The 60948-nt window shown below is 36.9% G+C and overlaps 1 protein-coding gene across 3 annotated transcripts; it reads left to right on the top strand.

Moving 5' to 3' along the window:
• The first annotated feature begins 24810 nt into the window (after positions 1–24810).
• On the top strand, positions 24811–60714 carry RAP1B (RAP1B, member of RAS oncogene family). Of its 3 annotated transcripts, none has more exons than XM_054580071.1 (8): positions 24811–24964; positions 49758–49840; positions 50989–51057; positions 52279–52335; positions 53262–53402; positions 55161–55304; positions 56225–56341; positions 59091–60714. In XM_054580071.1, the coding sequence occupies exons 2-7, from the start codon at positions 49784–49786 to the stop codon at positions 56309–56311; spliced, it is 555 nt and encodes a 184-aa protein (XP_054436046.1). In that variant the 5' UTR covers positions 24811–24964; positions 49758–49783; the 3' UTR covers positions 56312–56341; positions 59091–60714. The 3 variants fall into 3 exon arrangements, with proteins under 3 accessions (XP_054436046.1, XP_054436047.1, XP_054436048.1); XM_054580072.1 differs by having other exon boundaries at positions 24814–24973; XM_054580073.1 differs by lacking the exon at positions 24811–24964 and adding an exon at positions 44958–45126.
• Positions 60715–60948: the final 234 nt, after the last annotated feature.

Consider the following 60948-nt stretch of genomic DNA (forward strand, 5'->3'; position numbering starts at 1 on the left):
CACCACTCAAAAATGTACCTCTCTATACACCTCCTTCCTCACTTCCCCAACCTCCTCAGAAGTCCCTTTCCCTCCATTTAAGTACAGTGTTAGAAAAGCTATCTGATTAAACTCATCTATTCCAGGTGTAAATGAATGGTATCTTACTTCAGGGAACACTCGAGACAGATGTCTGATAGAAACCAAGTGAGCACTGTGGAGAAAATATTTTCGAGCAAGAGTCTTTCCTTCGAGCACAACTTTGAGACTCCAGATAGGTCTCATCTTCTCCTGTTGGGAGTAAGAGAAGAAGGAATTGGAAAACCTTCTAGGGTTTTCTCCAAGGACTGCAGGGGCAAATATGCAGCCAAATCTTCTCAGTCGGCTAAGATGCGAGTGCTCCATGACCCAGGTGCTCTTTGAGGCCCTCAGTGCAAAGACTACAAAGCGTTAGGAATCAGAGCACAGTAATCATAGAAAGCAGGCGATAGTTTTGCTAAAAGCAGTGATTCCATCACTGTGCTTTGGGTGTTGACTTCAGCATTGTTTACTAAGGACTCAACTCTGGTAGCTAAGGCTTCCGGATCCAAACTAGAAACTGACACAGAAAGAGAAGGGAAATACTGGTTGGGTCTTCCATCAACAGGAAAGGAGGTGAGCTTTTGTCCCTCTTCACAAGGAATGAGGAGTTCAAGGGAAATTCTTGCCCCTCCTCCTTCCAAAACCACTTTTCAGCCTCCTACCCTTTTCCAGAAAAACACAGCTTCCAAAGCCCTTGAGTAACAAATTCAAGACCCTTTAAAAAGGCCCTCAGGGCAGTTTCCTGTTCTTCTTCATTTTATTTTTTCCCTTTTGTGGCTTGGTTGTACAAAATAATTACAATGACCCTTAATATGTGCTACTTACTATTTATGCCTTCTTATCATGATGCACAATAATAATTATGGCTATCATTAAATATATGTCTAACTTCATGATAGGTGTTACTTCATTGGAATTCTAAACTCTGTTCACACTCATATTTCATAATTTATTGCTTAAGTGGTATAATCATTCACTCACAACTTTAAAAATATTAGGGGAACCATTAATTAAGAGGCCAGGTTCTAGCCCCAACTCTAATTATAATTAGCTGTGTGATTTTGGTCAATTCCCTTTGTCTCTTTGGGCCTCAATTTCCTCAAACATAAAATGAAGTAATTGAACTAAAAAGCTCTCTAATTTACCATCCATCCGTCTCTAAAATTCTGCGGTGTTGTGATTATAGTAATATTGAACATTATTTAACATTATTAAGGAGACCTTTCACCTCAAAGGAGACTTACACAACCTCAAAAATTATTATAAAAGCTACCTATGTAATGATAGCCTTCCATTCACTGGGCATCATATCTGTCCTACGTGCTATTTCGGGCATTTCACAAACATGGTCTCATTTAATCTTCTCAACAAACATACTATTGCTCTGATTTTAGAGATAATAAAATAAACTCAGGCTCTCAAAATCAGCAGAACTGGGATTCAAATAACTAAACTCTGACTCCAAAGCCTGTGTTCTTCAAGCCGCGTTGTGATGCCTCCAAAATAATTTTGCATAATGTAAATGGGGTAAGAAATTGGTTTGAATTGGTCCCACATTGTAAATACACCTTGAGGCGTGTGTGTATGTGTTTGTGTGTGTGTGTTTTTCCTCCTCCCCCTTCTTCTTTCTCTTCCTCATTCTTATTCAGCTAAAATTTCCTATAAATTAACTTTTTAAGAAAAAGATTATTTATTTATTTGTTTGTTTGTTTGTTTTTAGAGAGAGGGGAAGGGAGGGAGAAAAACATCAATCAGTTGCTTCTCACACACCCCAACTGGGGATTCACATTCCTGCAACTGGGATCTTGGCCTGCAACCCAACCATGTGCCCTGACCAGGAATTGAACCTGCAACCTTCCAGTTTGTGGGCCAGCACTCAATCCACTGAGCCATACTAGCCAGGGCTAAATTAACTTTTTTTATTATCTTTTTCTCATAAAATAAAAACTTGAGTGGCTACAAATATCCTTATTACTGAAATTGATTGGTTGTTGAATGTATGATATATTTAAATTTACTGATTTACCCTAAAAGTCAACAATCATACAGAAAATGTCCTATAATAATTTATATGCAGAGAAAGAAGTCAGTGTAGTGCAATGCATAAACTTGGGGATTAGAGAGACGAAGCTTAAATACCAGCTCTGCTGGTGAAAAGTTCTACGAGTTAGGGTGGGTTACTAAACCTCACTGGTTATGAGTTTACTCATCTGTTAAAAAGATGCAATAATGCCCGCCTCATAAGGTAATAATAAGGACTGAAGGTCCGGCTGCCTACCGCTATGAAAGCCAGTACTTGAGGGACAGGTGCTGATTTAAAGGAAAATGATTTATTTGCAGGTGCCAGCCATCTAGAAGATGGGGGACTCACATCTCAAAAGCCCATCTCTACCATCTTAGCGGAGGCAGAGCTTTTTATAAGGAAGCAGAGGGGAACAGAACAAAGAGATCAAGGGAGGGGGTTGACTAGTTCTCTACATACAGACAAGCACAGTCCATTCTAAGACAAGTGATGGTCCACTGTTCATCATTGTGGAGAGCAGGACCAATAAAATGGCATTGGTCCAATCAAGATAACATAAAGTACATAAAACAAAATGGAGTCACTAGTGTCAACCAAGATCCTGCCAGTCAGCCATGACACTTTGGTTCAAGAGGGAAACTACTTAAGTCAAGCTAGACATATCTGGCAAGGAGACACACCCAAAATATCTGCATACATGACCAAAACAGCTGTGTCTGCAGAGTGGGACCACCCACAGACAGGTTCCTGGGACAATTCCCCACTGGCCATCAGGGGTGCCAAGACACTTATCAAGAGACCCAAAGGGGTGGAGTACACCACCCTAAAGGGTATAACTGAGGCAGGCTCCAGACCACTGCTGAGACAGCCGAGCTCCACACACCAGAGTGCTGCTCCATGCCATGCTGATCTCTCTTGGCATCGGCCACAGGAGGCTCTGCCCTGCTGGACTGAGGACTTCGCCTGCCCTGCTGCCCACCTGGCTCAGGAGATTCTCCCTTGCAAGACGCTGGCAGCTCCCTTGCTCACTGTGCTGTCTCCCAGACCCGCAGACTGAGATTCTGGGACGCAGCTTCGTTATCCCCCAGTTCTCCCTCATGTGATGTTATTACTGATTGTTTCTGAGTGATTAGTATTGTTATTAGGTTAGTATAGATTTGGATTAAATCTACATTAATAAAATCTGAATGAATACCATAGTCACCTGTGTTACCTCTCTGTTATTTCTCTGTGCTCATGTCACCTCTAGGACTGGTGGTTATGCAGGTGGCTTGGCGCTTCCAGTTCTTAAGGCCCAGGTCAGACAATCTGAGCGGGGACCGAAGTCTGGCTTATAGGAAAGACTATGTAGCGAGAACATGCTCTCGACAATCATCCTGATTTAGTCATCCTGGCTTCATGTCATCCTGGTTTTCATCATCCTGACTCCACAGTTGAATGTCAGCAAATCTCCTGGAACTGGGATGCCTGAAGGTCAGAGTCTGTATCTTTTGGAGTTAGTTTCTAGGATTAGTCAGAATGAGCACTTACACACAATGTCAAAAGAATGGTGGGGTAGGTTACAATTTCCCACCATTACAATTTTCCACTGTTACAAAGGCACTAATGTAAGTGAATATAACTACAACAGTAAGAATGGTGTTTAAGAGCCAGGTATTGTGTTAAATATTTTACCATATTATCTAATTAACCTTTACAACTGCATATGAACTGAGTCCTACAATTTTCCCCATTTTACAAATGACAAATCTAAGATTCAGAAAGATTAAGTAATTTGCCCAAGTCATATAGGTAGAGAGTGTCAGGGTCCAGATTTCAATATATCTTCAGGGCCTAGACTCAAAGTAAGATGCCTGAAATAGAACAGAAACTTAATAAAGATATATTTTTTCACCCCTATAAATGTTTAAAGAGATTTATAATAAGACACTGGTCAACACATTATTTGATAAGGTGAATTTAATTTCTAGCTTTAAAAGTCCTAGATTTTGTAGAGAATAGTGTATCAGAACGTTGGAAAATATAGAATGACCTACTTTAAGCAAAGAAGCTTTAAATAAGGTCTGTTTTAAATAGCACACCCTAGAGTACTCACCACAAAAATTGCCAACCATTTATCAAGTGAGCCAGCAGTGTGTGTGTGTGTAAGAGAGAGAGAGAGACTGAGAGAGAGCAAAAGGGTATCTCACCCTCTGATTTGTTCTTCTGACATTTGGTAAATAGACTTTTGTTATTGCCTTTGTCTTTGATACCAAATAATGTATCTGAACTTGACCCTTGAGCTTGAACACAGTATGAATCAAGGTTAGTCACATTTTAGGAAAAAATATTAAGCATCTAAGACCCTTATTAAATTTCTAATTTTGTAACTTGATTTTTACCAAGTGATACAACTCCACAATGGAAAGAAAAAAAGGGAGAAAGGGAGGAGGAGGGCAGAGAAGAAAGGAAGAAGAAAACAAGAAACCTTGAAACTAAGGCAAAAGAATATAGCCACAAACATCCAAGTCAATAGGAGAATATTTCAAAAATTAATTAAACAAATACATAAAGATGTTCATCAAATATTTTAAAGGTAAAAATAAATGAAACACTTTACTGAGACAAAAACACACAGTTCATGTATTTATCATATATATTAAAATTCAGGTATATATTCTGCAGGTGTGATGATAAGAGAACAAATCTAGTCCTGCAAATGAGAACAGGAAGTGGTTTCATTGACAATAAACTGCATCACTTAGTAGGAACTGGGAAGAGAGTCTGCAGGCTTGTGGATGTGAATAATTAGACAAGCAATGTGACATAACATTATATGTAGAAAGTCAGAGGTGTCCCTTCTAGTTAGAAATCATCAGTTCTGGGCTCTGTTATAGCCCTGCTATTTAAGTTCCAATGTGGTTTATAGTAAATTATTTAAAATCTTTTAATGCATCAGAAATGATGATACAACCACAATTAAGCTATATAGTCCATTTGAAACTCAGTTTAGAAAAACAGTTTGAATGAAAGAGTGCCATGAGTTTCCATTTCATTTGACTAAGTTTGTTTTCAAGGTACTTAAGGTAAGTTGAAGCTCAATATTCATCTTTCGAATGTGGTGGATTGCTCCATGTTTGAGGTGAGTGAGAAGAGATGTAGACAGAGAGTTCTTGCAAATGGGTTCTTCTCTTGGGATTATTCTTCATATTCTAGAAAAAAACTGTGAAAATATGAAGACCACGGGACAGAGTTGGGGTTGTTAATCAAGAACCAAATTAATGGTCCTGGCTGGGTGGCTCAGTTGGTTAGAACATCATCTGGATACACCCAGGTTGCAGTTTGATCCCCAGTCAGCGCACATGCAAGGAGCAGCCAATGAATGCATAAATAAGTGGAACAATGAATTGATGTTTTTTTCCTCTCTCTCTTTCTCTCTCTCTCTCTCTTCCTCTCTCTCTCTCTCACACACAAATCAATATTTTTTAAAATTTAAAAGAATAAAATTAAAGCTCTAGGAAATTGCCTACATTCTCGATTTTGTTTCCTTTTTTTAATTTTTTTTTATTTTTTAAATGACTTATTTTCAGGGAAGGGGAAGGGAGGAAGAAAGAGGAGGAGAGAAACATCGACGTGCAAGAGATACACTGATTGGTTGCCTCTGACCCACAACCCAGGCACGTGCCCTGATTGGGAATCGAACCAGAGACCTTTTGGTTTGCAGGCTGACACTCAGTCCACTGAGCTACACCAGCCAGGGCTCAATTTTTTTTATTGACTAAAGTTCGATATTAAAAATAAAAATACTGATTACTGTGGGATTCAACAGCAGGAAGGAGAAAGCAACCAAGCTGATCACAATTTCTTTTTCATTTAAATCGGTTTGTTCACTGGATTAGAATCCTACTGCTAAAAGGAAGACTGTAGAAGATTAGTTTATATTTAGGTAGGTGCTATAAAATTCTCCTGTGCTTCTTTCGGATTGAAGTCAAAAGAAGAGTAAATGCTTTTTAAAGTAACAAAAGGTTAAAGCTTCTTTCACATTGGTAGCTTTGTTACAGTGAAGGGAGAGTTTGATTTGAAGACATCAGAAGTGCTCTCTTGTTGTACACCATAACTGCTTCCCAAGTCTCTGGCATCTCTCAGAGGAAGTGTTACCTTTTCCCAGCATTAATGTATTGTGGTCGAGCTCTTTACAATTTTAAAACATATGCCACAACCTCAAATGTATTAATTTCAAACTACCAACTCACTAGTTTTTTTCTTCCATGAATAATGCATAAGAGAATAAAATAAATGGTATCAGCTTCTTCTTTCTCCACCACCAAAAATGAAAATAAAAATGAAAAAAACCCGATACCAGCCCTTGCAGAACATCTTTCCAACCATAATAAGTCAGATGACTTGGAAGTCACCAGTGAGCTATCCTCCAACATTTCAATTCTTCCATTTCCCTTAAAACCCATCTCTTTGTCTGCCTTGTGTTATTATTGTTCTACTTGTCTTTATTCTCCTTTGTTAAGTCTTAAATTCCTTGAGCGCACTGTCTATGCTTACTCCATCTTTGATTACTGTGCAGGGCCAACCTGTACAGTGTCTTGCAGACAGTATACACTCAATACATTTCACTATCATTTTTCTTTTTACAAAAGGGATTTTCCTACTTAATAGATAAGAAAATTGAAAAATAACAAGACTTGCCCCAGGTCACACAGTTAGTCAAGGAGAAAGTGGCAATTTGCAAAGTTGCTTCATAGTCTTGATCATTCTATTAAATGGGCCAATAAAATTATCCACATCATTAATTTACTTTATCAGAGAACTTTTAGTGAAGTGCCCAGATTTGGCTGCACTTGCATGACTTCAGGTCATTCATTGAAAAGCCACAAACCTCTGAGATCACTTAAAGCTTTATTTCCAGTTTCACAAGGATGCCAGACTTTATTTACTCAGATTTGCCTCAAAATGATGTTATCAATTGTCACAAGGTGGATATGACTGGGGTACTCTAACCAGTATTTAGTGAAAGGCTTCCCAAAAAGACCAGGGGATGCAGAGTGGCAGGTGACTCACTGTTAGGAGCCTTCAGTCAGAGTCATTCTCCACCAAACCCCTCAGGACAGTGCTAAGGAAAAGACTGAACCAGAACATCATGACCCCAGGGAATATTAAAACAAGCCACTTTGACTTTTCTCTCATTTCCCACCCTCTTCTCTCTACTTCCTCCATCGCCCTGCCTGTCCCTCACGTTGCCAGACCTGGTCACTACAATTCCTATCTTCCCCTTACTCAAACTGTTCCTGCTGATTCCTTAGGACCAAATATTAAGCTGCTAAGAGAGAAGCTCTTACTCATGGTCAAGGCAATCTCTTCCTAGCCAAGAAACATGTTTTCATTTAACTATAGCCTTTTAAAGTGAATGCCAGTTTTCATTCTCTAATCCAAGGGTAACAAGTAGTTTTCATCTCTTGTGTTAATTGCAACTGATTGGTAGTGGGGCCTAGGATGCTGAGCTGATAGGGATGCTGAAGCCATACCTGGACTCAGCGGTGAAGAGAATTTAACAGATAGTTGGTGGTCTGGGAATGGGCATGTCTGCCATATATTTGTCATCCTGGCCATCACAGGAAGCGCTTTCAATGGTTGGAATCTACAGAGAGGCAGGAGGAAAGGAACTATCACGGTGGCCCGGTATGACTGACATATGTAAGTAGATCAGACTCTGTGGCATTCTGCAAATTATCTAACTCAAGAAACTTCAGACTTCACTCATTCAGGGTCAGTTTAAGCCAGAAATGCTATCCAGCAGACATAATATTCTTACAAGGTTTTAACTCACTTACATTACCTAAAACACTGCGGGTTTCATGTGTGTTTAATTCATTTATTTTTGTTTCAAATATTTTTACTGTTTCATTCAAAAGTAAAGTTTGGAACTCTATCTTTTGTTCCTAGTAATAGGTTGGCTAATCCTTACTGTCATTTTTTTCTCTGTTGAGTCCCCACTGGACAAATTATTTTTAATTTTCCCTTTCTAAAAACAATGTTATCTAATGTCATTGCCTAGCTACCACATACTACTGAGCTGAAAATACTGCAAGAGTTGAAATCAGGAAAATTTGATTTAATATGTATTCACAGAAATATAAAAGATTTGAGAGAGTAATGAATTCTCTTCTCTGCCTTACAGATCTGATGTGCTTCCAAACAAGTACAGTGGGCATATTTTCATAAAAAGACTCATAACTTGCATTCTCTTCTGTGTAATTTGCAGAGGTGCTAGAGACACCTCCGACCATAGCAGAGCCATAGCTACTACCGCTGAAGTTCTTGTGGCAACCTATAAGATTTTTGTGTTTGCCATTAAAAAGGAGGCTGCTTCAAAGCCTGTCCCTCTGGAGCTTGCCAAGATGACCATTGCCAATGGATCCAAACCATCAGCAGCAGCTGAGAGTCCTTTGCCTCCATTATCAGAGCTACCACAGAGTCCCCAGGTTAGCTGCAATGCCATTAGTGCAGCCTCTAGAGGAGCCGAGGCCAGCCTTAGAAAACCCTGGAAAGTGGAAAAATGTGTCTTCAGTGCTGGCCTTTTTGTATCGTCCAACAAAGACTCTAAGCTCTGTAAGTGTGAAGACCACAACTTCCTTGCTCACTTTTGAATCCTCAATATCTAGCAGAGTGTATAGTAAATAGCCGATACTCAAGAGGTTGCCCTGGCTGGGTAGCTCAGTTGTTTAGAGCATCTTCCTGACACACCAAGTTTGTGGGTCTGATCCCTGGTTAGGGCACATATAAGAATCAACCAATAAATGCATAAACAAGTAGAAGAAATACCTCTCTCTCTCTACCCCCTCCCCTTCCTCTCTCTAAAAATCAATCAATAAAACAATTTTTAAAAAGGAATCATTATTGAATGTGTAAATGATGGATGGATGGGTGGGTGGTCAAATGAATGGATGAATATTGTTCCCTCCAAGTGCTTTATGTTAACATGTTGACATAAAACAAATAAGGAACCTACAGATGGCCGCTGTCAGGGAAAACGTTAGATATTTTGACAGAGAAAGTAGCTATCAAGCAAATGTTTTTGTAGTTTTTGTTTTGTTTGTTTGTTTTTTAAAGAAGAAGGTTTTTTGATGTAGAACTCAACCTAAAAGTTGTTTTCTTCCTGTGGAGGTTAGGGCACTAACACATTGAAGAGAGAGAAAAGAAATTCCTGGGTATTAGCAGACAGCTGTAGAAATCAGCATAGAAGAATTTTCTTCAGAGAATGATATCTTACACTCCAGTAATGCTTGAATCTATACACTAGCAAATAGGCATGGAAATAGTTAGAGCTATATAAATACAGTTCATAAAGACTCCTACCCAGAATCTCAATGCTAAGTACTCTTATACTCCATTATCCATACATAATTTATCAACCCTGAAAATAGGAAGTCTCTATTCTAGGGTGGATCAGTGGGGAAGATAGGGCAGGACTGAATGTAAAACATTATGAATCAAAAGAGATTCAGCAAATAGTGTTGGACTGACAGAGGTTTACTCTTCATTATTTTTAGCTATAGTTTTGTACTAGTAAGTCAGTCAAAATGAATATAGGACAGAAACAGCTTATTGAAGTAAAATTTACATACCATAAAATTTACCTGTTAATAAAAATACATTTTAATTTCATAGTAAATTCATGCAGTTGTACATCCATCACTACAGTCTGGTTTTAGAACATTCCTATCACTCCCAAAATTTTGGTATTCCCATTTGCAGTCAATCCCCATTCCTATGTCTAGCCCACGCAATTACTGTTCTGCTTCTCTGTTTCTGTAGATTTGTCATTCCCAGAAATTTTATATAAATAGGATCATGCCAGCTACAGTCTTTTGTGTCTTTATTCCTTTACATTGCATGATGTTTTTGAGGTTCACTTTTGTTGTGCATATATCAATAATTCATTTTTTATTTCTGAATAGTATTCCATTGTATAATACCCATTTTGTTTAACCAATCAGTGGCATTTGGTTTGTGTCCATTTTTTTTAGCTATTATAAATAACAAGTCTATTAGCCTTTTTATACAAGTCTTTTTGTGAACATTTATTATTTATTTCTCTTGGGTATATACCTAGGAAAGGAATTTCTGGGTCATATGCTAAATCTATGTTTTACTTTTTAAGACATTGCCAAACTATTTGGAAATGGATGCACCATTTTACACTCTTCTCCAATAATGTGTGTGCCCTCCAGTTTCCCCACATCTCCTATACTTGACAAATTCAGTCTTTTGGAGAACAGTTATTTTAGTGAGTTTATAGTGATATCTCAATGTGACTTTTAATTTGCATTTACCAAACCAAGGATGGTTGAGCATCTTTTCATGGATTTCTTAGCCATTCAAGTTGCTTTCTGGTAAGCTGTCTTTCAAATCTTTTGTTCATTTTTAAATTAGGCACGTTGACGCCTTATTGAATCCCAAGTGTTCTTTTTTTCTGGACACAAGTCTTTTATCATATATATGAATTAGAAATATTTTCTCCTAGTCTGTGGCTTGTCTGTTCATTCTCTTAATGGTGCATTTTGAAGAGCAAAAGTTTTTAGTTTTGATGAAGTCCAAGTTAGCAATTCTTTTTCTTTTATGAATTGTACTTCTGGTATTGCATCAATATTTTTTTTCCTTTTTTGGTTTGGCTTTTATTTTCTTTATATTTTAGTTTTATTTCTTTTCTTTATATTTTACATCCATATATTTTTAAAGTTGTTGCCTCTATATGTCTAAATTAAACTTAATAGGTATTTCATAACAAAGTATTTATCTGATTATGCTCCTCTTTCATAAAATTACATGTTGAACGAGCCACACTGGGGATTTTTAAAATGAGGTGAACCCATTTGACAATTTCAATAAATATTATGAAAGGCCGGATGATAATAATAGTGATTTATCAAGGGCTCACTGTGTGCCAGGTACTGTTCTAAGCTCTTTGCTGGTATTAACTCATTCAGTCCTAATGCTTTCATGTGGTAAGTACTATTATTATCACCACTCTGAGGTGAGCAAATAGACACACAGAATATTTAAGTAAGTTGCCCAGGAATTGGGAGAGCTGGGATCTGGGCTCAGGCGATCCAGTTCCTAACCCTGCACTCACTGCCTCTAAGCAACTTCCCCTCCAAAATGACTCCCCAAATAAGGTCTGCTTCTGTGGGGGTATGTGGTGGGTGTCTAACGTAGTGTTACTCAGCCTGATCTGTCCATGGGGAGAGTTCCTGTTTTGGTTGTGTGAACTTCCCGCTGCACCCATCTCTTCCCCTCCCCACACACAGCCATTGCTGATTAAGCCAACTGTGAACAGTAACCTAAGCTAAGCATATCATATTGTCCCTCTCACTTGAGGCTTAAGAAATACTGGAATTGGGAGCCAAGTTAAGTCACTGGATTGCTAGAGTCGGGGCCCTCTACCAACTGCCACTGCAGTTCCAGCACTTTCCTTGGCTTCTCCTTTGCTAAGGCCTGGGTGTTCTGTATTTCCATGGTTCCCTGAGACACCTCTGTATTCTTCTCATACAAGCTCAGGTTGGTATCTGTTATTTGCAACCAACAAACTCTTACTCATAGGGGCAGCCATGGCCGAGGCTCACTCTGCCTGCCCAGGGTCCACAGGCTGCCCCATCACAGCATGGGTTTCAGAAGCCCTCCCCAGACCTGCAGGCCTCACCTCACTGAGCACTGGTGACACTTGCTTGTCCACTAAGTCTTCACTGTGATGATCTATCTAGGTTTTCTGAGAGACCACTAGCTTATCCGATAAACTAAACTGTGTTAATAAGAGAGAAAGCTGGACGAGACCTCAGTCCCACCTTCTTACTCCCAGGTAGCTTGTGTATACTGTAACAGGGATTTCTGAAGACAATGACACTATTGTTTTCTAAACCAAGTGGCTTTAAGAGCAGCTATTTTAGCTCAGAAAAGAGAGAAGGAGTATTTCTGGGCAATAGGGGCTTTCTTGCACGGCTCCATTTCCTTCCTCTGAGCAGCAGCTTCTTTCCTTTGAGTTAAAGGTGAGCTGGTGAGCAAAGAGCCATCACTAAATTCCACCAGTGATGGCCATAGTTCCAGAGAGTGATTTCAGAACCTGCAGCAGCTCCAAAAGTGACATTAACAAGTGACAAGAAGTTCTGTTTGGAGCATGTGGTTTGAGAGAAAGAGTGTAGGCATTGAAGCCAAATCAACCTATAATCAAATTCCAGCTCACTGCACACACAGGCAACTTCTGGGCCTATTTCCTCATCTTTAAAATACAGTTGAAGGGTTGAGGATTCATTTATAAAAAGCCTAGCACACCATCTCCCGTATATTATTTGGGTTTACACTTTCCAAAAAGCAACAACCCCATGGCTCCTTCTATTGTTTCTCTCTCTCTCTCTCACACACACACATACACACAAGCACAATTTACAAAAGAATCATAATTCTTAGTAAAATTTAGACATTTCACAAGCAGTTTGTGTAATTATCAAGTCAGCTAATACATACTCAGTGCCAACTTTGTAAGAAAACCCTAATCTAGGCTAAAGGAAATTTTCCTGTAGTTGCAACTTGGCGAGTATCTGTTGGATTATGCAGCAAATGTTACCAAACAATTAAAAAAACTATCTAAAATTTCAGAATATTCAAAAATCAGTATTATTTTTCTTGCTGCTTATTTTCCAACCGTTGCAAGAAAGTGGCTAAAAATTTCGTTTTCCAAGTATAGGGGAATATTTTTCTAATTTTTTCAATACCTTTGTCTATATATTCTTATGTAAATATATTTATATATGTATAAATATATATATTTACCAAATTTCACAAACTCACCAGAATTTAATGTCATTCATCAGTATTTCTAGATCAGCTACCCTTGTAGCTAATGTGGATACTGAAATTATCTGCTAAAACCACATGATACAGAGGTCGAAATCTGGAGTGAATACCTAAAAACCCACAGAAAAATCAACCAATTTAACCTTTAAAAGTGTGTCCAGGTGTAAATAAATGATAATAAAATCATAGTAGCTAACATTTGAGTGCTGACTATGTACAAGCACTGTGCAAACGATTTTAAATGGATTTTTAAATGGTCAAAGGACCTGAACAGACTTCTCCAGGGAGGACATACACAGGGCCCAGAGTCATATGAAAAGACGCTAATCATCGCTAGCCATCACAGAAATGCAAATTAAAACCACAGTGAGATACCACTTCACACTGACCAGAATGGCCAGCACAAAGAAATCAACAAACAACAAGTGCTGGTGAGGTTGTGAAGAAAAGGGAACCCTAGTACACTGTTGGTGGGAATGCAGACTGGTGTGGCCACTGTGGAAAACAATACGGAATTTTCTCAAAAATCTAAAAATGGAACTGCCTTTGGACCCAGCAATTCCACTGCTGGGATTATACCCTAAGAATCCCAAAACACTAACTCAAAAGAACCTATGCACCCCAGTGTTCGGAACAGCACAATTTACAATAGCCAAGTGCTGGAAGCAACCTAAGTGCCCATCAGGAAATGAGTGGATCAAAAAACTATGGTACATTTACACAAAGGGATACTATGCAGCAGAAAGAAAGAAAGAGCTACTACCCTTCACAACAGCATGGATGGAACTGGAGAGCATTACGCTAAGTGAAATAAGCCAGGGGGTGAAAGACAAATACCATATGATCTCACCTATAAGTGGAATATAATAAACAAAATAAACAAGCAAGGAAAACATAACCAGCAACATTGAAAGAAAAAAGAAACCGACAGTAACAAGAGGGAAGGAGGGAGGGGGATAATGGGGAAAAGAAGGGAAAGGGTTAAATCCAGGAACATGGATAAAGGACCCATGGACAAAGCCAAAGTGGGGAAGGATTGAGGGTGGGAGGTGGGGGTGGGAGGGGCAGGGGAAAGTGGTGGAAGGAAAACAGAGACAAATGTATTTGAACAATAAAAAAAATTTTTTTAATAAATAAATAAGAAAGAAAAAAATAAATGGATTTTTAAATTTAATCATCTCAAGTCCATAAGGTACATACTATTTTTATTCTGATTTTTTTAGGTGAATAAACTCAAATTTAGGATGTGGAAATAATGTGGGTTCTCACAGCTAATAAGTTGTGGAGTCAGAATGTGAACATGGGCTTTCTGATCCAGAGCCCAAGTTCTTAACCAAGGCATTTTTATTTATTTTTTATTGTATTTTTTCCATTAACATTTAGTTTCCATATGCTTCCCTCCTGCCTCAATCACCACATTGTCCATTATACTAAAATGTGCAAAACCTAGTATATACGAATTTAACCATCTTTAAGTGTACAATTTTGTGGCATTAAGTAAATTTACATTGTTTTATAACCATTCCCATCATCCACCTCCAAAACATTTTCATCTTCCCAAAAATGAACCTCTGCCCCCATTAAACACTAAATCCACCTTTACCTCCAGTCCCTCACAACCACCATTCTTCTTTCTGTCTCCATGAATTTGACTACTCTAGGTACCTCATATAAATGAAATGATACAATATTTTTTCTTTTTGTGGTTGGCTTATTTCACTTAGCATAATGACTTCAAGATTCATCCATGTTGTACCATATATCAGAATTTCCTTCCTCATATACCATATTTTGTTTATCCATTTATTCGTAGATGAAGACTTCAGCTGCTTCCACCTTCTGGCTCTTGTGGTGCTATTAGCATGAATGTAACAAATATCTGTTCTGGTCCCTGCTTTCAGTTCTTTCAGAAACATACCCATTAACTAAGATATTTTCAATACATTTCTTCTCTTTGCTATTGGCCAGTTGTTCTCTGTGTTTTGTTTGCTTTTTATGAATGTCTCCATGTATGAAGCAACTACAAATGTATAATATCTAGGGAGGTTCTTGTGTCCTCTTAAGCCAGTAGCATGGAGAACAGCAGGAGGAGGCTGGGCCGGCTCATAGCTTGGATAAACATAGGCACATGAAGGCCGACTGGTGATGCAGATAGAATTTTTCAGGCCAAATATATTTTAAATATAATTTCTCCCCCTTGGCTAACATGGCATTTTAACATGCTTTTTTAGGCATTAAGGACATGACAAGTCACTGAAGAATTTAGATAGAGACAGCTTGAAGGGGAAAGGGATCCTAGTTAAAAAAAAAAAAAATTGTGGTTCTGAGGTCTACTGAAAGGCAGGAAGGAAATGGATAAGCACATTAGTGATGTTAAAGGCATATTTAAAAAAGGCAAAAAGATGTAATTTAAAAAGAAAAAAATAGAATCAGCTGGAGCAGGGCACTAAGAGATAAATGCCCTTAGAAGGCTGCCTCTGCCACTGTTAAAACATTTATCAAACTTTTACCAAGATTAATCAGAATCACACCAAGTAATTATTTTCTCAAATATATCCACTTTAAGCCAAAATAACCTACTCCCCCTGACATACACCTGGATGGGACTCTTTTCTTTCTTCTTTACCTGAGTCAAGCATATACCAGAAACGTCCTTTGGTAGTTTTTCCCCTATTTAAACCATCCTTCATTACTTCATCACTATTACTACAGCAGCAAGTCAGGGCAAACAGACCATAAGCCCTTGGGAAAGAGGGATCTGGGCTTCAATCTTGGCCTTGCCTCAGACTGACATGATAACCTCATATTTTTTAGACACCCTTAATCTGTTTCTTAATCTGAAAACTGGGATAAAAATACCCAACCCCAAGAATTTTTTGAAAGATCATGTGATAAGTCCCTAGTACATAGTATATGCTTAATAACTTGCCCTGGCCTAGTGGTTTAGTAGGTTGGAGCATTGTCCTCTACACCAAAACGTTGTGAGTTTGATCCCAGGTCAGGGCATAGACCTAGATTGTGGGTTCAAACCCTGGTTAGGCAATAAGGGAGAAAGCTGATCAATGTTTCTCTCTTACATCAAAGTTTTCTCTCTCTCTTTCTCTCTCTCTTTTCCTCTCTCCCTTCCTGTCTCCCTAAAATCAATAAACATATCCTCAGTTGAGGGTTGAAAAAATAACTGCCCATCTTATCTGGATTTTGGGATGAATTAATAGTTTTTAATCCACCTTCTATATTTTCTTTACATAATGTAAATATCTGAAAGAGAGGTCCTTACCTTGTATAAATACAAGAGGCCTTGTATTTATACAGACATGCAATGAAAAAGCTATATGATTTTTGCCACAGAATGCTTACGAAGGCATTAACCAAAAGTGATATCATTTATACAGAAACTGAAAGATAAGGAAAGGCACAATGCAAAAGAAAATATACAACAATCATGCACTCAACAAAAGGAGGGACTGTTAGAAATTGAAAGAGATTTAAGAAACATAATAGTTAAATGTGATTTTGGACTTATTTAAACAATGAACTGAACAAGCCAACTGTAAAAAACCATCATTGATATAATTTAAAATATGAACTGGGTATTATATTTTGTTAAGGAATCATTTTAAATTTTCTTAGGTATGATAACATTGTGGTTATATTTTTTTAAATGTTCTTATCTGTGGGAGAGGTATACTGAAATAGTTACAGGATTTTCCTTAAACTATTCCAACTGAGGGTAGGAGGGTGGAAAGAAGAAAAGACAGATGAAACAAGAGTAGCAATAGTTAGGAGACATGTTGAAACTGAGTTATGGGTACATAAAGGCTCATTAAACTCTTCCATGTCTATTTAAAATTTTCCACTATAAAAAGTTCTTTAAAAAAAATTAAGACTGATATTTAGAGAATGGATGGAACAAGGGACATAAATAGAAGTACATAAACCAACCAGACAATGGAAATGTAGAAGCGGTCATGTTTTAGTGAATTTGAAAGTGGAATCAATACGATTTGTTAAGAATTTGATATGTGGCCGGCCAAGATGGAGGTATAAGTACATACACTTTGCCTCCTTGCACAGACAAAAGAAGGACAACAACAAATTTAAAAACAAAAAATAACCAGAACTGCCAGAAAATCGAACTGTATGGAAATCTGACAACCAAGGAGCTAAAGAAGAAACATTCACCCAGACTGGCAGGAGGGGTGGAGATGGGCAGCCAGGGCAGAGAGGACACACAGCAAGGCAGCAGCTGGCAGATGGGGCGGTCCCACATTTGCATGAGGACAAACCAGAGGAACAGCTGGAGTGCAAGGTAGACTGCACAATCCAGGGTTCCAGTGTGAGAAAAGAAAGCCTTAAAACCTCTGGCTGTAAAAAACTGTGAGGTTTGCAGCAGTGGGAGAAACTACCAGCCTCACAGGAGAGCCCGTTGGAGAGACCCAGTGTCCTAGAATGTACACAAACCCACCCACCCAGGAATCAGCACCAGAAGGGACCAATTTGCTTATGGGTAGCAGGGGAAGTGACTAATAGCCTGTGGAGAGCCATGCAAGGCAGCATTGTTTACTCTCGGACCTCTCCCCGACAATGCAGCAACCTGGGCTGCCTCTTCCCCCGCGCCCCCCGCCCCCGCACCAATACCTAAGGCTCCACCCCTCCCAATGATTTCCAAGGCACATGAAGACAAAGAAATATGGCCCAAATGAAAGAACAGATCAAAGGTCCAAAAATAGAACTAAGTGATGAACAGATAGCCAACCCATCAGATGCACAGTTCAAAACACTGGTAATCTGGACGCACACTGAATTGGTTGAGTATGGTCACAAAATGGAGGAAAAAGCAAAGGTGATACAAAGTGAAATAAAGAAAAATATACAGGGAACCAACAGTGAAGGGAAGGAAACCGGGACTCAAATCAATGATTGGGAGCAGAAGGAAGAGATAAACATTCAACCAGACCAGAATGAAGAAACAAGAATTCAAAAAAATGAGGAGAGGCTTAGCAACCTCTGGGACAACTTTAAATGATCCAACATCCAAATCATAGGGGTGCCAGAAGGAGAAGAGGAAGAGCAAGAAATTGAAAACTTATTTGAAAAAATAATGAAAGAGAGCTTCCCCAAACTGGCCAAGGAAAATAGACTCCCAGGAGACCCAGGAAGCTCAGAGAGTCCCAAACAAGTTGGACCCAAGGAAGCACACACCAAGGCACATCATAATTAAATTACCCAAGATTAAAGATAAGGAGAGAATCTTAAAAGCAGCAAGAGAAAAGGAGATAGTTACCTACAAAGGAGTTCCCATAAGACTATCAGCTGATTTCTCAAAAGAAACCTTACAGGCAAGAAGGGGCTAGAAAGAAGTTTTCAAAGTCATGAGAGGCAAAGACCAACATCCAAGAACACTCTATCCAGCAAAGCTCTCATTTAGAATGGAAGGGCAGATCAAGTGCTTCCCAAGTAAGGTGAAGTTAAAGGAGTTCATCATCACCAAGCCCTTATTATAGGAAGTGCTGAAGGGACTTACAAAAGAAAAAGAAAATCAAAAACTATAAATAGTAAAACAGAGAGGAGGGGAAGAGGGAGGGAGAAGAATGGAAGAAAGGGTACGGGGAATAAACAGCATAAATAGTAGGTACAAAATAGGCAGGGAGAGGTTAAGAATAGTACAGGAAATGGAGAAGCCAAAGAACTTTCATGCACAACCCATGGACATGAACTAAGGGGGAGGAAGGGCAGTTTGCAGGAATATTGGGGGGTGGGGCAGTGTAGGGTGGAGGAGAATAAAGCGGAGAAAAAAATGGGACAACTGTAATAGCATAATCAATAAAATATTTTTTAAAAAAAACATTATGCTGAAAGAAGTCAGACCGAAAAAAGAATTTGATATGTGGAATAAGGAAAAGGGAAGTGTTAGATTTCTGTTTTAAAGAGCTGGTATGATTTATTGAGGTGAGAGTTCCTGGAGGAAGAGAGGGTTTGGGGAAGATCAAGCAAGGAAACCTTTCCAGGAGGTAGTTGGCTCTAAACATCTGGAACTCAGCAGAGAAGTGTAAACTGCAGATATAGATCTGTGACCCAGTGGCATTTAGATGGCACATAAAGCCATGGGGAAGACTAGAATTGCCCAGAAGAAGGTATACTACAAGGAAAGGGCCCCAGACCAAGCTCTGAGGCACTCCAACCCGTAAGGGTCAACCGTAAGGGTCAGGAGGAAGAAGAGATAGCCCAAGGACAGTAGGCATAAAAAGCCAGATAGGAAAGAAGAAAACCACAAGAATAAGGTGCTGTGAAAACTGAGGAACAGTGTTATAAATACTGATTAGTAGTACTTGAAATAATACTTTTTAGTATCAATGTATTAAAATAGGCTTTTTTTTAGTTTCCCTAATAAGCCATGTTTTAAGCTACCCATGCTATAAATTTTATAGCATTGTTTCCATTGCATAAATATTTTCAAGTTACAAGCTTTAGAACACAACCAAACTTGAACTGAAGACTGTCACAAGCAAAGCAAAAGAAAAGTTTAACAAGCATTTGTTGAATGTTTACTATGTTTGCACAAAGTTTTTTTGAGCCAGAGGATATAATAAGAACAAATATTTATTGAATATAAATAAATGATGATGATAGCTAATATTTATAGATCCTTACTTTGTGGTGGGGACTGTTGTATCCCAATATTTGCAGCATTAACTCTTATAATCCTCACAATAATCCCATAATGTAGGTTCTATTATTGTATTCATTTTACAAATGAGGAAACAGAGGGGCCAGAAGTAAATTCCGTAAGATAATGGAACCTGTATTTGAACACCAGAAATCTGATTCCAGAGCCAATCTACTTAATAGCTACTCTGATTATTTCCATTTTATACCTGGTCTCTTTTTTTTTTTTAATGTAAAGCCCTACACTACAGATATTGTTATGTCCATTTATTTTAAATATTACTAAAAAGAAACTTGGAAAAGTTTAAAGAAAAACTGTCAGAGGTCACAAATCACTATAATCAGCTTGGAGAATCTAACCAAGATTAGCAAGACCCCCTAAACTACATTTTATTTCTAATATTCCAGGCAGATAGGTACAGAGGTGTAAGATATGATTTTTGCTCTCAAGGATCTCAGGATAGAGGAAAGACAAAAACAATTTAAGGAACACAAGTCTGGTAAGTTCCAAATGAGTAGTACAAACAATTACTATCAGGGAAATTTTGAGAAGCAAGATGCCACTGTGTCTTGAACAATTACTAAGATTTAAATAAATACAAGAGACAGGAGAGATTTTTCTGGCTTCCCAATAGCATTTATAAAGGAATAATAGGGCAGCATGGTATCAAAAGAGGGCAGACAGATTAAGATACACATTTCAACTCTGCTCACATATTTATATATGGACTTTGCCACTTAGCCTTTCTAAGCTTTAGTGTTCTCATTTAAACCTACCTCTGAAATCTGGTCACTATTACTGAGGTATATGATTCACACACAGGACTAGGAACAGGTTACTGGAACTAGAAACCAGATACTCTCATAATGATAAAGTCTGAGGGGATGCCAAACCTGGGGCAACGTTGGCCAAGTTATACTGCTGTTGATTTAGGGGAAGGCCAAACTCCAAGAATACTTTTATGGGATTTTTGAAGATTTTCTTAATTTAAATTTCCTTTGAAAATTTCATGACAAGGGGTATTTTCATCAAGTTGGTTCTTCCAGTGGTTTTCTGCTTTAACACTCATTTATATGATGGCTCTGGGAATGTCATTTTCACTTGTATGGTTCCTTACATCAGAGACATTAGCAATGACAAAATTATAGAACTGCAAGATTTATTTAATGTGGTGTAGGCAGGTTTGGTGGTCAAGCTTACAACTGCTGAAACAGAATACAGACAGAATTTGAGATATATCTTGAGACATGTAAGCAGTTATTACACAGAATAGAGACAGACCACATTGCCTCATTTCTCTTATATGTAAGTACTTGGGTTCCCCAAGACAGAAATCTTAACAGAATGCAAACTACCCTAGGAGAGTATGAGTTCTGAGTTGTTTTCCTATAATAGCAATGGTCTAATATGCTCTTGCCTGGTCTCTCAAATGATGTAGTCCTAGAATTTATAAAATAACTGCATAGAGTTTGAACACAATCTCTGACCAAGAAAACAGAATGAATCTAACTGGGAATTTAAGTCATGGTTTTTCCTTTTTTGGGTCAACAAGCAGCTTTCTTGCCCTTCTCAACTGCCAATTCCAGCTATGTAGGGTGCTGCAAAGGAATAGAACTATATTTATATACTATATACTATATACTATTTACATATACATATATATCACAATGATAAATACTGATAATGTATATACACACACATACATGCATATGCACATATGCACACACACAACAGAGAAAATAAGAAAGTGACTTGAAAGGATCAATTTTCAACATTGTTTTGTGATGAAATAATATAATATTTAAGGTTAATGACTATCAAAGCTACTAATAACCATGCTTAATTGGAAGCTAAATGCTAATAGCATTAACTGTTAATTAGAAAAATTATAAATTTGGGGTTTTTAAATCTAATTTTGGATTTGTAATAAGACTTTCACTTACATGGACTTTTGAAATGAAACTGAGTTACAGATGTTATTTGAAGTAAAACTGTTAAGGAGGAAAATAATAGTAAAAATCAGAAATATCGTATCAGGTTAAATACATTAAGAGTTATAGGTGAACACACGATTAATTCACTTCCCCTAAAAGAGGAAAAATAATGTTGAGCTTCTTCCAGTCCCAGGGGCTAATACCTGGTTATTTTCTGTATTTTATGTTAAAACAATTCTGTACAGCAAAGGTTATTATCCCCATGTTATAGATGAGAGAACTAAGTCTCAACATGGTTAACGAATTTGACCCAGAGCACACAGCTAATAAGTGGTGAAGCTGAACCCTGACTCTAGTGCTCTCCACTATTTTACAGTATCTCTGGAACAGAAAATTCAAGAAACACATTTTGGATGCCTATTATGTGAACAGCACCATGCCAAACATGAGAAATATACATCCTAATCTTAGAGGTTTCTTCTTCTAGTACAGGCAAGCCCAGCTACAGAATTTGAGGAACCCAGTGTAAAATGAAAAAGCAGGCCGCTTTTCAGAAATCAATAAAAATTTCAAGATCGTGACATCAAAGCATTAAACTGATCATAGGGCCTTTTTAAGCGCAGAGCCTTGTCACATGCCGATGGAGTTAGCCCTAAGTACAGGAGGGCAAACAAAGGCATTGGCCAAATCCACCCCACTGCCTGTTTTTGTTCAGCCAAGAGCTAAGAATATTTTTTACATTTTTAAGTAGTTAAAAAAAAAAAGAAAAAGAATATTTATGACATGTAAAAGTTACATAAAATTCAAATTTTAGTGTCCATAAATAAAGTTTTATTAGAATACAGCTACGCTTTTTTTTTTTTAATGTATCCTATGGCTGTTTTTTGCACAAGAAAGGAAGAGTTGAGTATTTGCAACAAAGACAATCTGGCTGGCCCACAAAGCCTTAAATATTTACTATCTGGTTCTTCACAGAAAAAGTTTGCAAACTTCTCTTCTTGCATGAAGGTCGAAAACAAATAACAAAAGGAAGTATCACTAGTGTGGGGAGTAAGAAGAGAAAAAACTACATTAGATTAGAAATATCAGAGACGATGCTCTTTCTTAGAGAAAGTAAGGTGATTTGAATAATGGGCCAGAGTGGAAAGAGTCATTAGCGGCGGCGGAATCAGGTCTGCACACCAGGAAAGGGGAAAAGCACTACATTTGGGCAAGATGAAAAGTTGGCTCTGATTGAAAAATAGTTTCATGTGAAAGGGAAAAGACACAAGAATTTTAACTTTATTTTGGTAGGCTCTTTGAGGAAGAGCATGACTTGCTCAGTAAGTTTTAAGATAATTCATCTGGCAACAGTGTGTAGAATTGATCATAGCAGGAACAGACCAGAAACCGCAAAGGAAGGAAGGTGTGGCTTAAGCCTAGGGGTTGGGAAGTAGTGCCAGCCTAAACAAGTGTAGTCTTAGCAGAAATGAATTACTATCGAACAGAAGGGCCAATTGACTTATGCCTTGAAAAAAGGCAGAGAATAGTGTCTAGCTTGAAGACTAGGTAATTTTAAAAATGGTGATACAATTAACAAAAGAAAGGAGAGGAAACTGGTTTGGTGACAAAGATGATGAGTTCAGTTTGCACACATGACCAGCTCAAGTTGCCAGTGGAACATTCTGGTGAAGATTTCAAGAAGATAGGAACAAGGGGCTCAACCCCAAAAGTGATTAAATGCTAAGTGGTGCAGATTCTGTCATTCTCTATAAAAAGATGATAGTTTGATACAAGTGTAATGATTTCCAGTATAACAGAAGGAAACAAATGTATTTTAAACTAAACTATTTTACACATTTTCTCAAATTCTAAATAATCCTCGTTCCAATATTCTAAAACTGACTTTCTGAAAGGAAAAACAAAAAATTATGACCAACGATCAAAGAGTTCAAAAAGAAAAAAAAACAATGTACCCAGGTAACATCTGCTTCCATGAACTAAGAGTTTCAAGTTTTCAGATCTCTCAAAGTTTCATGCAAAAATGAAAAGTCAGTAAGGTCAAATTTATTTGCAATTCACTCATTCAGAATTTATAGTAATTCCTACTGACCGCTCTGGAATTTGCCTTTGAAATTTCCATTAAAAAATAGTTTTCTAAGGGAACAGAAATTATTGAATATGTAACATGTTCAATTAACCTAAATTGTAGGACACTTAGGAAGAGTTTATATACAAAAAACCTAGGATGATTACAATTAATTCTTTTCTAAGTTAAGGTTAGTTTTCAATTACTAGTATTCTCAAAAGGAGTGAAATTAACCATACTTTTCATTAATCCTCCAAATTTATCAAAGTTCATAAAAATTATTTCAAGAATAACACAGGGACCAGTTAAACTATGAACTAATCAAAGTTTGTCTTCAATGACACCCCAACCCCTACTTCTCCCTGCACTTTGCTCTCTTCGCCCATCAAAACCTTGTTTCATAAAAAAGCCAGCGTCTTGCACTGAGTAGTTGTATTTTTAGACTTTTCTCTAATAAAGCTTACGTTCCCTTGCTAAGTTCCCACCCTTTTTGGAACAAGGCATTTTTGGAACAGAAAGTGCTTTCTGTTGCCCAGTAGTCACATCATAAATCTACCTATGGTTAATCCTTTAAAGTGACCGAGTAATGTATTTAAATATGCATGTAAACAGTGATTAGTACAGAGTACAAAGTTGTTTGGGATAATCGATTTGTTAACTGAGCTTAGCAAAATAACTTGGATACAGTTCACCGAGGTTAAGACACCACTGGATAAAATGCTTTAATTCAAGAGAAAAAAACCTTTCAAGAATGAAAAAGGCTACCCAGGCTTAGGCTCCTTCACTGAGTTCTAGGTGTGGAAACCGCACGCTCTCAGTTACTTCTCCAGCCACTTTCCCCAGAATAAAAGAACACTCGAACACTAACTGGTTGCGTTAGTGAATGAACTACAGTTTGCATGAAAAACACCTTTTGAGTTTTGGAGGGCTGCTGAGCCCTTAGCACTACTGTAAACACCTGGAGTCCGGAAGCCGAAACGCAAATACTTCCCGACCCAGACTACAGAAGTGAGGCAAGAAGGGTGGTAGTGGCAGTAAAGAAACATTGCGGAGGAAACGCCGCGAGGGCCACGGCGCGTGTCGCGGCCGCGTTGCCGCCGCACGGAAGGCCCCGCCCCTCGGCCCTCGCCCCGCCCCTCGGCCCCGCCCCTTCCCGACTCGCGTAACCGAGCGCCCCGCCTGCGGACGGAAGCGAGAGCGAGGCTGAACGCCTGACGTCAAGGCGACACCGCCAAACCTCGCCCAGAGTCAGGCGTGTAAACCAGCCGGAGCGGCGGCAGCGCAGGACCGCCGTGGCGCCGGGAGCAGCGACCCGGAGGGAGGGCGAGACGCACGGCGACGCTGGCTGCGGGGACCCTGTGACAGCGTGAGAGGTTTGCAGAGTGCGTTCGTGGCCGATGAGCGGAGCGGCGGCGGTAGCCGCACGGGGCGGGGGCCCAGGCGCCGGCTGAGGGGAGCGGGTGGGGTGCGGGCCGGGCGGGGCGCGCGCAGCGGTCAGGGGCCCCGGCAGCGGCGACGACGGCAATCTATCGGGGCCCGGCAGGTGGTGCGAGGGCCAGTCGCCCAGCCGGCGAGCGCGCTGCCTCACGACCGACGGGGGTGAGCTGCTGCTGGTGCTGCCGCCGCGGGGGAACAGCGCGCTTTGCGGAAGGGGTCAAATGTCTGAAATATGGCGGAGGAAGTGAGAGCCCGAGGACCCCCCCCTCCCACCCTGCGCTCCCGCTCGCTCTTGCCTGCGGCCGCCGCTGCCTCTCCTCTTGCTCGTCATCCCCCCGGCTCCCTGGAGGACTCGTCCCCGCCCCGGAGCCCCCTCGCTGTCCGCCTCGGTTCCCTCCCGGGTGTGGGTGGAAGTTAGAACGGAAACCAGAAAGTTGTCTTCTACGAAGACCCAGCTTCCCCCAGCCTTGATCCAGGGCGAGGAACGTTTGGGGCAAACCACTCCCCGGCGCCCTGAAGGCTAGAGCCTGACAGGGAAAAAGTTTTCCTGAACCGGGGCTGGTTTGCTCCATTTGTTGCGGGAAGTGGCAGGAGGACGGCAGCGGAGGGAGCCCCACCTAGTCTGGCAGCAACCACCGCGTAGAGAAAAACTGTTAAAGGGGCCTTTCCTTTCGTCAGCAAGAGGAAATCTCTCTTTCAGTGAGAGAGAAAAATCCAGGAAGTTTGTCTTCTTTTTCGCCATCTCGATGTGTCTAATCCTAAAATTGACTGTCAGCGCCTTGAATTGTATTTAAAACTATCCCCACTGAATTGGGCCATCCGGATTTTTCTTCTGAAAAAACTGATGGCTTTCGGAGAAAAGATCACCCTTGCTAGTTTAAGCAAATAATTTGCTTTCCCTTTGCATGTCTCCCTCCCATCCTTTTTATTAGTTTGGAAAAACGTTTTTGGCCCTGCTTCTCCTGTTTCTTCTGAATATAAACAGTTCTGTTTTACAGTAACGGGAAATCAGATTTTTAACGGGGTAGAAAGTTTACTCTAAATGAAGGCTGATTTTAATATCTTAAAATTAATTCAGTCTAATTGGATTTTTGTTTCGCTACTTGCATGTAATATATGTCGAGTGTTATAACCGAAAGCTTTTCGTAAATTTATTTTTAACCCTCTTTTTTTGTAATGAAAATGTTTGGACTTGCTCAACAGAACTTTAACTTAGCAAGAAGTAACTTTAAAAAGGGAAGCCTTTCGTTTAACTTAAAGCTCATATCACTCCCAAAAGCTGACTCTTGATTAGTATTTGAGTCATAATGGAGTCATGGGACTTTTTAAGGCCCGGAAAGGACTATTGAGATCATCCAGTCCCACCCTCTTCATTTTGTGGAGGAAGAAACTGAGGCCTAGGAAAGATAAATACCGTTGTTTAGAGGTCCTGCCGACTTTTAGGACAGTAGTCTAACCGTAATGTGGGATCTAGAAGAAGAAATAATATTTTTATATAGAGAATAGTATTCCCATTATACCCAAGAAAAGGTGTGGAAGAACCACTTGGGTAGGTTCATTCCCAGGTTTTAAGAGAGGACATTGCTACTGAGGAGATTAAATAACTTTAAGGACACCGAGTTCTGAATGATAGCTTTATTTGAACCCATCTGCACTTTTAATTTCTGTACTACACAGTGTTTTCACCTGCATTTTCTTGTTTGGCATCCATGAATTTTGAGGCTGCCTTATCTGAGGAATCCCCAAAGTAAATCCTTGAAATACATGTAGCCAGTTTGGTTTTAACGTGCCAGGTATCAGGATACAACTGGAGACCCCAATAAGTTGGCATAATTTTAAAATATGGTAGGGGGGCATAAAAAGGAAAGCTCTTCTTGTCTCTTGCTCCCCTCCCCCCCCATGGAAGTCCTCTCCTTTCCTGTCTATGACACATATCACTTCCTGTCTTGTGTTATCTTTATACATATTTTTGTTACGTATTCCACTAACTTGTAAGCTCCAAGGACAGGATGTGTTCTCTGTGTGCCCCAAAGCAGTGTCATGGTACCTTGCACATAAAGAGTACTAGCTTGTTAACTGTAAGCACCATGAGGGTAGGGACCTGATTCCTTTCATTCTCCACTGTATTCTTATTTCTAGAACCTTGCCTGTGCACATAGTGTTTATTAACATTTAGATTTAGACGTTAACTGTAATGAGTATTTAAAGAGAGGATTTGAAAGAGAAACTTGTATTCCTTCAAAAAGAAACATTTCCACATCATCTTTGGAATCTTTAACATTACAAATTGATTTCCATTTTATCTTGAAAACAATGCTTTACTATAGAATTTCAGAATTTTCTCTTAGCTATATAAAGGGAAAGTGAGCCCCTCATGGTAAGGAGCTACCTTGTAAGGAGGTCCCAGCCAGGTGTAATAGAAAATTGATCATAAAAAACCTTGATCCATGTACATAAGCATCTAATTGAGTGTGTCTTCCAATATAATTCAAGATTTGTGGGCCTATGCAGAGACTGATAACATGGCAACTAATTATACATGTTTGAAATACAAAGTCTTAAGATTTGGATGAGAAACTTCTCATGTTCAGTTTTCTTTGTCTTCAGTTATAAGTCCTTGATGAGTATCTATAAAGGGAGTCAAATTAATCAGTGGAACTAAATCTGATACAGAGAGAATTTGGCTGATTTTACAAAGGTGCCATTTCTTTTTTTCCCCAAAAGTGTAGTTTAAATAGGCAGTTTTATTGTGGAATATCAAGATCTCACTGATGTGCACATATCATTTTCCTAAAGACTTGTTTTCCTGTGTGTATTGATAAGAGGGTGGGTATTGATCTCTAGTGTCTAGATTGGACTGGCACCAGGAATAATTTAGTATTTATGAACTAAATATTCAACAGCTGTTTTTTCCATTATGATGGTGAATGTTCACATGTTCAGTTTTGAAAAACTTAGTATTGCTTAAATTTTATAAGACTGTATAAGGTCGTGACTAAAAACATGCCTTAATTATCCCCCCTCCTATCAGTTTTGAGGTCTCTGCATGGTAGAGATTAGGCTGAAGTTTTACTGTTTACCTTTTCAAATTGAATTTCTTTTAGAAATAAAGAAACAGACATTTCGGTGATTCATTGTATTGGAACACTGGACAAGTTTTCCAGTAAACAGGAGTACTGTCCCATGGCTTACCCTTGTGCTGAAAACCAAATGTTTTTCAGTGTCTTAGATATTTTGCAATAGTATGGAAAGGTACTAATTAAGTTTTTGAGGATTTAATTAAGTCTTCTAGTTTTAGTTATTTGGAAATCTCTTGAACCCAATGGCAGTAGCTACATAAAATGAATTTATGCACTTGCAGTAAAGACTGACTTGATACATAATATATACAGGGTGGGGCAAAAATAGTTTACAGTTGTAGACACAGGAAACAGAATACTTGTATTATTTTATTATTTTTCCATACAAACTTTCGTACTTCATTTGAACCTAGTTTGAGCACTGGATTACAAAACTAAACACTATTACTTACAGGTTCCTATTTTAAAGAAGAAAGGTTATAAGGAATTTTTGTGTGTGCTACCTTTAAAAAAATTAAAATAACCTTTTAAAATAACTAACAAAAAGAATACATCTTCACATTGGCGTGTTTATTACTGATGTTAGTCAAATAAAGGGTACACAGCAGCTTTTTACAGTAGCAATTTAGAAAGAATTTTTGCTTTGCATCACTAGAAAATAAAAAAATGTAAACTGTTTCCAAGGAAACTTAAAAAGAAAAGAGTGAAAATTCAAGGAAATGAATGTACCAGGTTTTAAAATAATTTTTAAATTACTTATCAAAAGAAAAATAAATGCAACATGAGTTGTTGAAATTCCATATGGTTATAGTTGTACAGAACAATATTCTACAGTATTACTATTCTTAAAATTGATTGTATATGAGGTGCTTGAGTACTAGAAATATATTATTTTATTTTTTAAGGTAATGGAAAAATATAATAAAAAAGGTAATTACTCTTAAATTAAGAATCTTAGTCTCTCTAACCATAGAGAATAATTATCTAATGTTCTGATTTTGAATTTTACAATGAGCTGATTCCTTAAGGTTACTCTTAGTTATGCTATTTCATAGTTTTGTACTTATGTTACTACATACACATTATATCACTGAGACCTTTTCAATTTAAACTCGATTCTGATCTCATGAAATAACTTGCTAGGTAATCTTTTCAAGTGGTTGGAGATTGAAAGCTTTTTAATGTTGTACTACTAGACTGAATAAAGATGTTGAAGTAAGAGAGCATCACTTAAAAGCATTTATAAATAATTTTGATCACTTTAAATTGACTTAGAATCATTACTTCTACTACATCACAGAGCTGTTGCTGAGACTTCAGTAGTTGGTTTGAAAATTATTAGTAAATAGGTTCTTTTAGCATTTTGTTAAGTAATTTATTTTGAAAATATACAGTGAACTGATTGCTTCATTGGTAATCCATTGGTAGCTTACCTCTGTTCTTGTGGAAGGGGAAAAAAGATGAAAGAAAATCTGTTTTGTCCATTTAATAGCAATTTTTGGCAAACACATCTGGAAAGGAAATGGAAAATGTTACACAAAATAAAATTCTAATTATCCGTATCTTCTAAAATGTATCCTTCTCATTAGACTCTATTTTTCGAATCACTTTATTTCTTTAAAAAAAAAAAAGTTGGGTGACTTTGTGAAAGTTCTTAGTTAATGGGAGAGTATCAATAGAGACTACTAATATAACTTGCCTTCATTGATAGTTTTTAGGTGTCAAAGTAGTATGCATATTGCATCCAATTGTTACCTTTTAAGACTGCAGTGAGAGTATTACTATTACTACGTAGTTATAGTTAGGACTTCTAACATTGTAAGTTATCATTAAGCTCCTTGATGACAACAGCAATACTCAGGAATCCCTTAATAATCTTGAATTCTGTACTGTACGTATAATAAAGAAGGATAGGGATGAAGTATATAAACGTGTTTATATTTTCTTCTGCTCTTGAAATTGTTAAACTAGGATATTAAAATACACAGAATTTGTGTTGGTAAGACTGATAGTTTTCAAATATGTTTGTCTTTCTAATATTCTTATTAAAGTGTTTAGAATATGAAAAAGTATACAGAAGAAAATTAATATCACTTGTAATCCTATCAGTACAGTTAATTTTTAGGCACAATCTGTACTTACCTTTCTGAATCTTTCCTACTTACTTTCTCAGTGGGAAAATGACATATATTGTACTACTTAGAGTTGTTGAGGATTAAATGGAGTGTTATTCATAAAATGTTTATGAAATAATACACTAAAGCCGTAATATCGTATTTTGCTGTGTATAACGGGCTCCCGTGTGTAATGCACACACAGACCCATGTTTTTGGCCCAAACTTTCAAGAAAGAAATCTTTTCTTTCCCCTTTTTTAAAAATTTATTCGTTTCTTTTTTCTTCTAGTTTTTCAAATACATTTGTCTCCACCTATCCACCACCACTTTCCCCTGCCCCACGCACCCCCACCTCTCCCGCTCCAGTCCTTCCCCACCTTGGCTTGGTCCCTGTGTCCTTCATACCTCTTCCTTGATCTGTCCCTGTCCCTTCCCCTCCCCCTCCCTGCTACCTACTCCCTCCCTCCCTCCTGTCCTGTCTGTTTCTTCTTTCTTTCAATGTTGTTGGTCATATTTTCAGGAGAGAAATCTTTCAGTTTAATTTTTTAATTCAGTTATTTATTTGGAAACAGCCAATTATCGTACTCCAGGGTATTATTTTGCTTATGGATATCGTTATTGCTTTGTAGAGTTACACTTTTAATGCATAAGCATAAATAAAAGAATTAAAAACATGTAGATGTGGAATTAGTATTACCCATGTGTAATGCACATCCTTATTTTTCCCTCAAAAATTTGAGCAGAGAAAGTGCACATTATACACGGCATAATACAGTAGTTCTTGTTTATTATAAAGCTTTTATTCTCCTGTAGTATTGCTACTCCCAACTGAAGTTGATTTCATTATTTGATTTTTAAGATTCCCATTAAGGTGTGAAAGAAAAATAATTGTGATTGCCAACAGCTTAAATAAATTGTGTAGCTCAGTGGTTTTCCAAGTATGATCCAAGGAATCCTGGAAATTACCTAGACATTTTCAGGGATATCCAAGTCCAAAACTATTTTCACAATAATACTGAGATGTTCTTTGTGTTTTCCATGTGTTGACATTTGTACCAGTGGCACAAAAGCAAAGGTGAGTAAAACTTCTGACTCCTTAGAATGAATCAGGTTAGAGCACCACACTGTATAGTAAATATTATATTCTTCACTACCCTGCATTCACAATTTAAGAAAAAAAAAGCACAAAACTTTCACCTAAATGCACTTAAAAGTAAACATCTTTTAAGAAATCAAATCTCCACTCTTGTACACATAATTTTAATATACTGTAGCAAAATGGGAAGTATGCTAAAAACACTCTTTGCTGCCATGGTTGTCTCCAGGAAAAGCATTAATGTGATTATTTGAATTGCAGGTTGGACCAACCAGTTTTTCATAAACACCATTTTTACTTGAAAGAATCCCTGACAAACTATGGTTATTCAGAACTGGGTATTAGGCTGACATTTTCCTCAAAAATAAAGAGAGCCTGTTACTTTAAGATGGACACTATAGTCAGTGATAAAGTTCTAGTTTTCAAGTGAAAATTAGAATTTTGGAAAACTTGTATAAGCCATTGTGCTCTCAACAGCTTCCCAGCACTTAAAATATTTTTCTAATGATATTGGTGGTGTTAAAGAACATTTTTCTTTTTGAATAAGGTGTAATGAAATGGGTCACTATTTGAAGATCTGTAAAACTGTGAACCAATATTTTCTAAGTTACTAATGCATGATATTACAAAATCATGCATGGGTAAGAAATTTTTCCAAAGTTCTAGCTAGACCAGTAAATTTTAATGTTAAATAACACAAAGTTATGGATAAAGGTTTTTTTATTATTATTTTAATATATTGCAACCAGTTGTCAAGTTTTGGTGTAGTATGAAAGGGACCACATTTATCTGAAAAGGCTATTAAAATACTCCCACTGTCTGTCGGAATAGTCACTTTTTTATTATTATTATTCCTCATTTTTCCATGATGTGCTATGAGTATTTAACATAACTTTTTACTTTTTGGGGGCTGGGGGAAGGGTGAATAAAAAAATAGATAAATGTGGGGCAGTGTTTTCATGTGTGTTAGCTTGAAATCTATTATTAATATCAAGTCATTTTAGGTTTAATTTTTTTGCAGTCTTTTTTCAAGTAGTCTGTTCAACTTTTAATCACAGTAATGGTAATTGTTATTTTTTAAGCCTATTTTTTGTTTTATTTCTTGTTTTATACACCTGAGTACTCATATATAGACTGCATGTGTGTCCCAAGTTTTGGCCTAATTTCAAAGAACATTTTTAAGATAATAGTTGACTTTCACAGTTTTAGGATATGTGGTAATTTTATTATAATGAAGCCATTAATTTTTTCCCATTTCAAGTTTAATACTGTCTCTTTGACCTGAGAATTTGGTGTGTTGTCTGCCTTCAGTAGATACTTTTCTAAAGCAAATGATAATAATGGATAACATTCTTACTTTCTGGGAGAAAGCTGTTTCTTTTTCATGTTTGTTTAAAAACAGTTGTAGCAATTCTTGTTAACTATTTTTATAAACCTTATGTCATAGGACAGTTCCAAGTTTTAAAGTATTATTAGGCTAACTGGCATTTGGTTAAGTAGTAAGTTTCAGATTATGAAAGAAGAAAGGTATAAATTAAACTGTACTCAATTTCTTGGAAATTCAGTGCCATTTATTTCCCTAGAGGTAATACAACTGGTGTGTTCTGTGAAGAAAGAGGGTATTGAGTCTGAGCATCACTATTTGAAAGAACAGAGTTGACTTCAGAGGAGGAGAAAGGGGTGTGGACTGGTGTAAAGAGGGATGAGTGTAAAGCTGCTAATTTTAGGGTCTCATCAGGGATTAAACATCATAGAACTCCTGCCTGCTGGGGATTAATCCCACAGTAAGGGAGGGAATTTAATGAGCAGCTTTAGTTCTCCATATTTTAAATAATTAACCTATCAGCTATTCTGTCCGGTCTGAATTAGGGAACATACTGAGATCATAACTTTTGTCCAGGACAGAACATCCAAATTAGTCACCAAGTTACCCTGTTTATTGCTTATGCAGTTTTAGTTGCTAGTTTTAAAAAAAAGTATGAAATTTTATCTAAGTTTTTTATACTTCATCATCCTTCAACAAAGAGAAGATAGAATTTGTAAGCTTTTAAAGACAGAAGCATTTGTAACATTTTTCTGTTGTTTACATGTAAGTGATGATGGTAGTAATAGCCAAGGTGGAAGGGCAGTAAGTAGACCAGAAAAGAAAGTGAGGATAGATGTATAAGAGGACCGAATTCTAATGAGTAGGCCTGCTGTTTGCTACCTGGTATGAACAGGAATGATGAACTCCACTTGGAAAAGCACTTGTGATGGGTTAGTAATAGATCTTGTCCACTAGAGGGTCCTATGGAAGATAAATTGGTATTATCTATCATAAATTACTTTTAAAGTTTGTCACTAAGTGTGAGTAGAGAGTACTTTTGCTTTTTACACTCCGACAGGTCCTTATGCACTTTTCACTGTGCAAATTGGACACATTTCATTTTATTCATAAGTTCAGGCTTATTTCTCTGAGCATTAGAGGTAAATCTGAAAAGTGATGTGCTTAATTTCAATGAGTTGCTAGACCTTTTGTACCCTGTTGCCTTAAATGCAGCGTGGTTAGTTGCCATAACTTTGACCTGGGTGCCCTAAGCTTCAGTTCTGTTTCTGGCATTGGCCTTGAAACCTTGAGCAAGTTGACTCCTTTCTTTATGTAGAAAAAGTTTGAGTGAATGGCTGTTAAGGCCTTTTTGAGTTCTGAAATCCTGTTTCTGTGATACTGCCCTTATTGAAAATACAATAATCTGGACCTCCTGTAGGAGCTTCTTCACTTGTTTCCATTTTTGTCCTCCTTTTACCTCAATCTCCACCCAGAAGACAAAGTCATCTTTTAAAAATGTAAATCAGATCATGGAACACCCTCCAGTCCCAGTTTTTCCCCTGGTGACTTAAAATAAAAACCAGATTTAATTCTTGCTTATTACTTCACCAGTTTACTCACCTCCTTTCACTAAGCTGTAGCTACACTGGACATTTTTTATTTTTAATTAAGTATAGTCAACATACAACACTGTACTTGTCACTTCTTTGTGATCTTGACCCAACAAGTTCTTTATCCCTTTCTGATTTTTGGTGCTTACAACTATTGATACTTCCTATCATGATACTTCCCCACCTGTCTGCAATTCTCAGTCTCAACATCAGATCTAAGCTCAGATGTCATATCTACAGAGTTTTTTCCTGATCACCTTATATAAAGGAGCATTCCCTCTTCGTTGGCTTCATAGTTCTTACCACAATCAATAATTATATTTATCAATTTATCTTCTCTTCCTCTCTTGTTTCAAGGGGACGAGAATACCATGTCATTTTCCCACCACAATCTCAAATGGTTAGCCCAGTAACTGGCACATAGTAAATGCTCAAAAATTATTTTAATTGAAAGAATATATAAAGTTTTCAATGATTTGCCCTTATCAGTTCCCATCATAGGCTACCTTTACATAATTTTAAAGTGTTGTACTTATTTCCAACTATAATTCCTCATTTAGGGCATCTGTCTCTTGAGAACTTGTATATCTGACTGCATGTTACAGAGAGCTAATTGTTCTCAGTTACTGTGTTAGGATTAAATCAAATGATTATGCACAAAAGGTTCTTAGCAAGGACATGAAAAGTTAGTGTGAAATGTATGTAGCAGTTCAAAATAATAATAAATACCTAAATGAGTAATATTGGTAAGTGCTTAATAGAGTCCGAAGAAGACACTAAAAATAAGGTGGGATCTTGCATGATATTTAAGGGGTATGTAAGTTTTCAGTTAACAGTGAATGTCAGAGGTAGGTAGCAATGTAGAAATTGCAAAGTGCAAAGTATGAGTGTTCAAGAAAATATTTTTCTGTATTACATGTCTGTTAAATGGATTCTACTTGTAGATCTATAATCTCTCACCTATAATATAACCATTGGTGCCAGGTATTTATTTCTAAGGTGAAACATGAATTGTCACACTAAATAAGTAAATCAAAACTATAAATAGGCTCATATCAGTTCTTAGGTGAAGTTTTGTTGTGTAAAAAATTTATCAGGTCAGGTTTTGCCACCAAATTAGCTGAGGAACTTTCAGGTTTCAAAGGTTTTAGGATTTCAGAATTTCTTTGAGGTCTGAAATCATTACTTTGTGTCTTTTCAGGGAAAACATCAGGGCCTGAAAAATGTTACTTTAAAGTAACATTACATTTAGCTTAGAAACAGTGTGTACCAAGGAATTCTTTTTGACACCCGACTGAGAGTAGAATTAGAATGCGCTGCTGAGGGTGATGAGTATTTAAGAGTATGGGAGAATCACCTAATTCCTTATGGCCCAGATAAATGTTTGGAAATAGTGAAGATTCATCTATATATATTGGTGCCTGGAAAATACAAAGTTTTTTAAAAAGTTAAAAAATTGATAGCTCGTATTTTAGCCACAATTTCTTCTTGGTAGATTTTTTAAGTCTTACAAGATACTATGCCATTTTTCTCCCAGTTGATAAGGTTTCTAAGAATTATATAATACATGTAACTGTGATGTATGAGTACAGTAGATTAGAATAGGAATATTTTAGGACTAACATAATATCTGTTTAAAAAATCCATGATGGAATCACTTGGTATTGATAGGAAAGAAATATCCAGAAATGCTACTCAGAAACTGAGAATTGATTACAGGAAGTGCTTGCTCCCTGTTTTGTGTTTTCCCCATATATCCTGCTTATTCTAGCATCCTAATTAACACTCAGAACATCAGTTCTCATTGACCTTTTCTATTTATTTGGTGTATACTAATATCCAAGAATGCAAATGTATATGTGCTGCGGGGGTTTTTTGATAGCTCATTAAATTGCAAAGACAGGCTACCTTTAAAAAAAAAGTGCTTACTGACCTAATAATTATCAGATAAGTGGAATAATGTATGAGAAAGCTAACTGAATGTAAGCATTATTTATGACTTCTAACGTATGGCATGATTTTTTAACTTTCTAAGTGGTTTTTATTTAACTGATACTAACCACATCTTTAAGTAAACTGAAGAGGGTACAGTATAAAAGGAAAAGCTGTTAAGTCAATTAAAACAACTTCATAAAACAATTAGCTGCATAAGCCAGTATGGGCATTAAGCAGCTATCCTAAACTGCTAAAATTGAGATACTAAAATTATTCAAGAAAATTATGGGAAGTACCTAAGCTTCCACTGTTTTTTTTTGTTTTTGTTTGTTTGTTTGTTTGTTTAGTTGGTTAATTTTTCTTCTCTGAACTTTTGGCAGGTTTACTAGGGAATTTTCCATTAGGAATGTCCTGGTCTTGAAATTTTATTTAGAATGTAATGTAATCATGCAAATGATGAACCCACAGTCTAAAATCATGGCATTTTTATTACGGCTTCGAATGCATTTGGGGGCAGTCATGTTAAGTTTTGTCATTTAATCCTGGTTGAGTTAACAGTATAATGAAATAAAATATTTTTTGTAGTCATCTGTTTCTTCTCTCATGGAAGACACTAATTTCATTTATATCTGAATTCAGCCTTATGTTGCAACAGACTGTATGTTTTTTAAAAATGTTCTCCCATCCTCACGGAGGAAGGTGTATTGTAAAATTTGACAATTTATATTAAAAGAAATATTTGTGGTGTTCTTTCATTCATGAAAACTGGTGTGGTTTGTTCTGGAATTCTTGCCCTTAACTTGAATTCTAATTAATCTGTTAGTACTAAAGTGCTTCACCTCTGATTTCTTACACTTCTGCCCCAACAGCTCATAAACCATACTTAGTTCAGTATTTGCTTTAAATACAGGAAAACAAATATTTCCCGTAACTAATGGGGGTATCTCTGTAGTTGATGTAGTATCTTACTCTGCTACCTGTGAAGCAAACATTATTGAGCATGTTTGGTGTTTGTGTTTAATTCTGGAATCATAAATTCAGGAGATGTGGAAAAGATTTGGCTTCAGCTAGGAACATAGAAAAACATCTAGTCTTTTTACCCCCACCCCCGATAATGGTCATCCCTTTGGAGTGGTGGGATCTCTTCTTTTTTTTTTTTTTCCCCTTCTGTGATTATGGAAGCTAACACTTATTTAAGAGCAGGTTACTTAAATTACTTAAGAATCTGCTTTCTGGTAACTTGAGGAACAACAGAGAACCTCCTTTTCTTATTAAATTCAAGGACACATAATTTGGAGACAAGAAGATCGTCTCTGGTGGAACCTGATCTTTTTTTGCTAGAGATAGAGGTCTTAGGGTTTGGAGGAAGGGAGCTGTCATCAGAGTCTCCAGAGGTACTTGCAAAAACTTACACACACACCACCACCACCAGCCCCCCCCCCCCCAGTATAATGAGACATTGTACTAATGAGCACCGCCCTCATCATTTAACTAGGCTTCTAGGTCTTCAGATTTAAATTTGATCTGATCTTGAGACATCTCCTGCCACCATTCTCAGCAGTGACTTTGTTTTGCCACCTCTTCAAGTACCCCATGCATGGTTCCTTCCTGTCATGGTAGGGTGTGACCCCTACAGGCCAGACTACATCTACTGCAAACATATCGTCTGGCTAAAAATGTCTCATTATATAGTGTTCACGTTTATCTTTAGAGACTGGTATACATCGTGGTATAACCAATGTCACGGTATAATGTTGATTGTTCTCAATTAATGTCTCTGATCACTGTTAACTTCAGTGGGTCTACCCAACCATGGAGCATCATCCAGCGAGAAATTTCCAGCACAAAACTTCACAAACCACTTTTGACACATTCGATCAGTCACAGCACCTTCTGCATACACTGCCCAAATCCTTTTTGTTGTTGTTGCATTTCAGTTGTGTTTTTACCTTTCTTGAAATAATAAAGCATAATATGCTGAAAATGTTGAGTACTTCCATCTTCAGTATTAAAATGGCTACACAAAAATTCACCAATTTTAATAAGTTTTTTTAATGCAGGTTGATATGACAGCTGTCATAATACAAAAGAACAAAATTGTTTTGAATGAAGTTAGAGACAACTAAGTGCTACTAGAGCCAATTTACGGGGGGGGGGGGAAACAAAGAACTTTTTGGCCAAGCCAATATTATGAGTAACTGTAGACAATATGAAATTGAGTGGCTGTGTTTCAACTTAACTCTATGTACAAAAGTATAGGCAGCAGATGGGATTTGGCCTGAGGGCTAGAATTTGCCAGCCCCTACGCTAGGGCCAGAAACTAGTTTTGTTTGATTCAACAAACATTTGTCTTTCGTATTCCAGGCACTGTTAAGTGTTGGTTATGCATCAATTGCATACATAGATCTCTGACCATGAGGTATTTAAACCTTAACTGAGTATTTTTTTAATGACCATGGCGTATCCAAAGGAGATTGAGGAAAAATATGGCCATAAACCTGCCTCATTTGTGAGATTTTAGGCAAATACCCTAAGTGCCATGTTCTATGGTAGTGATATTAACTAAAAGTAATCTCAGTGTGTTTTAGATACCAAATGCTATGGTATCAGTTAACATCCTGTTGTAAAAAATATGGAACCTAAGATTCATTTTTAAAAGTACCTTTAATTTTCTTGGTATTGGTATGTTTCTCTTCAAAATGTCCAGTACTGTTACCAAGTGAGTCAAGGCTCTTGACCAATACTCAGAGATCTCTGTTAACCTTAGACTCTTGCTGTCTTTATTTTCCTGTTCCTTTGTACATTGAGATGCAGTCAGACCCTGCTTTCTACTGTAGTCTAATCTTATTTCTACATTTTGCTGCCTTCTGTGGTTTTGCTATCACTGTTCTTTTCTCTGTTAAGTTCTTTCCAATTCAGATGCTGTAACTTACTCATTTGTTACTTTCTTCATGAACCTGTTCCTGACCTCTTGCCTGAACTTCCATAGTATTTTTGTTTCTGATGATATTTTCCATATTTTTATGTCTCATCTTTTCTACAAAACTCTAAGCTTCTTGAAAGCAATATGTTTTGTTCAATTTTTTAACCTTCTGGTGACTTCACTTACTGCATATTCAGATACTAAGTAGATGAAAAGTACATTTCTAAATAAGCAAGTGCTCCTTGAAAAACATTTTTGGACTTTTATCCAAATGAGACAGCGCATGTCAGTATACACCTTTACATTGTAAAGGTTATACAAATAGTGTCTGTTTCCATAAACATCCAAACTTGTTTCACAGTGCTAAGTGCTGCACACAACTTGGTTTTTAATTTCCATGTTTTATTTTAGAAGAGAGTATCATTCTGTTGTGAAAAAAGATAAGCTATGTGGTACCCAGAAAGGCAGCAAGATGTATTTTACGCCTTCATGGTTCCACATCTTTAAGATTATGAAACACAAGACGAAGCAAATTTCTATCAAGAAATTGGATATTAAATGTATCCACCCAAGATGACAGACTATTTTGGTTTGCTCAGGACAAGGATTTCCTGGGACACAAGATTTTTTAGCACTAAAACCAGGACAGTTAGTCACTCTGATTCCACTTAATAATGTAGCCATTTCCTATGCATATTGCTGTGCTAGCGCAGTTTCAAGGAAGTGTAATAAATACCTGATAACTAGGTGATTGATTTGAAAGGGGAGGATTATGGGGGGCACTTGGGCTTTTATTAGGTTCAAATGAAAACATAAAAGTATTTGATTAATTCATCTATTTAAGAATATATTCGTGTATTCTTAAATACCATACCATATACCATAGTATAAGGGCCTTATTAGAAGGTGGTGCTACACAAATTTTAGAACTTCAAAATCTATCAGATGATGAATACCTTATTTAAATGTACTTTATTAGCTATTGCAAAGTCTGAGGTGGCCTGAAACTTTCCTTAATTCCCTTTCAAGTGGTTTAAGTTTTGGTCAAGAAATATTAAGACTAGTCTGTACCTTGTCAGTCCTTTGCTGGAATTAGCATTTGTATGTGTTACTGTTATATAAATCAGCAAACCCCATGGCTGAGATCTGTGTAGTAACAGGTATATGAGGTCTGTCCGGAAAAAGTCCAGCCATTGTTAATATAACAAGAGCAGTTTGCACGACATCAGTGTGACCTGGCAGCCAAGGAGAGCGACTGGAATGTTCATGCAAGAACAATGACAACTTCACTCGACTAGTAGGGGCAGTAGATGCTGTTGAGTGAGCATGTGTACATACATTGAGTGGCCTTCACATTCAGAATGACTGAGTAGAGCAACGGATCTCCATCAAATTTTGTATTAAGCTTAAGCATTCCTCCATGAAAACTATTTGGATGATTCAGAAGGCTTTCAGGGATAATGCAGTGAGTGCAGTGCAGATAAAAGTGTGGCACAAACACTTCAAAAATGGTCAAGAATTTGTTGAAAGTGATCCGTGTTCTGGAAGGCCTGCAATAAGCAGAACACCTGAGAATGTTGAATTTAGGCCCCCTATAACCTAGATTCAGAGCCCTGCAACTTCAGGCTTTCCCAAAACTAAAAGCACCTTTGAAAGGGAAGAGATTTCACATCATCAGTGAGATTCAGGAAAATACTATGGGACAGCTGATGGCGAGTCCAAGAAAGGATTTTGCAGAGTGTTTTGAATAGTGGAAGAGATGCCGGGAGAACTCTGTGAGATCCCAGGTTGCCTACCTTGAAGGGGACTGGGCGTCATTGTCCTATGTACAATGTTTATTGTATTTTGTATCTTCAATAAATGTCTCTTTTTCCTGTTATATGGCTAGTGACTTTCTGAACAGACTTCATATAATTTAAAGTGGCTACTAAAAAATCCTTGCAAATTTTATCAGCAGTTAGGCCAGAGTGGGACATAAACTATTCTGGGATATGCACTGTGCCTGTTGGTATTGTTGGAAAGAGCCATTAAAAATATTGATACTTTGTACCAAAAAGTACATTAAAGACCTGGTTCCTTCCCTTCCCTACTCCCCTTTATAGTTTCTCCCATTGTGTAATGATTAAATTTTAACATGCCTCATGTGGCTATGTGGAATAATAATAGTGTCCTTAATTTGATTAATTTGTTGGCTAAAATAGGCTTTTCTGGGGTGGGTTGTTTGGTGGTGGTTCTTTCATTATTTTTCTGGTTTTAAGACTGAATCATCCTTTTGCTGGTATTTTAGCTCTGTGGGTTTTTTTGCTAGATTGTGAGACTTAACAAACCTAATCCCAGACCACATTGTTGTAGAAAAATTACATGTGCCTTTAAACATATGTGTTCAACATTATATTACTGTGTGGAAATGTAAAGATAAGATTTGGGTGATGAAAAGACTTGAAGACAAATGGAAAATTTAAAGTTGAAAAAGAAAGAATAGTGTCTTTTTCATAAGAGGAGGAAATCTACTTTACTTATAATAGTTTTGGTTGACTTCTAGTAGATACTTTTTAAAGACTAGACCTTAGAAGAATGTGAAGTAAACACTGGCAGTGGTGTCACCATACCAGTAGTGTCTGTTTATTCCTAGAAGAACAAAAGATAGAATGTAAGATGCTACTCCCTTGTTTACAAAGGGCATCAGATAAAGAGGGAGAGGATCAAGTCCAAAGGCACTGTGTGGGCAAATGATTTTTTATATCTTTTGGTTTATTGTACAACAGAAGCTAGTCACAGAGTGTTTTACACTGAGAAACTCCTTTTGGTTTTGTGCAATATTAATTATTTCTGTTCATGTTTTTATTTCTCATTAACTGGCAAGAGTTCATCAGAGTTCATTTGATGAAGACTTACAACTAAAACGATAAAACCTTAGAACTGAGATTTGTAATTATCTAAATAAATTATATATTTCAAATTAATAAGCCAGAAATACTGAGTGAAACAAATTACACATGGGGTACATTTATAATCTCACTAAACAAATCATTGGTCTTTCTATTCCTAAAACCTTTTGACACAGGCAGTGAGCACCTTCCTTCTAAACTCTTTAGAAATAAAAGGTACTACTGCCATGCCTGTATCATTTATCCAAAAGATAAAAATAAAAGACACCTACTAAACTAAGTCCGTTCCTCTTAGACAGCCTATCTGATTTAATGGCCTCACTATCCATCTGTTTGATCATGGTGCATCTTACTGTTCTCTTCACCCCCAGCTAGTCAGTCACCATGTTCTCTTGAGTATGACTTACACATTTGTCGAATATACCACTGCCTGACTCAGGTCATCATCTCTCATCTCTGGTAAACTTCTACTGAATTTCCAAAATTCAGAAAACTAATACTTAAGTTTCTGTGATCTTACTAAAACAGGTATGTGTATGTTATTTCCAAACTTGAAAACTCTTTGTCTCTCAGTCTCTTGTAAAATACAGGTCAAACTTTTATTTTTTTTAATTATATTTTATTGATTATGCTATTACAGTTGTCCCAATTTTTCCCCCTCTGCCCCCCTCCAACCAGCATCCCCACTCACTCAGGCAGTCCCCACACCATTGTTCATGTCCCTGGGTCAGGTGTGTAAGTTCTTTGGCTACTCCATTTCCTGTACTTTACATCCCCATGGCTATTCTGTAACTATCAATTTGTACTTGTTAATCCCCTCACGTCTTTACCCATTTCCCCACAGCTCCCTCCCATTTGGCATCCATCAAAACGCTCTCCATATCCATGATTCTGTCTCTGTTCTTCTTTGCTTAGTTTGTTTTTTAGATTCAGTTTTTCATAGATATGTATTTATTGCCATTTTATTGTTCATAGTTTTGATCATCATCTTTTTCTTAAGTCTCTTTAACATTTCATATAATAATGGTTTGGTGATGAGGAACTTCTTTAGTTTTTTTTCTTATCTGGGAAACTCTGTCTGCCCTTTTATTCTAAATGATAGCTTTGCTGAGTAGAGCGTTCTCAGCTGTAGGTCCCTACTTTCCATGACTTTGAATATTTCTTGCCAATCCCTTTTAGCCTACAAAGTTTCTTTTGAGAAATCAGCTGACAGTCTTAGGGGAACTCCCCTGTAGGTAACTCACACTTTTTTCTCTTGCTGCTTTTAAGATTCTTTATCTTTAACCTTTGACATTTTAATTATGATGTGTCTTGGAGTGGGCCTCTTTGCATCCATCTTGTTTGGGACTCTGCTTTCTGGACTTGCATGTCTATTTCCTTCACCAAATTAGGATAGTTTTTCTTTCATTATTTTTTCAAATAGATTTCCAATTTCTTGCTCTTTGCTCTACTCTTTCTGGCATCTCTATGGTGTGAAGGTTGGACCTCTTAAAGTCCCAGAAGCTGCTTACACTATCCCCTTCTTTTTGGAGTCTTTTTTCATCTTGTTCTGGTTGGTTGTTTTTGGTCCTTGTGTTCCAAATCATTGATTTGATTTTGGGCTTCATCCACTCTACTGCTGTTTCCCTGTAAATTGTTCTTTATTTCGATTTGTGTAATCTTCGTTTCTGACTGGATATTTCTTATTCTGTTGCAGTCCTCACTAAGTTTTTTGAGCATCCTTATAACAAGTGTTTTGAACTCTGCATCTGATAAATTGCTTTTAACTCCATTTCATTTAGCTCTGTTCCTGGAGTTTTGACATGTTCTTTCATTTGGTCCATGTTTCTTTATCTTCTCATTTTGGCAGCCTCCCTGCATTTTTTTTTTTTTCTCTGTATTAGAACTGTTATCATGCCCTGTCTTGGTAGCATGGTCTAATGTAGTAGGTGTCCCGTAGAGTACAGTGGCATAGCCTCCCCTATGACCCAAGCTGGGTACTCAAGGTGCATCCCTCGTGTGGGCTTACGTACACCCTCCTCTTGTAGTTGAGCCTTGATTGCTGTTGGCAGGTCAGTGGAAGGGATTTTCCCAGGCCAGTCAGCTGCAAGGACTGGCTGTGGCCGGTGACCCCAACCTCTGCCCTCTGGAAGATCAGTTATACAGGAGCAGGGTGGTGGTGCTCTGACATAGTCTGTAGCCCTCCACTGGGTGACCCTGGTGGTTCAGGCCAAAGTCAGCCCCCACCTATGTTTTGCCTGAGGCCACCCTTCCTGAGCTATTAAAGCAATCTGAAATGGCTGCTACTTGTGCTGCGCCTGGACATTCCCAAAGTCAAGCTGTGAATCTAGGCTGGCTGCTGCTAGGGCCAGGCCTGGGGTGACTTAGCAAGAAGTATGGGGGCTGGTGGCTCACTGAGGCCAACTGTTGCTTGTTTGATAGGATTTAGGAAGTTGTGAAGCATGAGCCTAGACCAGCTATTAATATTGAAAAGTTTTGGTTAACATTTTGGGTGAATCCATAAGTTTGGTGGTAGTGTTAGCCAGTTTGATGGAGTCTCAGATATGGCACTGGCCTGCAGGCTTTGTGGCCTTATGAGAGGAGGGCTCAGAAAAGGGACAGTGGCCTCTGCCTGCCCTTCTGTCTGAGAGAAAACTGTCCTCCAGCTCCCACCTTGAGGCCAGACATTTCATGTGGATGTGGGACCAGCCTGTTCTACATCTCCGCCCCTCCTATCAATCTGGATGGATGTGGTTTCTTTAATTCTATAGTTGTTAGACTTCAATTCAACTCGATTTCTGATGGTTCTGAATGATGGTGGCTCTATATTTTAGTTGTCATTTTGATGCGGTTGCGCAAGGAGGCAAGCCATGTCTATCTATGCCACCATCTTGACTGGGAGTCCTCCTTTTTTTTTTTTTTTTTACCCTCACGTGAGGACATTTTTTTCATTGCTGTTAGAGGGAGAAACTTCAGTGCAAGAGAGAAGCATCAGTTGGTTGCCTCCGGATGCACCCAGACTGGGGATCCATGCCGGCACAGGGAATCATCCCTGTGGGTTGATTAGTACTGTGGGTTGCCCATGCCTGCTTCCAGACCAGGGATCGAATCCACAACTTTCAGTTACAGAACAACACTTCAACCAACGGAGCCACACCAGAGCCAGGTGAAACTCTTCAGCGAAGGAGGTTTCTCCTTCCTTTTCCATCTGTCCATGCCCCTGTGCATTCCTGATGTGATGAAGTCTTTCATGCTAATGCTTTCACCCAGAAAATCATCTCCTAGTGAGTGTCTCTTTTCCCTTAAAATATCCACTGGTCTGGTTTAAATATCAACTTAAGCAAGAAGCCTTGCCTGGAATATCCTTACAGAGAGAGAACTCTCTTCTCTGCACCCATAGCAGTTTTTTCTGTAGACCCTGCTTGATTGTGAGCTACAATAATGCAAATGCTATGAACATTTAATGTTTTCCCTTCATACTTGCCTCCTGTATCCCCCTTTTCCTGTGTGAGAAATAACAAGGGCCCTTATATAAGGTAATGGAGTAGAGAGAATAAAATTAATTCCAGAGACACCAAGGTAGAATGAATTAGACTTGGTAACGGGGTGGAGAGAGACACAAATTGATGACAACTCCCCCGGGTACATAGTTCAGTATAATACAGTGTAGTGTAATGTAGTGTAGTATGCTTTTGAAGTCGTTTGGGTGCTTCAGATATTAGGTAACATAAATAGCTAGATAGATGAAGAGGGGTTTTTTTGTGTTTTGTTTTTTCAGTACCAATTGTAATTCTCCTGGGCAAGTATAAGAACTTTTCTTTTTAATACCAAGATTTATGTAGTTTGTTTTCAATAGGGATCTGTCATATCTGTCAGTAATTGGTGTGAACTAAAATGCCAATTTACCTATGAAAGATGACTTGTTAGTGGTCTTTTAAAAATCAAAATAATTATTTCCTTTGCTGGAAGTGAATTCTTAGTCTTTAGTTGGTCATTCTTTTATTCAGCAAACATTTCTAGACCAAATAGAGGACGCCAAAATAAATAAAAAAGTACCATTCGGCATGTAGTAGATGATGATAATGCACATCACTTAGGCTTTTATAGACAATATACTGGGTTGGCCAAAAAGTCCGTTTAGTTTTTTCTGTAAAACAAAGGCACATTTTAAATTTTCACCAATAACTTCACTGATTTGGATATTTTGAGTATGTCAGCTCTCTTCCACGTGGCATAACATTGATTCATCTCAATGTCTTGATATGATTGCTATCAACTACCCAATCAGGGAGCATTGTCCACCGAGAAACCTCCAGCACGAAATTTCGCAAACCACTTTTCACATGTTAGTCGGTCACAGCACCTTCACCATACACTCCACAAATCTTTTTGTGCATTTCAATTGTGTTTTTACCATTCTTGAAATAATAAAACAGAATATGCCAAAAATGTTGCTTGTTTTCTTCCATCTTCAATATTAAAATGGCTACACAAAAATTCATCAGTTTTGATAAGTTTTTTTTTTTAATGCATGCTGATATGATAGCTGTCACAATACACTCTTAACAAAATTGTTTCAAATGAAATTAAAGACAAGTAAGCACAACTAGAGCCATGTTACAGGGGGGAAAAAACAAACAAACAAACTTTTGGCCAAGCCAGTATTTGGTGCATGTCCTAGTAAAACAAAATAAATTTAGCTCTGAAAGCTCAAGGAACCAAATGGAACTCCCATCATTGTTGAGACTGACTCATCTGATAACAAGTTAAAAGAACAAACAAGTGGGTCACAAGCAGCCCATTCAGTACACTTGTTTGTCTAAGGGCATCATTTGGAATGATGCCAGTGAAGGTCTTAAGTCAACTGTCAAAGAATAAGAGAGACCATTCATATCTGAAACAAAAAACAAAGCTGAAGTTATTGATTACTTAAGGAACAGCTATCCTACTCAGACACTGCCTGAGCAGAGCAGACTGCTAGTCTTACATGATTTTAGGGAATTAGAGTTCCAAGATTGACAGACTTTCAAAGGCAGGAGTGGATTCATGTCAACTGTAGAAGAACTGTCACTCAAGTGAGACAGTGGTTGATTGGTTGGCATTTTGATATGTGTTCATTGAAGTGTGTGTGTTTGTTTTAGTTGTAGATAAAGAAAAAATACCGAAGAAGTCATTAAAAAATTAAAAATTGACATAGCCCAGCTACATAATGGATAGAGGAATGCAGGAGATGAGTAGTGTTTGTGTTAAAGTAGCCAGTTTGCTACTTTATTTTTTGAGGTATTTAGGAAATTCTTGTCCCCAGACTTACCACACTCCATTCTAGTTGGGTTCAGAAATACAATTTGGAGGCATCTTTCATTAGAACCCTAAGGTTTGGTTTTGGATTTTTTTTTTTCAATATTTCTCAAATAGATAATTATAGATCTGTATGGTTGGGTAATGTCTGCATGGCGCTGATAATAGAAATGTTACTTGTAATTCTATTTTTAAATGATTTTTTACATGAAAAAGAGATAAACCTTTGGTTAAATTTTTATAAGGAGTAATTTATTTGTCCCAAATTTATATGTGTGCTTTCTTAAAGCTGAAAGTTGATTCAACTCTTATTTTGTATCTTCATTCCTAAAATTATAATCTGATAAGAACCATGCAGCTCACAAAAGTTAAGGACACTATATTCAGTAACTGGGAAAAAGTCTATGGGAATGATGGGTTCAAGTTTAGAAATAAGGGAACTAGTAAATGCGAAAGTTGGCAACTAACTTTGTCGATTTGAGGTCGGGCGAGCGGGGGGGGGGTCCCATTCAGAAACAAAAAAACATGTAGTAGATAGTCCTTCATGTATTTAAAGGCAGAAGTGAAGGAGACAGTTTTGAAAGGAAGCCTATGGCAATAGACCTGGCATCCTAAGGAGAAATAAAGGAATGTCAGAGAGAGATCAGTAGAACAAAGGATATTTTTTCTAAGAGTATGACCTGGAAGGAAAGAACATGTAAAGAAATTTAACACAAAGTAATACCCAAAGTGAGTCCCTTTGTGATTCACTTTCAGAAGTACAGGGCTATTGATGATTGACTAGTTTGCAGAAGTATATTCACTGAAGCAAATGGTTATTAGTTAACTAAATGTGTTTGAACCAGTTCTAGTAGGTAGTGTTACGTGTTACTATGACTAAAGAACTGTCATTTCTTGATTAAGAATATTCAAAACCTGTTCTGGTGGCTCCTTTTGTACATTGGCCACTGACCAATATTTTTTTTCTAAGAACATGGGAGCTTTGTGTCCTCTTCGTTATCCCCACTCTGGAAACTTTTAGGATTTTCTTTCTATATCCTTAGTGTACTGATATTTTATCATGATAAGCTTTGGTATGGTTGGCTTCTTTTTGGTTTTATTGTTACTGATTTCCAGTATTTCATCATTGAACACTGAACACTCAGTAGACTTTTTGAGTGGGCATTTGCATTCTTCAGTTCTGCCACTGATTCCTGACCATTTTCAGACTCTTTATACCTCTCCCACTTTAGTAATGGATATTTGGTCTGCTTTCTCTGCTAAATCATTTACCATTCGTGTGTCTCGGGGGTCGGCAGATTTTTTTCTGTAAATGCCAGAGTAAATATTTTAGGCTTTGCAGGCCAGATGGTCTCTGCTGTAACTTCTTAACTCTTGTCATCACAGCAAGATAGCAACCACAGAAAATACCAAATGAATGGGCTGTATTTCAATAAAACTTTATGTACAAAACAGGTGGATTAGATTTGTATACAGACTTCTCCCCTATCTTCTTTGTCTTTCTAGAATATTAGCTCAATCAAGGCAGGATTTTTCCCCCATTGGGTATATTCCTTTACTTAGCAGGCATTCACCTACTTGTGACTCAAGGTTACAAATGATTCAGGAAAGGGGAGTAAACATGTCTGTTGTCATCTTGTAGACAATAGAATACCCCTTCATGCTTTTCTCCAGCCCCCCCCCCTTTCTTAATAAATATTTTATTCTAATTGAATTTAGGAAGTGCTGAAAGTCATGTCTATAATTCTGCAGTTTCTTTCTACATCCAGTGTGTTGCAAGAGAGCCCTATTAGTAGCATTCTTTAGTAAGTCTGTTTATGGAATGTTCCATATCATTGGATTGGCCAAAAAGTCTATTTACTTTTTTCTATAAAATAAAAGACACATTTTTCATTTTCACCAATAACTTGATTGATTTGGATATTTTGAGTATGTCAGCTCTCTCCTGCTATTGGCTTCTAGTGGGTAGAGGCCAGGGGTGCTGCTAAACATCTTCCCCGCATAAGACAGCCCCACAGCAAAGTTATTTGGCCAAAATGTACATAGTACAAGAAATTTTGCAAACCACTTTTGACACGTTAAATGAGTCACAGTGCCTTGTCCATACACTGCACAAAACTTTTTTGTGTGTGTTTCATTTGCATTTTTACCTTTCTTGAAATAATAAAGCATAATACACCAAAAATGCTGTATATCTTCTTCCATCTTCAGTATTAAAATGCCTGCACAAAAATTGACCAGTTTTGATGTGTTTTTTTTAAATGCACACTGATATGACAGCTGTCACAATACAATCTAACAAAATTGTTTCAAATGAAGTTCAAGACAACTAAGCACTGCTAGAGCCATCATACGGAAATAGACGAACGTTTTGGCCAGCCCAATAGTACGGTATAGGAATCACTTTTAAATAAATCTACTTAATTTGAATGCCTCATATAAGAACCATATAAATACAAATATATTCCTAAGAATTCCTTTTTTTCTTTTCTTTAATAGGTACTAGCTTTTGACAAATTTGCACCATGCGTGAGTATAAGCTAGTCGTCCTTGGCTCAGGAGGTGTTGGAAAATCTGCACTGGTAAGTCATTCTCACTGTACCTAAACTATTCACTCCGAGACATGTTCCTCTGCTGAGTTTTAGGTTTTGATAATTTGTTTTCATTTACTTAAGGTGAAATCTCATTGTGATTTTAGAAGCAATATAATATTTTTCTTGTAACTTTTAGTCAACTTTTAGTTGTATCAGGGTAGATCGTATTCCCTTTGGAACCTTGGTTTCAGGCCAACATGAGATATGCCAGAATACAGTTTGAGCTAAGCACAGAGGGGTTGAGAACATAGAAAAACGTGTGTTTGTCTGCATTTCAGAGCCAGGTAGGAATTAATTTTGGTCTTTCTCATTGAGAGTTGTGAGATGTATTTTTTATGTTAGAAAATATTAAAGCTCATTTCAAAACCTCTTTCAAATAATACCTTTGTGCAGTCGCTACATCATTTTGGCAAGATGAAGCTTATCATGTTTTCTCTATCGAAGAATAGTAGAGCAAGAAAAATAGAGCTTGGTGATTGGGAAAGGGAAGAACGTATGGAAAATAACTTGATGAATAATTGAGAGTTTAGCAAAGTCTCACAATAAGATAGACTGACCATCTCACTCAGCTATTTAGAGTGACCACCTAGCACAGAACTTGATATGTTGGGATCAAACTGAGAAGTGTGTGTAACAGAGTATGAGCTGCTCTTTCATTTGTAATTATATCCAAAGTAATGGGGAGGTGTTTTGAATGAGCACATATGTGTGTACACAAAACCATTATCCACTTTCTAATTAAAATTCAAAATTTAAGCCCTTAAGACTAAAACTGGAAACATTAAAAAATTTTTAAATATACGGGGTAGGGCAAAAGCAGGTTCACAGTTGTGAGGATGTGAAACACAGGGTTTCTTATATATTTATTAATTATTGTATTATTTTCCATAGGAACAACTGTGAACCTGTTTTTGCCCCACCCTGTATTATCTCTAAATTTAGAATTATGTAATAAAGAGCATAGTGATTGCTTTTTTTTAAAAGGCTTCTATGGCAATCTCACCAAATGCATGCATTCAAATATAGCAGTTGTGTTTTATATCAATGGCGTAACTACCTATTTGAAATCAATATTTTAAAACGTACAGATTTGGATTTTTTCTTCAAAAGTGTAATGGTATGTTAATTTTTTTCAGACTGTACAGTTTGTTCAAGGAATTTTTGTTGAAAAATATGATCCTACGATAGAAGATTCTTATAGAAAGGTATATGTTACTTTTTTAAAAAGGCCTTTTGCTTTTGACTTTACTATAAATATAAATATTGTTTTTAGCTTTATAATTATTGAATTTTACTTACAAAGTAGGATAAAGAAGCAGAGTTAATTATTTATAGAATTAGTGGGAAAAGTTCACACTTGATTATTTCTTGGCATTGCATGTTTACCAGTTTATGAAAAGCTTAAACACTTGCTCTCACTGTCCGTCTCTCTCATTCCCTTTCTCTCTGAGAATTTTAAGTTTATCCTGACCCTGACATTGTAATTTAGCAAACAAACTTAAGAGCTAGGCCATCCACTTCAAGAGGTGACTCCATGTCCCCCTCCCCAAACCCAAGACTAAAAAATATTCTAAGTCTCCCTTTTTATCTTAATCTTTAAATACAGAAGTCTCCCTAACGTTCCTTCTAATAACTCCTTGAGAAAGTGCCACTGCTCATAATAGAAAGGTTTATTTTGATGTTTGCTAACACAGCATATGACAGTATAGCTTGATGTGCAAACATGTTTAATATAGCAGGGGGAAAGTTATCTCCCACGTTGCGTAGTGGCCCGCATGGCCCTGTTGATATGCAGACATTGTGTTTCATTCTTCCCTCTGTCCACAGTCTACCAAAAAAAAAAAACAACAACAACAAACAGACTTGGAAAGCCTTTCCTGCACTCCAGCTATGAGGCAGTATAACTTTTTTTTCCACAGCTGATTTTAAATAACTTTTTTCTTAGAAAACGCTAGGTGAAAAGGGGTAACAGGTGATTTATTTTATAGCTGTCCTCTACTTTCTTGATACCAGAAGTATTCCAATACAGTGAAAGAGAGGTGGTTATCTAGATAATTGAAGATCTTTCTAAAGTATGGCAGAATTGAGGTAGACAGAATCACTTCTGATGTTATTGGAACTATTACTGGTTTTAATTTTTTGAGCTATTTTGAAATAATTTCCTTTCCAGAATTAAGTGCTGATTCATATTGAGCTAAGATCTTGTAGGTCTGTGTGTTGAATCATAATACATGGTTTTTTGCACCTAATACAACTTGGAGATGATGGGTCTTGATTATCTATCTATTTTCTTCTGTTAAAACTGTTGCTTGAGATAAGAGTTGCTATAATCTGCGTCTCTGTTTTGAATATCATACTAGCTTTTGTTTGTGTTAAGATAGTGTTGTGTACATCTAAAGAATGGTGTTTTATGATTTTTCCCTTAGCAAGTTGAAGTAGATGCACAACAGTGTATGCTTGAAATCTTGGATACTGCAGGAACGGTATGTAAGACAAAGTACCAAAGTATATATGCACAACTTGTGCAATATTGACCTTGTGAATGCTAGTACTTTATAAACAAATACTAGTTAGCCTTATCCAAAAGTACCACTTGGATTAAATCTTAAAGCTGTTTTTCTTATTCTCGAATTCTACTTTTTTGTGTGTGTCCTTTATAATTACAGGGGGTCAGTTATTTAAAAAATAAGAAAGTTGTTTAGCTGAAAATTTTTCAGTCTCACTGGTACTTTTACAGCAAGTTAAAATTTACTAACATTTTAAGTAATGCAGAAAATATTTGGGAATACTTATTTTTTACATAATACATATTTATTCCTAAGTGACTGTGAAGTATATTGAATGATGTATTTCTTCCTTCAAAGTAATTGTGGACCAACTAGATTTGTTGGTACCTGAAGGTGAAGGGAAGATTTATTCTGAATATATGATGTTCATTTAACTAATGTTTGAGTACCTGGTATATGCCTTGGACTATGTTCTTAACACTCAAAGACTCTAATGAAGGAGGAAAAGTGTGGGGAAATGGCAAGATAAAGGTATGCATGCTATTGGGCCCCATAGAACCTAGAACATTGTGAGCTGGCTGTGAGCAACTTGGAGATTTAATTTGGGTGTCCTACACATTATGAAATGTTTAAAAACTGCCTTTAAGTTTCTTACAGAGGTACAATATTCTGTTCCACTTAAGTATATTTATTGCACATAAATTTGCTTTGGTGTGTCATTTTCAAATTAAAAACTTATTTTTTGAGATACCAGCTTTTCAGATAGCATCTTGCCGTGGACTGTAATTTTAAGATATGTTACATAATACCACAGTATTCTTCTTTGAGCTCTAATTATAGACTTTGAAAATCATCAAATTAACTGTTACATTATTGTTCTTTAATAACTCTTTCTATTGTAGGAACAATTTACAGCAATGAGGGATTTGTACATGAAAAATGGACAAGGCTTTGCATTAGTTTATTCCATCACAGCACAGTCCACATTTAATGATTTACAAGATCTGAGAGAACAGATCCTTCGAGTTAAAGACACTGATGATGTAAGCTGACTTCTTAATAAGTGTATTTTATTTTAAACCCTTCTTGAAGTGATAGCCAATTTAAAAATTAGAATTTAAAACCAATTTAAAGTTGTTGTATTTTGGGACTTGTTTTTCAAAAGCTTTTTTCCTTGAAAGGACAAAATATATATTTAATCCTCCTACATATTTCAAATATGTATAGTGTGGAAAGTGAGAAACACTCTTTTCTCCCCTTAATCTGTATAAAATAAAATTTATACTCTTTCCATTTTTAAATCTGTGCTTGATGGGGAGGAAGGAGTGATGTGGGTGACAAATGTTACTAATAAAGCAAATGATGTTCTGGTCACATTACTGGTAGATTTAAGAGCCTTTTTAACGAGAATCAGTACTATATATGAACACATCTGAAGCAACTATGACAGAAAGGGGGCATAATAATAATTGTTAAAGGAAACCAATAAATATATTAGAATGTAATGTTAATTTACTTGTGCCTTCAAAGTGCATCATAATGGACTTTAATCCCTGTAGGAAACTTCAAAGGGATTACTTTAATTCCTCATCTTACTATATATAGGAGTGGTTCTCAAAATTGATCTTGCATCAGAATCACCAGTTAAAACTGGTTAAAACAGATTGCCAGGCCCCACTCCCGGAGTTTCTGATTCAGTAGGTCTGGGATTGAGCTCAAGAATTTGTATTTCTAACAAGTTTTTCCAGATGGTGTTGATGCTGCTGGTCTGGCCCCACACTTTTAAGAACCACTGTATTATCTATAGTTTAATTATAGCAAATATTGTGAGACTCCTAGAAAATGCCATTGTTTCCCAGACGTCTGAAACAAGAACTTTGGGGCACCCTACATATTTCCATCAACCTCAATGAGCATTTCTTTTGGTTTGTAGGCTGACACTCAGTCCACTGAGCCACACCAGCCCAGACTCAATGAGCATTTCTTAATTAGTAAATCTGTTTTGTACTGTCTCTAGTAACTACTGTAGTTTCCTCCTGTCAGTTGCATTAAACAACTATTTATTAATATAATCCTCTATATCTGTCCCTAAAAAGCCAAAATTCTTAATTTTGGATTTTTCCCAAAAACTTCTTTAAAAATTCAGTTTCTAAATGATTAATGGGAGTTTTGCAGACTAAGTATTATTTTCCATAGTGTCATTTTAAAATTACAACATCACAGTATCAAGATACATGATGAACATGGTGTAGATCTCTAGTAAATTAAGATGATTTTACTTTCTGACATTTTAATACAGACTACATGAGAAACTAAAAATTCTGATTTAGGGACTTTCCAAATTTCTCCTTTTTGAGTTGTGAAATTGAGGATAGTTATTTGATTAAATGCATGACAGGAAATCAGAATACTTGATATTGATTCACATGTCTAAAAGAAACATTTTAAACTTTTGATATATATTGGTTTTTTACAGCAACACCCTTTTGTACTTCCGTTTTGAAAAGGCTTTGTATTTTGATTAATCAGTTATAAGTCCATTGTGATATAATTTTAAGGGTTATTTCCCCTTTTATAAGTGGATCATAGTTTTCTAAAAATTTCACATGAAAGGTTCTTAAATTAACATTATTAAGCCTTTCATATTTTGCTGTAATTTTATTACACTTTAATAATTTAGTATTTTTCTGATATAATACAAAAAATAATCCTTAGAGTTGATTCTCAGAATTCTTTCAGTTTGAATTTGTATCATGTATTTATTTACTTACTTGTTTTTACCCTCACAAATATATTTTTAGGTTCCAATGATTCTGGTTGGTAATAAGTGTGACTTAGAAGATGAAAGAGTTGTAGGGAAGGAACAAGGTCAAAATCTAGCAAGACAGTGGAACAACTGTGCATTCTTAGAATCCTCTGCAAAATCAAAAATAAATGTTAATGAGGTACGGTGAAATATACTTTAAAAACTCTATAAGTAATTCAGTCGGGGTGGGGAGTCGGGGTGGGTGGGGCAGGGGAGAGTGGTAGCAGGTAAATGGAGTCAAATGTATTTGAACAATAAAAAATAAATACGAAAAAATAAAATACATTATTACAAGTAGTCTTCCACTTTCCTTGGTTTCAATTTTTGTGGTTTCAGTTACCCGTGACCAGTCATGGTCTGAAAATATTAAATGAAAAATTTCAGCAATAATAAAAAAACCTTATTAGTAATTCAACATTAAAAAATAATGGAAAATAATGTGGGTCTATTAACCCAACTTAAAGTTAATGTGTACTCAGGATGCTTTGTTGATCCTTGTAGGCAGAAATCTTATGTTAAATATGTGCAAGGTGATAGGCAATAATGATATTCTAGCTTCTTTATTGAAGTAGAATTACCCAGGAAAAGAAGCAAGGCTGGACCTAAAATGGTAGGCATGGGGGAGACAAATTAAGTGTTCAGGTATATGAAGGATGTTATGTAAAAGAGCAAATTCAAAAAAGCATGCATGGTTCTTGCTTGAAGGGGCTTAAAGTCATGTAAAGATACATAGAAAGATTTGAAGAGTAAGGATTGTTTTCTTTGTATAATGGTAAATGTTCTAATTGAAGTAAGATTAAGATCTCTGCAGCTCCTTCAAGTCAGTACTCATTTTAAGGAGAACAATTTTAGCCCTCCCAAAAAATAAACAGCAAAGAACTTGGCAGTTATAAGAAAACCTTGTTTTACTTTCATTTCTTAACTGAATAAAATATTTGCTTTCTGAGGTTCATTTATATCCATGGAAAGTTCACTTTATTTTACTTTTTTTGTTGTTTTTTGAGGGGTTTTTTCTTCTGTGAATTAAAAAAATAATATATAAAAATAATATATTTGCAGATCTTTTATGACCTAGTGCGGCAAATTAACAGAAAAACTCCAGTGCCTGGGAAAGCCCGCAAAAAGTCATCATGTCAGCTGCTTTAATATACTAAATGCATTGTAGCTCTGAGCCAGGTACGTTAATTTTTTTTCCTTTTTTTTTTTTTTTTTGTTTGTTTTTTTAATCTTTTCCTCTAATTTTTAACCTCAGCTTGATTTGGGTACTCTTGTTAAGAAAGCAAGTACATACAGTTTTTCGCTGTTCTAAGAAAGAGATGGTTACTTCCCTTTTAAGATATCCATGAGTTAGTACAATATCCTAGTGATTAAAATAATTCATTTATATATCATCAGAAGTAAAGCATTCTACGTAAATGAATATTCTAGTTCATTTAATATATAGTTATACCCCAATGGGACACTGGTTGGTGCTTACAGTGATGAACAAAACTGATCTCTGCCTCTTCTTTACCTTAATACACTAATTAAGGTGTAGTGCAAGAGTTAGACAAATAATTACAAAATATGATAAATGTTATAGAATAAATCCAGCACAGTACTGATAATAAGAACTCCTGACACATTATATGCCAGGCACTCTTAAGTGCTATCTGTTTATGAATTGAATTCTCACAGCAATCCCATGAGACAGGAACTATTATTATTCCCACATTACAAATGAATGAACTGAGACACAAAAAAGGTTGTTACTTTTTCAAGCCCTGCAGTTAGTAAATAGAGGCAGAATTTGAATCCAGTGATCTTGAGTCCAAGGCTCAAAATTGGAGTCATGGACTGGCTCCCAAGCCCATGCTTAGTTATTATGAGTACTGTAGGAGCGCATGTAATTGACACCAAACCAGGTGTGTTACATGTGAACTGTGGATTCAGGAAAAGTCTGTCAGAGTAAGAGACATCTAAGCTGAGATATTAAGGTTAAATAGAAGTTGTATAGGGGATGAAGAGTTCCAGACAGAGAACCACAAATACAACTCACAAAAGGGACAGCAGAGGAAAACTGAGTGTATAACATTTTTATATAGTTTTTGAAAATAATTATATTAAATGAGAGTTAATACTTATAAAACAATTACACCAGAGTGTGGTACATGGTAAATCATCAACCATTAACTAGCTATTGCTGTTTGCCAACAACAGTGGTGTCCTGCTCAGTGTTCATTAAACCATATTGCACTGTACTCTTACCCTGGGGCTCTTTTGATGTTTGTGGTTCTGCTTCTTCCTTTATTAAATGGCCCTGTACTACCATAGCACTCTGATCCTGTATCTCTTTGGGGTTTTTGACCCTGCTTTCTGTTTAGAAATATGGGGGAGAGGACCCCCAAAAACCTGGAATTTATTTATAAAAAATTGCACATTTATTCTTACATGTTTATACTTCAGTCACCTTCAAAGTACTCTATTTGATGCAGTACACCTATCAAGATGTTCTTTCCACTGCTCAAAAGAGTTTTTGAACTCGCCAATTTTGATGCCTTTTAGTGCTTCTGCCATTTTTTATTTCACCTCTTCCACATTGGCAGAATGTTTCCCTTTGAGGACTTTTTCCATCTGAGGAAACAAAAGTCATTCAGAGCAAGATAGGTGAATAGGGAGGATGGGGCACAGGAGGGTCATGCCATTTTTGGTCAAAAACTGCTGAACTCTCAGCATGGTGTGGGCAGTTGTGTTCATAAATCACCCATCACGAAATGGGCAAATGCAGTGAGTCTTCCAAAAAATTTCACTGAAGCCAAACAGCCTCCCACAACAATGCCAGCTGGTGCACTGATACAGGTGGGTTCCTAGAACACTCACCTAGTGGGAGAAGCCTGTGCTACAAGGGTTTCCTGCCCTCATGAAGATAATTTCTATTTTTTAGGTGTCCCACCTCATATATCCTCTCATTTCTGTTATCAGCTCATTCCTGACCAGATACATGCCCATTCCTAGCACACACATGCCTGAACTCATACATTCCCACCTATCCTTTCCAATTTGCTACATTCCATCTGCTAGGGAAACTCAGCAAATTCAGACTTTAAATGAGGGCTTAAAGTTCAAGGCATGTGTGAAATCAGCAACCACATTAACAGCATCTTTGGAGCTTGCAACAAGTCTGTTCCCCGGGAAAACAGTAAAAAAGGAAACATTTTTTAGCCCAGGCATGTATGCAGAAAATCATCCGAAGTAAATATTTGGCAGACAATAGGTTCTTATTTTACATCTTTGGTTTACATCGTTCACAATTTTTTAAAGTTTTCATTTTAGTTTAATACCTACTTTTTCTGACTTGCATCTAAAAGTTGATAGAATCTGTTTAAATGTGGAATTTGAAAGTATATAACTGAACATAGGCCATCATGAAATAAATTCTGTTTTGTCTGCTTCTCTGGACCAGCTTTCTAACCACTCTCATTGGGAGAGTGAGGAAGAATGGTTTTGATTTTCTGATACTAGAAACCCTAGTGAAATGTAATTCTAGGATTGTAAAAACTCTTCTTATACCATCACACATTTTGTGGATGTAAGAAAGTTAACCTGACCTAAAATTTTGATGAGGTTTTTTTCCCCTCGCTTTTAATCATTGGAAGGTAATATATAGAAATTTATACTAAGGGATACTCCCTTTTTTATCTAAAACTGTCATTTGACTTTCGGGAGAAAGCAGAATCGATGATGTCATTCCAAGAAAGGTGAAAACGTGTACCCTTGCTTTGCTTTGCTATGAGTTGTGGTACATTTCATTAATGTAGTGATGAGAGGACAAGAGCCTGCCTTCTATTCATTTGTAACACTTGACCACTGTTATCTTAGTGTTTTCCTTTGGCTCTTTGTGTGCTGTGTTCAACCCAATTTTCAGTTTACTCTTTTCTTTTCACAGGTCTGAAGAACTGTTGCCCAATTCAACAGTGCCAGCATTCCAACTTTGTTAAACCTACCGACATCTTAAATGGACTTTCTGTGGTGGTACCCTTTAAGAGGCAGATGAAAGCTACTACATCAGTTTGCACATTCTAATCACTTTCCAGTATCACAAGAGAGATTTTTACTTATATAATAGTCCTAGAGTATGCAGCTGGTAAAACCAGAGGCTACAATCCAGTATTACTAATAAGAGAGACATTTTCATCCACCAATGTTGTACATGTATGAAAATGGTGTACTGTATACTTTACCACACCCCATACTTTGTATTGGAGAGTACAATAATGTAAATCCTAAAAGCACCACTATTTTAGCATAATAAAAGAAAGTCCAAAGAGCTCCTATATAGACTACTCCAGATAACTTTGCTTCTTTGATACTTGTAGCTTATTGTAATTTTTTTTAAGAAAATCAAGGTCATTATCATTGTATTGTACAAATACGCGCTTTGATTAACACAGCTATATAGTTTTTTTAATTTTTAAAAAACCTGTGGAGACAGTGATCTTGTCTTTAAAATACGATAGTCCTTTCAGTATAATGTCTTAGATTAAAGACGTTGCCTTTAATATCTGTTGGGAAGGAAATGTCCAGATTTTTCAAATCTCTTATTATATGTTTCCTTTTTTGTTTACATAGGGAACAGTGTTTATAGTTGTATGTACAGTGGGGGTCTACAACAAGAAGTGTATATTTTCAAACAATTTTTTAATGATTTAACAATTTTTGTAAATCATTTTCAGGCTTCTGCAGCTGTAGATTCTCACTGTGAATCCCTTGCTTGCTCATGCATAAGTGTATTTGCAATACCAAATATACAGGTTTAGTATTTTTGCCTGTTAGTGATTGTTTCACATGTGTAACGTTTTGGTTGAGATGTTAAATGGTGGACGAGTACTGTGGATGTGAATGTGGGAAGTAATTTTAATCATGTGTAATTGGTCACAAGGCCTAAGTTGCAGTAACTTGCTGTTTTATTTAACAATGCCTTGTTGCTTTGTATGCATTAACGTTTGGGTGTAAAGATTGTGTGTCTATCCAACATGGAGCCACAGTATTTAAATTGACCAACCTAATGTTACATCTACTTAGAGGTGGCCAAATGTAAACTAAAAGCCTTAATTAAAGTGGTGCAATTTTGTATAACTTAGCATCAGTAGTTCAATAAATTTGGATTGCCATGCAAGGGCTTGCATTATAATTACTTGCCACTTGAATGTGTTTTGTGTAATGTTTAACAGTGCTAGTAAATAAATATAGATTTAACTTCTTTTTAAATGTAATAGGTGCATTTTACATAGTGTGGTTTCATAATTTAACATTTGGGCAAGCCAGACTCATTAAGTTCAGAAATAATGAGTGAAAGATGACAGATTTTTTTTCCTAGTATTGTTTAAATAGCCATATAGCCACCTTCTGAATTTTTCCTTGGGAAAGAATTTTGTAAATCAAGCGATATTACTTAAGAACATATGCCTTTTGGGTAGCGTTCAATAGCTCTTTGAGGTGTAGGAGGAACAATTAAAAATATTTTGGGCAGATGTTAACACCTATGGATTTTTTTAAAAATATAGGATGAAGTTATACCTAGAATACTATGGTTATAAAATTTTTTGAATGAAGTTGACTCAAGTACTACTTTCTTTTTAGGTAACATCTGTCTTTGTCTTATGTGTGCTGTAATTCAATTTTGGGGGACTTTTGATAACTTGTAAACAAATCTTAACCCAAACTTTCTCAAAGCATTTATCAGCCACTGGAGCATATCATCAATTAATTTAGGGATATCATCTAATTTAGGGATGTCTGCTAAT

Source organism: Pteronotus mesoamericanus, unplaced genomic scaffold (genome assembly GCF_021234165.1).
Source record: "Pteronotus mesoamericanus isolate MK-2021 breed Mesoamerican mustached bat unplaced genomic scaffold, CSHL_Meso_final contig_56, whole genome shotgun sequence".
Lineage (NCBI taxonomy): Eukaryota > Metazoa > Chordata > Mammalia > Chiroptera > Mormoopidae > Pteronotus > Pteronotus mesoamericanus.

Coding starts and splice junctions, on each gene's coding strand:
- RAP1B (XM_054580071.1), top strand. CDS start 49,784: ATGCGTGAGTATAAGCTAGTCGTCCTTGGCTCAGGAGGTGTTGGAAAA. Junction 51,058..52,278: donor TAGAAGATTCTTATAGAAAG/GTATATGTTACT, acceptor TTTTTCCCTTAG/CAAGTTGAAGTAGATGCACA. Junction 52,336..53,261: donor TCTTGGATACTGCAGGAACG/GTATGTAAGACA, acceptor TTTCTATTGTAG/GAACAATTTACAGCAATGAG.